Source organism: Pholcus phalangioides, unplaced genomic scaffold (assembly GCF_987345545.1).
Source record: "Pholcus phalangioides strain wild (caught in Gottingen) unplaced genomic scaffold, Ppha-v1.0 ptg000001l_1, whole genome shotgun sequence".
Taxonomy (NCBI): Eukaryota; Metazoa; Arthropoda; class Arachnida; order Araneae; family Pholcidae; genus Pholcus; species Pholcus phalangioides.
In genome coordinates this window covers 21522891-21594979 of record NW_028301594.1, presented here as the reverse complement: position 1 = coordinate 21594979, position 72089 = coordinate 21522891, and the positions used below count along the sequence as shown (strand labels likewise).

The window sequence follows — 72089 nt, the reverse complement described above, 5'->3', positions numbered from 1 at the left end:
TAATGTGTGTATTTCTGCTACTATTTTTTCCCCTTTCTTCAAAAAAGAATTGATTTTTAATAATACTGGAATAGCAATCATCATTTAATTTTTTTTTACATGGAAAGGAAGTTTTTAATGAGTTGGTTCACAAAAAGTTCAAACCAATATTGATCTAGGGTTTTTTAAAGGCATGCATGCAGCTTGGAGCAAATATTAACTGTACATTATTGGAAAGAACCAATTATTAGTATATAAGTTAATATTGATTGATTTAATTTAAATTTAAAATTATTTTTACCTTCCTAATAATCTGATGAATTCACACCGTAATTATTTGGCCGATTGACATAAGCGCCGCTGTTATGAAAAAGTATGTTTTCGACGTAAGCACAGCATCTGCCTATCCACTGCACTCTTTTCAGAATGAAAATTTCGCTTTATTATTGCAATGTAATACGCTTCTTCTTGCATATGTCGCTAAGTGCGATGCTTCTAAACCTATCTACTCCATTCCTGTTGCCACTTATTTTTCGGATGTTGATAAGTGAATTTTTTTCTTTTCTACTTTTTCATTTTATTATTTGTACTGGCAGACGTATAACGATTATTATTTTTCGTGGCTCACAAGCTAACTTAGATTAATTCAGAGATATTTGAAATTTTTAATTTTTTTTTCAAACTTTAAAAACCATGTTTAGAAAAACAAACAGTAAAGCCATCTCTTTACTCTGTTTTTCTAAAGGTGGTATTGAGTATTAAATTGGGGGAGGGATGGGGGCATGATTTTTTTTGGGGGGGGGGGAATTAAGAAACGAAATGTAAGAGTATCTCAAAGGGGCGGCAAAATTAGTACTGCCCAGGGTGACGAGAGCATGAAGTCAGTCTCTGCTAAGAGGGGCCGGGGCAACAGTCCAATTACAAATACGTCGAGGAATGAAAATTCATCTGAAAAAAGTACCATGACCTGAGCGAATCGTGCAAGCTGGAATACGCTGTGTGATTAAAATACCTATGTAAATAAAGTGTTACACCAATCGAAATCTTTCATGCGCAAGCTTTGCACCAGACCATGTTTATAAAATAAACCTACTGTGTGCTGCAGATCATCGCTACATACCTGTCTGGTGAGTGCAAGAGGTGGTGTTGCACAGTTAGGGAAAAAGAGGGCAGGACCTTTCTTCAATATGTTCTGTGTCCGAAATATTCGCAAAGCCGGCGATTCGTGGGTAAAGCAACCTCACCGATAGTGCTTTATCCACATATGCCAATACCACAATGAAAACCTTAAGTAGCGCTAGCAACAGGAAAATTCAGAAATAAGATATTAATCGCACACCCTGCATTTTATACTCTGATACGCATATTTACAGTTCTTTGCTTTCCGCAGCAAATAACAGCCCTCTATCAACAAAAAATGTAACTATTTTTGTAACCAAAAAAATCCCTTTTTTGAAAATAACTGTTTTTTGCAAACCGCATTTTGAAATATACAAATTCCTTTCAATTTTAGGAGTTTTTAAATTAATTAAATTTATGGGACACCTTATACTTCGTCCGGAACTCAACCTCCGCGGTCAAGCAGAGCTATGGTACAGAGTATTGTAAAGTGATACCACCAAAAACAAAATATATATTTTGAAATAAGTAATTAAAATGGCAATGTGCAATTACTCCCGGAATACAAATATATTTGACGCGAGGGATATGATACCGTAACTCATATTTTTAATAAATGAATTTTTTTTTATCCCCGGTTCCGGTTTTAAAAAATAACAAAAGATAAAAAAATCCTTTTCATAATTAAAAATACAACGGATATATTAAAATCTGACATCGGTCGGATATATATATATATATCAGTTGGGAAGAAGAAATGCATTATATGAATGTTTGCTTATTTTCACCTATATTTTTACTATTCTCCACATGGAATAATGCTCTTTTTCCAAGGAATTAAGAATTTCATAACGGAAATTACGTTTCTTTATTCCATAAGAAAAACCATATCTAGTTTCGTTTTCATTTCCTGTATTCGTTGCAATTAATGTCAGAGACGATATCAAACTCGTATATCTCCACGAATTGAATCCATTTATTATTATTATTATTGTTAGTATTCCCTTCAGGCATAATAATTCTGCAAAGACTACTCTTTTGTGTTTGGTTGTTATTTTATTGCCATTTCATTGCGACACGGTATGTTATTCGCTAAATTATTCCAACCGTAAATGTGAAAGTAACGCTCAAAATATCTCGTGTCGGAAACAACGCGTTTAGCTGCAGAAAATTACAGCGATTTGTACCAGGGCATCTTGAACAACCCCCCCCCCCCTACCTCTTTATGTCCGATATTGTGTTGTCCAATGTCACAGGGCAACTTCTCTCGCAACACGAAGTGCAATATTATCCAAAAAGAAACATTTACCTTTTTCTTCGAGTTTGCTCTTATCAGTCCGAAAACGTTTTTCTACTTAGTAACTTCTTTTAAGAGTACAAAACTGTACGAAAACATGGTGTTTCTATTCAGAAACATTCAGCATTAATACTAGCAAGAAAGGGGGTACGGAGAAAAAAAGCTTATTGCTGGTCATGAAAAGAACTGAGTTCACTTTTACGTAATGTCGAAAACTTTGTGAATCTGAATTTCGGAATTTTTTTTTTTCTTCCGAAGGAACTCTTTCCGTTTTTGTATTCAAGGCGCATCTTCTTTAACTTTGTCCTCTCAACGATAGAAAACGTTCTCATGACTTTGTTGAGATCGTGAAACGCTTCCCTGAATGTATAATAGAATTTTCTTTACCTTTAAGTTCATTTAAAAATACGAGGTTTAATCAACGTACTTTCTACGCAAAAGAAAAATTGAAATTTGATTACGGTAGAGTGTCGATAGTTCGAGTCTCATAAATCCGAAGTTCTGGACAATCCGAAGTGCTAGAATTTTTCGAAATTCCTTCTCAAAACTTCTCTTTTTGGTTTTTCGCCAAGAGCGCGTTTGTTTAATTTTTCTTACGAATACGTGTAATTTCAGTTTTGAGAGTGTCTTGACGGGGACAGCACTGAAGGGGTCTTGATCTCTAGGCTGAGGTGTTTGGAGGAGCCCCAGGCCAGAACTTTTCACTATAGTGTAAACTTATACTATAAGAAATGGGCTCCTCCCCTGAACACTTGAGCCTGACGCCTTCCCAGCTCCGTTCAATTGAAACTATGGGTCTTAGAAGTAATGCTCTAAAAGTACATAGTTAAGTTGTTGAATAAAGAAAAAAAAGAAGTAATAATAAGTACGGTTGTATAATCCAAAGGAAGAAAACAATAATTTATATTTCATCAAATGAGAACAAAATATATTTTCAACGTTCTTCAAATAGAATGTCCATGTATCCATATAAAGGCCACTACATAAGTTTGAGGATGGAACTCCAGCCCACTGATGGGTCTTGTATTTTCTTAAATTTTTACTAGGGGGCTGGGAATCGATTAAAATTTTTAACTGGTTAATCAAAAAAATTTTAATCGATTATTCATCTGATTAATCGAATTTTAATCGGATAGTTTTTTTAACCATATAATATTGATAAGATGCTATAAAATGTTTTATTCCTTTCACACACCTATCCGGCATATTTAATATAGGGATAGATTAAGAAATTGGAGCTGGCCGATTAAAGCAGTTTAATATGCTGAACATAATTTCATAAGAAATTATCGCCACAATAAGCGTTTAATAAATCTATTATTAATTTTTTCAAATTCTAATTATTTATTAGATTCGAAACAATAAATAGAAAATAATAGATTAGAGACACGAGTAAGTAAATGATGAATGCAAACATGTGATTAGAATACTAAACACAAAAATGAAAATTATGATTATGAGTGGTTAAGAAGTAACAGTTATAACCGTAGACCTCCAGAAAAAATTAGATACAGAGAGATAGACGGCTTTCTTTCTTCAGCCCAAGGTACAAGGAAATAGATATTTTCTGGATATTATGCCTAGGTGAACTCGGAAAGAAAAGTGTTCTGGTCTCCTCGATTTCACCTCCACAAAATATCCAGAAAATATGTCTCCTTCAAATTAGATACAGTTAATGCCTAAACAATGGTGACTTGAACTTTGTGGCTGATGTTGGTGCTTATATTATAAATGTTCTACGTTTGGTTCTCTGTGTTAATCTTTAATAGCAAATCTTATTGAATTGTTTTGTCTTGTCAAATAGTTAGTGATCTCTATTTGTCTTTATTACAACATTTTTGGTCATGTTTCGTACCTCCCCTTTTTCCCAACTTGCGTCAGACTGTGTATTTGTGCCAAAATTAGAAGTCCTTTTAGTGCCCAATCATTGCATGAGCGAACATATAAATACAGTTTAATACAAATTTAATACAAATACAATATTTTATAAATTTTTAAGCAGAAATATGTTTGTTTCGTTGTGTTATATCACCTCTTGACCTTTGTCGTAAGTGTATCTCAAGTTTAAAAACACCTCTTGATATCTTTTATAATTACTTAAGCATTACGTTTAATTCTCATCTGGAGTTACCAAAATTGTTTAGAAACTAATAAAAACTATTTTAGACGACCAAAAGAGTTTCAACAGAATTTGAAATTTACCCATGCATCAATATTTCTTGAATGAATGCTCCAAGGGTCATTAAGTTAAACCGAAGTGGGTTTAATTTAGGATATTTGAGATTGAATATATAGGTTGTTGCTAGGTATTTCAAATTGCAATACTATTCGTAAGGATTATTCAAGTGTACATTTTTTGAATTTTCGGTCTAGCTAAATCCATAAATCACGCCAAAAATGAACTCATAAATTTATAATCCAATGCAGTGATACATCCACGATAGTGATATGAGCGAAGCGAAATAGGGTTTAAGAAAATGTGAGCTTTCTCAAAACCATTTCCTCCTAATGTAGCTTATAATTTTGCCGATGCTAAAAAATTTCAATGAAGTACTATAGTTTTATGGCACTTTATTTCGGGTGAAATTATAAACTCAATTCACACCACTATGAGTTCGTAACTTCGGAAATCATAAGTCGGAGGCGTTTGTCAGTCGAGCAGTATGTGTATAGGGAAAATACATCACTCAAATATCAGAATAATTAAGCTTTGAAAATATCTCTCGTTTTACACTTAAAATTTATTTTGTTTCACTTCCTCTTTAATTACCATGAAAATAGGAAAGTTTCACACAATTTTAATCCCATGTGCAGTTTACATGAGCGATTAGTTCAATTTTTACCAAAGTAGAACGTACATTAGTGATTGCCGCAATCGATTTGACATTAGGAAATGAATGCTGTACTTTTCAGAGTGTCTGATGCATGTGAAAAATTATTTTAAAAAACAACTTTTTACCCAACATGAATTGCTTAAGTGATATTCGGATCAATTAAAATTCGAAATTTATGAGCACATGGAGTGGAAATGGAATTGGATTTCATTAATGTTTTGTATATGAATAGCGGGATAACAATTCTTCAAGTTATTAATCCTTTGAAAGCTCAAGGAAAAAGAATCGAGTATTAAGTATATGTGGGGTAAGTTCAGTATAAGATATTTTTCTTATCTTCATGATGAATCATGAATACTTTGGCTAAAGTAATTAATTTCTATTAAAATGAAAATAAAATGCTTGAAAAATTCCTTTAATATAATTTATTATTTTCAAAAAATCATTATTTATTGATATGTGGGGAATGCTCACATTTAATACAACAAAAGGGATACTAAGATGGTTTAATCCACTGATCTTCATTAAATAAGAAACAAAATAATACAACAAAAACGTCAGTGTGGGAGGCCACGTCTGGTCTCACCCACGTACACGTCGACGTCTGCGTCTCTCAACTCAGTATACATCGTCAGAGGGCGCTCGTATCTTACCGTGAAAGATAGGACGTCTTCCTTCCTACATCGGCCATTCTGATCTGTAGCATGCGCCCTCGCATGTGCAATACTTATACATATAATGTACACACATATAAGCAAATAGACAAAAACTTGCCAGAGAAAAAAATGGACATCAAAAAATTAAAAAAAATTCGGCATAATATGGTTAAACGGCAATAATAATTATAATAAAAGGCATATTAGAAATAATAATCACTAAGCACATCCACAAACAAAAAAAAATATTGACTCATAACTTAAAATTAAAACACGTCAAAATAAAAATCAGCGACAAAAACACATCATGAGAAAAATTATCGAAAATTGGAGAAAACGCGCTGAAAGAAAGAAAATATATATATACATAAACACACAAAAAAAATATTACGTAAGTTTCGAAATAGCACGTCTATAGAATAATGATAATACGCCTAATCATGAAATAACACGCTCATAATCATAATAATCATCTATCATTCATGGAAATACGAAATCAATAGGATCATGAACAAAAAAATCAATCGCATTAAAATGAAAAAGAAAGGAGAAAAAAAAAATGTATACATAATGAAATCAAAAAGTCAAATATTCATATTATTGTGACAACGTCGTTCAGTTTGTATTTGATTGGAGGTCTTCTACGATAGTTATACGTCTTTCTAACCTTTAACATATGTTTGAAGTTTTTACTGGACGTCGGCAGATGTCCAAGGTGATTGGTATGGTAGGTGTTCAAAGGGGTATCGTCTTTTTGATGGGTATGCAAACTACTCGGTTTGGCAGTCTTTCTGTTAGCTTTTCGGGCAGCTTGATGAACACTGTTGGATATCCGAAAAGATATAGCAACGGCCAAAATTACAACGAAGAGGTATGCTGCAACACTTATATATGAGAAATATTTTAGAGATAATAGCAAAAGTAACACCAACACAAACACTATAGCACTTTCTTTCACATCTGTCCAATGCATCAATTCGGCAACTAGAGAGAAGAAACAGCAACAACTTTCATCATCAGTGTTGTTATCAGGTTCAGCTTCCATGACGTCGGATGCTGTTGAATGTTTCACCACCTTCTCGTCATCGGTGTTGATCATACGTCCAACCAGCTTATCGCACACAGGACTCATCTCTTTCTCATCATCAATATCGTCTTCAAGCGAATCAAAGAATTGTTCTTCATCAATATCACGTTCGATGAAAGGCTCTCTGAGAGGATGGCACATCGGTTTGTCGTCTGTGACCGTGAGGCAAAGTTCAGCATTCGTAGTTTCGGTTTTAATAGGCACATCAGATGGAAATAATTGATCACCGTCAGTTTGGGTTTCTTTCGACGTTAAGGGCGAAATGTCAATTTTAGGGTTTTCTTCAAATATCGCATAAACGAGTGGTTTCTGTGCATCGTCAGACGTCTGCTTCTGAAGGTTGGAAAATATCACACCATCGGGTGTAATAGTGAGTTCGGCTTGGTTTATAACATCACATCCTAGAATAACATCAAATATCATGGAGGGATTCGGCACAACGTGTATCTGAGCAGTAAGTTTCTGATCGTCGATAGAAAGCGTCGTTTCAAAAGAACCAATGACACGAATTTTTGAATAACCAAATCCAGTAAGAACACTAATATTCGTTGTTAGCTTTGGTGATCCCAGATGGATCCATGCATTTTCTTTCATGAGAGTCATTTGACTTCCTGTATCAACTAAACATCTTATTTTAGTACCCATGAGTCGAACATCTTTGCACATTACATCTAGCGGAGTAGCTTGGTAGGTATTATTTACGTCAGCGGCATAATGCAAGGATTTTTGGATGGTTTGTGGACACGCGTTAGATTTATGACCAAATTCGGAACAGGAAATACACTTTGGTCCTCGATGTTTCTCTGGACATAGTCTAGAAATATGGCCATTTCCATTGCAATTAAAACACGTGATCTGCTTCAATTGCCTAGGTGTATGAAAGTTTTCGAAATTCGGGTTTGGCTTTTGACTGCTTAATTTCGGGTCGCGAATGTGGAACCGATTGTTGACGTCAAGAGTGTTAGTTGGATGATGGAATCCAGTTGAGGATTGGCTGCGGCTTGTTTCATTAAAGACTTTTTCATACATCATTAACTTTGTTTTGAATTCGGCAATCGTCTGGCACCCATAGAGTAGAAATTTATTTGCTGGTAAATCAGAAATACCGTTTATACAATAGTCTATAATCGACGCATCATCGATAATACCATTGCCATGGCTAGCTAATTCTCGAATAGCTATAAAATATTCGGAAAGGGTTTCTGACGGACGCATTTTCCGTTGCTGAAGTCGTCTGTGCAATTCGGCACTGTTTATCTTCATGCTAAATTCCTCAAGTAGTGCTCCCTTTAATGCTTTCCAAGTGGTTAGCCCTCTTTGAGACTGGACAAACATTTTCGCGGGGCCTACAAGGTTTCGTTTCACCAGTATGATTTTTTGTTGTTCAGTTAGGGAGGGAAAAAGCGAAAAATTCTCCTCCACTTCCCCGATGAAAGCATTCACACCATATGTGTCTTTCCCCGAGAAAGACCTCATCGTCTCTTTCAAGTCGTTCAAAACCAGCCAATAACTTCCGTCTTGACAGCTATGATGGTTTTCGAAGGCAGGGTTCGGAATCGTCGTCACAACAGCATTTTTGTTTACATGCAGGGGATTCCGTGGGGTGAACGAGTCTCTGTTCTGCTTAGTGTGAGGGTGGATATGTGGTGGGGTCGCGTCGGTGTGGAGTGGGTGTTCTTTTTTCTTTACATGAACTGAAGCCTGCGATATGGAGGTTTCGGCGTCGTCATCATCATCATCGTCACTGTCCTCTTCTGAAGAATTATTTTTACTATTATAATTGTGAAAGTCTTGCACATTCGACAAAAAATTAAAAATTTCGTCGCAAATCTGTTCCTTTGTTTCGGGAATTTCCAAATGCAGGGCATTTCCGACTGAAATTAACTGGGACAAATTAAATGATTCTAGGACTATTTTTTTTCTTTCGGGAACATCAACATTCCAAGGAAATCCCTTGAAAGCTCGAAGCTTTTTTCTGCTGCTTCGATCGAAGGGTTCGGCAAAAATGATGTCATTTAAGAGCTTTATGGTTGATGATTTCGCAAATTTTAGAGTTTGAGCAATGGATGGAATTTCTCCGAGAGAAATCTCCATTATGAGAAAAAGAACTCACCCCGTCTGATGAAAACAAAAAGTCTGCTAAATAATCCAGATGCACACACACAGTATCACACTCGCGTTGGACAGCTTCTCGTCGCGTCTACCAAATGTTACTACACTCGTCATTTATCTAGGGGATGGTTGGGTTTAAAGGGTCGAGCCCCCAAATGTGGGGAATGCTCACATTTAATACAACAAAAGGGATACTAAGATGGTTTAATCCACTGATCTTCATTAAATAAGAAACAAAATAATACAACAAAAACGTCAGTGTGGGAGGCCACGTCTGGTCTCACCCACGTACACGTCGACGTCTGCGTCTCTCAACTCAGTATACATCGTCAGAGGGCGCTCGTATCTTACCGTGAAAGATAGGACGTCTTCCTTCCTACAGATATATAATTAATATTGCAATTTCCTTGAATAATAATAACAATTTCTCTTGGCGTGTACTTCGTAGGTGTTCCTGTATTGAGAAAATATATTACCGTGTAGTCCGCAGTGACGTATAATCCGCACGTGAAAATTTCTCTCATCAAGAATGAAATCTTAAAGAATGGAAGGGTTTGTTTGTCACACGCATCTCTATAGAAAAAAAAAAAAAGCATTGTTTTTTCTTCTTACGCGTCATTTGTAGAGCTTTTCAAAATTAATTCTCTATGACGAAAAATACTTTTTTAAATATTCATTTCTGTTCCAACCTCTCGGGAAAAAAAGAAAAAAAGAGTATAAATAATCTGCATTACGAAATTCCGATATTTTTAACGTATAAGGCCGTGGATCATACGATGGAAAATACGCGGTATATATTGTCTTAAAAAATATAACTTCACCAACGGAATACTATAATAATTCCACTGTATCCGCTGTTAATGATTCTGTTGTAATTAATATAAACAGTAATCTAACGCTTACACCAACTTTTTTCTTGATGACCAAAACAAGCAAACGTATAGAAAACACTTATAATTCTCAAAATCAAAACATCCAAATTTAATTTGTTTTATAATTATACAGAATTTAGCTTTTGTGACAAACTAGCTCAAAATACGTTCAAAATAATCAAATAAGTTTCACGTGCAGGGTGTCCCATAAATCCGCAAATACGTAGTTTAAAAATTCGGAAAAATTGAAGGAATCGGTATATTTGAATGCGGTTTCTGTGAAAAGTTATTCTCACAACGGGGGATTTTTTTTTTTTTTTTTTTGGTACAGCAAAAACTAGTTAAAATTTTTCTCGAAAGAAGGTGCTGCATGAAGTAGCAAATAAAAAGTGGTTGGGAAGCTGAACCTTTCTTCAATCTATTATGTGATCGAGTCTTTTGTAAAGGTACAACCGTGATTTGTGGCTGAAGTAAAACATCTCCGCCAATAGCGCTTTACCCAACACAATGTTAACAAAACTTCACGAGAGGAACTATATTCTTCGTTACCCTTCGTGAGAATAACTTTTTCGCAAACCGTATTCAAATATACCAATTTCTTCAATTATTATGAATTTTTAAACTATTAACGAATTTATGGTACTAATACAGGAAATACGATGGGACCCAATAGAATGAACGTACTATACGAGAAACGTCAAATCGGGGTTTGTTTGTATTGCACTATTATCATTGTTGCTTTCCATGATTGGTTCGTAATTTATTATCCAATCCCTCAACGTGTGGGACGCTCCAAACCCCGTCATAAATATTTCGAGCGTCTGTGACACCGGCTTATGTTTAGAGTTTTTCTTCGTCTTCTTCATCTATGTAAGATTTAGCTAAAGCTCTTTGATTCTTGATGAGTCAAGTCTCCACGCTGTTGTCTTCGATATAATAATTCACTTATTCCATTATATCGATAAACTCTCTAGCTAACTTTTTTATTTGCTAATGCGTAGTTCCTATATCTGTTATCGGCAAAATAGCCTGCCGGCATTGTGACTAGAAACAATGCAGGCTCCCATAATTTTCTGTAGATACACACACACACACACATAAAGATAGTATGTAGAAAGATATAAATATATACATACATATCTATCTGTCTTACTTCTAAGTCGATACAAGATGAATAGTGAGAATTACTAACTGCGCAAATCAGTAAACACTGTACTTCCAACCTGCCGTTACCGTTCTTTCTTTTAATTCATTCATTGTTCCCTTCGAAAAAACAAAAAAGCATCTGCATTTATCTATTTACGTTGCCCTATTATATCAGGTATTTATTTCATTGGGAAATATATTTTACTTTTTTTAAAAAATTCTCCTCCATTTCTAAATTAAAAAAAAAAATTACGTGAACTTCTATTAAAATGCAGTATTGCAAACTAAAAGCGCTCGATTTCTGCTTTTATCGGAAGGAAGTGTAAAGTACGGTACATCAAATGATTATCCTGCAGTAAAGCATAAAAAAACTTATTCCATATTGATAATTAATTTTCTTTATATAGTATCAAATGCTATGCTTTGTATACGGGCAACTGTTTTTTTCCCCGGATCAAGCATAAATTACAGTCGAACTGCGATAGCTGGGATTTTCGATATAAATGGAAAATATATAAATCAGCTAAGAGAATGAAATTGAGCTTTGGCAATCTTACCTTGATGAATTCACCAATGAATTCACAAGTCCCCATGCGAAATCATTTTTATATTTCCTACTAAGAAATATATAAAAATTGAAACTCTGTCAAAGTTAATGTCAATTTAATGAAAATTTACCTTCATATTACACCGAAAAATATTAAAGAAATATTCTCCAAATATATCAGCAATATTAAAACTCTAATTTATGCTATTTTCACGATGATTTTCATATAATTTAATATTTTAGGTAGTTATAAAAATTAAAAAATTCAATATTTTCAACTATCAATATGTCGGCGAATTTTTCGTCAAAAATGTTACGAGGTGAATTTTTTTCAGCGAAAAAGAGACAGACGTGAATTTTACTCATCAACATAATTATATGGGTGCGGTAGCCCTGGTCGATAAGATAATCGTCTAAAGCAGTGCTACGCAAACCCTGGGGGGTTCGTGTCAATGAACTGGGAGGGGGGGGGGGGATCCACGAGATATTCTCAAAAATAAAAACTTACAAATAAGAAAATAATTTTTATTTAAAAATACGTCAAAACTAAAGAATGATTTTTTTAGCTGAGCCAATTAACATGTATTACACAATGTAATTTGATAAAATTCTACTTGTACAATACGTAATCAATATATCGGATCCGTCATGCCAGAATCGTGAATAATTTTACTTTTTTTCATGTGAAAAAAAAAGCACATGACAAATGACGCTTGTATGTTAACTCTACCCATGTTACTCCATGGAAGTTAATTTCCTAAAATGTGTTTTGTAACTTGTGTTTCAATAGGGATACACATTCGCGTTTCAGGCACAACTTAGATAGCAAAACATGGTATCAAATCCAAACAGCTGTTAAAAAAAAATTGTACATTCGTGCTTCTGGCATGCGTCAGACGATATCAAGTTAGTACTTTTACAGGGTGACTTGGAGAGAATCACCTTATTTCAAAATTGTTTACATATGCCTTAAAAATTAAAAACACTGAATAAAGTGATATGTGAATATGCAGAAGAAAATATACCTACGTTTTATGAACACTTTTTGTTAATGTCGAGTTCAAGTGTAAATCAGATTTTTTTTCTTAATCACCCCGTATACGAAAATCTTTCCTCATGGGGTCCAAGATGTTTGCCTGTGTGTCCCCGATCTTGGGTCCCGTGGGGAAAGATGATCTCATAATCCGATGGTGACCTTTCAGATAGAAATTCCTTGGAATATGGACTGGGTCACCGTTCGATTAGGATGTATACGAAAATTGAGGACGATACACCTCGCTACACTTCCATCTTCCATAACGGACACCAAGTATGTACATCAAAAAGCAAAGTAAATATTTATACGATATTAAAAAAATTGAATATCTTTGGAAGTCAATATCGCGAAATTAAAATCGAAGCAAGCGTTCCGAAAAGTACTTTCGGGACAACACATTTACTGGTAAAAAAATTGGAAACTCCCGGAAAACCGGGACATACGGTCAACCAATGCAGGTGTCGCCGATACATATTTTTTAATTTTTTGCTGAAAAAGGGTACACACTTCAAAACGTTTGCGCACCACTGGTCTAAAGTACCGAAGGATGTTTAGAGGTATCACGATTTCTATACCCGGTTCGCCCATGTCAGAAACTTTTCTGACTCGGAGGTACAACAGAAACGACGACAACATGACCGCAGAAAAAGATTGGTACCACAGGGAGTCCCACACCGAGGGGTTATCGCACTAACTTCTCAGTGAGTGTGAAAAGGCAAAAATGAAATGCAAAGACAAAATTTTGTTTGTCCCGATCTAATTAGCCCTCGTTGGCAGATAAGGACCGTGGTGTGGCAAAAATTATCAAATGACCAACATAATTATTATTGACGGTCAATTATAATTCAATTTTATTATAATTCAATTTTCATACTTCCTCTTAATTATTATTTGACAGGGTTGACATTATCACATGTGATCTTTACCCTTTTTGCTGATCATTTTATAAAATTCAAATTTAAAATCGGGTAGAAGTTTGATCGTTTCCAGGCAATCTTCGTTAAATACTCTTTTCCAGGGCTGGACAAATCACCAAAAACTTACATGCCTTGTAGGACATGCTGCACTTCTTAACCAATCCCGGAAAAAATATTTTTCATTGCTTCAAACATGTGTTTTAGCGTTTTAAAATAGGAATATTTCATGTGAAACAAAGTTAACTTACGGGCTACTTTGCCCAAAAATAAAAATAAAAATCACGGAAATATTATAGAAAGTGGAATCACAGTCTTTTAGAGCAGCAGTTCTCAACCGGTGCTCCGCGGCCGCTCGAGAAAAATAAAAAAAAAGTAAATTTGAATAAAAAAAATAATTATAAATATATAAAATAACAAAAATAAATCAGTAAATATGATGAATAGATAAAATTAGGCCTACGGGGCTCTACCATAGACATTTTCTGCTATAAAGGGCTCCGCAAGTTAAAAAAAGGTTGAGAACCATTGTTTTAGAGAAAGGTTTGAACTATCTAAAAAATATTAGATATTGTTATTAGACATACTTATTTCTCAGTATTTATTACAGGCATCCCTCACTTTACGCAAGTAATCACTTCCACAATATTAGTCGCATAAAGTGAGTTGAATTTAACTGAGTTGGTTTTCTTCAGAAGGATTAAAAGAATTGAACCCAAACAGCAAAAGAACTTATTTAATTATTCAAAAACTTATGAAAAAATCCCGTAAATTTAAGCAATACGAATTAATATTTTTTACTTCTGTCTTCACTACTTCTGATTGGTTCTAGTCAATGTGGATGCTTTCTTTCCTGAAGAGCCTGGTATGATAGGCTGATAACTCTTTTTAATGAAACAGTCCAGATTCTGCTCACAAGTATAGCATTTTTCTTCTCATAAAAACTTTAGTATCAAAGCCAGAGAATTCTGCATATTTCTCGCAAATATGAAAATTCTAATTTTACTGGAACCGTTATTTTTCGATTAAATTTCTCATTGCATTATCAATGTGTTACCAAACGTTGTTCATCAGTGAGATCTGGTGAGTTAAATCTGAGAATTTCTCACATTATTTGTCTCAGCTACATCATCAAAAATTCAACGTATTTCTTTGTCAAAGGATTTAACTATGTTATATATCTTCAATTTTCAAGCTCATTTGCCGGATTAAACTCCAAGCCGAATTTTGCAGGTCGGAATTCCTAATACCAACTTTTAAAATCGCGTTATAGCGAAATCGCGAAAAAGCGAAACCGCGTAAAGTGTGAGGGATACTTATATTTGTTATTTTCTAGCATAAAAAAGGTTAAACAAAAAGTTTCAGAAAAGTGGGCCAAAGTAACCCGTGTTTACGGTTCTCACCATTCTACGGGTCCGTTCATTGTGTTCAATCGATGTGAACTGGATTCAAAATTCAAGTTTTGCTTGCAAAAAAAAACTCTAAGATTGATTCAAAACTGAGATCCATAATAATTCTAAGCACGGCTAGCAAGGATTTGGCGACGATGGCCGTAACAGGAAAAAGTTCGACACACTCCCGCCAAACAAAACCAGACATCCAACACATAACCCACGCGAAATGGAAATTCTCCACATAACACATCGGGAGTTATCCCCGATCACATGTGCGCGGCAGTATCACTTTGCTCTCGCTCCCGAAAATCCGGCTGCGCGACAGGTGGTTGGTTGGGACTTTTCTTGGTCATTGAGAACTTAGTTTTTTAGAAAAATCCGTACAATTTCACGCAACAGCAGCACCAAGGACTGCCAAAATCGCACGTCTCAATCGGTGGACTATCATAGTGAAATTACAGTTATATTTAGATGAGATAATACCTATCGTGTTCAAATCATTATATTGGTAAGATCATGAATACAAAATAATCGTGAATATATTCGTATAAAATCGGCAGTTTTTTGAAATAAAAATTTAAAGATCTATCGATTCAGAAAAAGGTTTTATTAGGCATGCCAATGAATGTCCGATGGTTGTATAGGTATCTCTCTCAACTCTCTCTCAGGTGGGTTTTTCTTTCTTCTTTCAATATTATTCTGAAATATATATATCGACACAAATACCTACGTATTTACATATGCGGTATTTTCTTGCGTATAATCCCCAGATTTATTTTATCTGATGAAAAACACATCGAAATTTCTCTTAGGATTATATGCCACCGCGTCTTATCTGCAGCTTCTGCAAACGTCGGAAAAGAGTAATTGTCATGAAACAATAAAATTTGAATTGAAATTAAATTATAGAATTGTTGAAAAATTGAAGTTTTGGTGGTGCACGTCTCATTTAGGTGACCTGAAAAAAAGGGGGAAATGGGAAAATGAGGGAAGTAACAACGCAAAAATTCACGCATATGAAAGCATGACTTTTAAAAATTAATTTCAACCATCTACGGATTACCCACATAAAAACGTATTTCGATATTTTATTCAAAAATCGATGTTAGTTAATGCTGTCAGCATATTTTTAATTGAAACGGTACTTCAAAAAAAAGCAATTTAATTAATTAGAGTGAATTTTTAATTAGTTAAAATGGTTAATTACGGTTGAAATATAGTTTGTTTTGATTTTAATATTATCTACAAGCAGATAAAATCATTTCCTTCCCCTTCAATTTGGTGCGATTTTATAAATTTCTGAACACGTAAAATTTCAGCAGCTCTCAAAAAATGACACTGACAAAGAATCAACTATTTTTAAAGGAAATATACTATTTAAATAACCGGTATTTTGCACTGAAATGACGCTAAAAGATTTACTTTCTGAAATATACCAAAAACAAAATTGAAAAAAGAAGTTGAATTTTTTTTTTGACCATGTATATTGAAATATGTACGAGACCGTAAAAGTTTTTTTTTTAGTTTTATAGATAACGCATGAATACGAAAAGCAAATTCGACCATTTTTTATTTTAAAAAAACGAGACAAATGACATTCCTAAAGATTTCATAATTGATGAATAAAATTTCCACATGCAGATTATACAATGTTTTTTCTCAAATTAGATAAATTCGCATCTTCGTATTATATGCACTAAAATGCAGTAGATTGATGTTATGATGAGATTTTTTTTTGCTTTTTTTTAGAAAATTTTAAAAAAATTGTCCTTTTTTTTTTCCCGAAGGAAAACGTGTTTTCGGGGAAAAAAATTATGAAACATTTCCGTGAGATGAATCCTAGTTAATAATCTATTTGAGTGGAATTTTCAATATTTATCAGTGATCATCAACATTCATCGTTTCATTGTATCCTCCAGATTCCCGTAAATTTTGAAAAATTGAATATGTAAATTTTAAATTTCTTCGTCATCCAAATTGCACAATCATTTTTTACGTGAGGAATGAAATATTCAAATTATAGAAATACATTTGCAGATCATTTCTTCTATTTAGAATCTTGATTGCGTGATTTGTCAACGAATGGTGTGTAATTTGCATAGCTAAAAAATATTTAAATTTCGCTGCTTCTTTATAAGTGTTTACATTCACGGAATCCTCATCGATTAAATAAAACGTAAAGGTAATTGTAGTGATTATATATACATTATTTCAGACATTAATGAATAATATTAGTGTTATATTCAGTAGTTCACTACTTCTCTAGAAACATGTTATTTTGTAGTACGATTAATTATAAATAATTCAAAACAATAATACTGCCGATTGGCATATGTTTCAGAAAACTCTACGAGCATGTCTGTCCAGTATCTGTGTATCCTGAGATATTTCGTTTAAATGTGTCTTAGAATCTCTGCACAATATTTCAGTATGAAGATCTGTATTCGTATGCAATGGAGGTGACCAAAAATGATATCCATGAGGAATGTTTGGTCATAAGATCAGAAATACATAAATATGATGGTTTATATTATAACACTTGATCATATAAATGTGAATCTTCGCATAGAAAGTTCATCAACTTTTCTGCTGTACCCGTCTACTTTCTTATCTCAGATAGTTTTCCCTAAGCTTCAAATTGATTTTTTTTTCAGTTGATTGATTACAATAGCTCTTCGATATCGATCATCAAATCACTTCGGTCTCACCGCGGTCATTCCATGAATACCGAGATGAATGCAGGTCTATCAACGAACTCCGTTTGAAAAAAAGTCTTTGTAATAATAATCGTTATCGACCTTTCTACGTCTTTCACCCGCTAAAATCTATCGATAGTTTGGACGCTTAACCGTAAGTAAATGTGCTGGCTATCTACGTTGATGATTTTTCGATATTTATTGCAAAAGTATTCTGCTGTACTTACTTGGCTAAATTATACTACAAGACGACACTGTGTGGTAGATAAAATGACTTATAATCTTCTCGTGTTAATTTAAAACCTATTGGGTTACTCGGGTTGTCTTCTTTGAATGGATTTCTTCTCTTTCGGTGGTCTTAACATATTATTGAGCGGTATCAGTCTGTAAGTTTGTCACCCATTAATGCTAATTTTATATGAAGGTATTTATTCAGCTTCTTGCACTGACATCTGAACGTTCCATCTATACCACCCTTCATAAAACAAATAAGTGTCATTCGAATTCCGGGCGTTGTTAAACACTAAGATGACGCCTGCCCCCAGTCAAGTGGTAATACAATGGCATCCACCCCTGTAGGGTACACAGGTTTCTTGATGACCCAAGTGGCGTAGTGGTAAAATGCTCGTCTACCACCGTGAAAATTGCCGTCAGTTCCCAAGTTCGATCCGGGGAAAAAATATAGATAAAAATATATTTTCCATGATTGGTGGACGATGCTCTTATTTCCAACCAAACTCGTTAACGGCAGTAAATTGCGTATAGCGATATGGCCGAAGTTGGTGTGTTGATGAATCGACACCACCATCCTACTTAGTATAGATCCGGCAGGGCGAAACGAAAAAAAAAAAACGGGGGAGAAAAAATCACCACCACAGGCAAACGATCCATAGTTCAGGGAGCTCATGGTGTTCCTCCTCATTGACCGCGGTGCTTTCACTGTATCAAAATATCTATATAAAAAAAACATATGTTTTTATAAAAACAACGGCGTGGCCTTGCAGGTAAGTAGGAGATCCGGTATCATTACCACAGTCAACTACTTACTACCCAAGCCATTTCACTTTGAAGCTACTGTGAAAACATTACTTATTATGATTATTTCAATCTCTGACACAATTTCGACAACTTATTCCAGTGAATTTGCGTCACTGGATTAGAAAAATGTTCGAAAATTTTACGAAAGAAATCACCAATTACTTATAAAGATTCATTGAATCCACCAACACAAAGATTACAGCCGAGTGACAAAATGTTATATTCTTTTATGTGTGTGTGAAGTCAAAATATATTTACTTCCTTTTCCTTTCTTTCAAACCGAACACGTCCATGCTCTGAATATATTTACAACAATCTATGGAATTATTCAATGGGATGTCTACTTAGTCTGACATCGTATCATTAGAGTTACATCCAGTGATAATTTATTTCAATAACTCAAACGATTACGAGTGCACGCAAGCCTCCTCGCCACGTCAAAGCTGGCATCTTGAGGAGGGAAAATTTTGTGAGGAAACATATAGTGCCAAATTAGCGTGATTGCCATTTCCTCGGAGACCAAAATACAAGTCCGGCTTTTTTTCAAAAGTCATTTTCTGTCAAAAAATTGCACTTCCTGTAGGAAAAAGTCACTTCTTGGTGTTAAAATGCCATTTCGTGTATATTTCACGTTCCCAATTCCATGCAAACTCCGTCAACCATCTCAGCCAACAATACTTCGACCGTCAGGAAGTCTTGGTCCTCTTTAGACAGTTCCGTCTCTTTCCGTCTCGATCGCTTTCAAATACTTGTATAATGAGGCTTTTAACGACCTCTGGAAGTTGGTGGCTCGTATCGAGCCCCACATTGTCTTTTTCTTCCGCCACTTGATGGCTATAGTTTCCATTTTTTCTCGATCCCTTCCTGGGATTAAATGGCGGTGGTGGCAATCTCGGAATCATCACCGGAGAGCTCTTTGGTGATTTAGCAGCATCACCCGAATCCAAGCACGGCCTAACCAAACAGACGCCTGTTGTGTTCCTGGATCCTTTCCTCGGATTGAATGGTGGTGGCGGCAACTTTAGAATCATCGGATTACTCCATGGCAGCGGGGAATCAAGTATAACTGTTGCGTCCTCCGAAGCCAAGAATGGTGTATATGCAGCCAAGGGACCTTCACTCTTGGGTGCAACGCCGCTTTGAGAGCACGGTTCTTCAACAGGAACACGGATCATCCGAGAAAACCGTCTCTACGACACTCGAACCCGGTTCTTCCAAGGGTTTCGACCCTCTTATCCAGCAACCAAATATACGTTCAATAAAAGAGAAACGCATCTCTATTTCAATCACAACTCGATCTTTCGAAAATTGAGAAAAACTATCTCTAGAATAAATAAAAATACGCTTTTTCAAATCACACAATAAGAGCGTATCATTTGTCAAATGATACTATGAACAACACAACACTGGAAGCTTTCTTATGTACGATTCTAAGTAATTCTTGTTGGTTATAGACTATTGTTGTAAAACAAATACTCTCAATACCGAATTTAACTGTTTTTAATAACAGTCTAAATATAATATTTTTTTCGATAATATTCTTAAATATTCTAATTAGGATTTTTATTACCCATATATTTCGTGGTTTAAGAGAAAATTGGAGAAAAATATTTCAAAAAAATTCATACATGAACTACTTAGAGGTCTGACGTCTTTTAACACGATCAAAAAGCCTCAAAAACTATTAAGTATAATCAATTAAATAATATTTCTATTCAATTAAATTGATGTCATGCTATTTTGTCACACGCGCAATGTATTAAAATTGAATTTTTTCCCCTCAATGTTTAACAATTTTCAAAAATAAAAATATCGAAGATATGTGAAACATCGGGCATACATGGTACAGTACAGTGTATAAATTTTGTAACAAATTTGAAATATATCAACGGTTAAATATTACTTTTTTAATGATATTCTCACTAAAGCATATGTTTTGAAGCATTTTGTCCATGCTAATAGGTATGAGACCCCTATAACGTAGCATTTGCACAAATGAATGCCATTATTTTAAAAATTTATCTTTTCAAAACTATTACACATAATATAAAAGTGTACCCCCGTATGGCGAATCACATTTGCCGAGTCGGGGTAAGTAACTTGTAATATAATCTGTCTGTGATACATAAAAATTAAGAAAAACATTCATTTTTAAACATATCTCAATAGATGGCAGCACACCCGTTGAAGGCATTGTCTGCAATTTAAAATGGCGACAGTGTAAGACAAAATTTTTTGTGTATTAGAATATGCAAAGGTTGTGTTTCCGCTACTTCTGTGCAACGTGCATTTAGAAATTTGTGGAACTGAGGAAAAAAAAATAAATTAAATAAATATTCAGTCATTACGTTCTATGGAAGTGCTGCTATCTATTGAGCAATGTTGGAAAACTGAATGCTTTTCTTTATTTTTATACAAATACAATACAAATACAAATACAACGCCACAACAGGCAAATTGCCCAACGAGGTGGCTGACTTAAGAACATCATGGATCCCCGAGCCCCTACCTACTACTGCTACACCACACATGGACCCCCCCCCCGCGGAACCCCCCAACGAATCGGTACATGCGGGAATGTGCGTGTACGTGTAGTGCAACCTGACGTAAAGTTTGTTTCTGTGTAATGCTTGTTATGTGTAGTGCTGTCATCTGCCCCCAGTTTTACTAACTATGAGTGAAGTGTTATGGTTGAATGATTTACCGTTGTAGGACTGTTGCTCTCTGTGGCGAGACTTTTTAACGGGGAGATCGGCTCGCATTTGCGCCTTGAAGTTGGGAACCACAGAAAACCAACTTCAGCCGACCACCACTGTGGGGTTCGAACCCGGATCCTCGCATCACGAGTCCGGCACTATAACCACTCGACCACCACAGCGGCCAAAAAACTCATCTCTGCCTCTACCGGGAGTCGAACCCGGGTCCCTCGATTGCCGGACGAGTGCTCTGACCACTAAGCTACAGAGGAGATAAAAAGTGTATTTTTCTGTAGGTGGGTGGGTTTGAACCCATATACCCTGAACCCTTCCCATCTGTAACTCCGCATCTTACCAACCCACCACAACAGAACTTAAAGTGTATTTTTCTGTAGGTGGGTGGGTTTGAACCCATGTACCCTGAACCCTTCCCATCTGCAACTCTGCATCTTACCAACCCACCACAACAGAACTCAAGTAGTTTACAACATTTTTCTGACAAATTTAGCTGTTCTAAATCAACTTTTGGGTACTGGTTTCAGAATTGATCTTAAAAACGGCCATCACGTTTATTTTATTTTATTTTAGGGTATTTTAGATATTTTTCAAAATTTTTACTTTCTTGGACGTGGAACTGTGTTGAAAATGGTATTTATATTCTTCTCCATCTGAAACTTGGGGAATAAGAACACTGGATTTACTTCAATTGCAACCAGATATTCTAATTTTTATGAATTGAAAGATAAATTCAAGCTTCATGTTTACATACAGCCCTTTAGTTAGAAAATGGAGCTAAGTCGCAGATGCATTGATGTTCCAAATAAGTTGTTATATGTTTTGCTGCCATTGTTAATAACTAAATTAGTTATTAATTTATCAGTTAATAACTAAAAATTTATATGGAAGAAAATTCTTGTGCCCAACCTTTTGTTATTCCTCCTAAGTCGATCCTGCGTGCACTGCTGGGGGAAACATTATGAAGGCTGATTTATCCATCATATGGACAAATCTGGCCTAGGTTTGTCGCTCCAAAAATAACAATTTTCCGAGACTAAATGAGACAAAAGTATTTGTAAATACTTAAGTAAAGAAACTGTCGAGAGTGATGATTTTGTTTTCACATAGAACTGCATGGCAATGATTCATATCTGCAATGAAAAGGTTTTTAGGGAACCACAAAGAGGAAAATCACTAACAGCTTGTTCTGGACCTACTCTGTTCGTACAAAATTCTTGGATATTGAATGGCTCCAAAAAAATTTTTTGAGTTTTTCCCTGATAACTTGGGAGCAGTCAGTGATGAACAAGAAGAAAGGTTCCACCAAGACATTCGAACTGTGGAGGAGGCAGATAGGTGATATCAAGTCTGGTGGGACCCTTCAATGGTGAGTGATTACTGTTGGTTTTTGCAGAAAGAAGACAATACAGTACATAAGGGGGAAAAATGAAAATTTTTTTCATAAAATATTGAAAAAATACCTATAAATTTAGTTTTCGCTGCATAAATATATACTCTATGATATCGTACGTAGGAAGAATATATTTTTTTTATTTCATAGAAAAAAATATATGTGTAAATAGATGTATGATTATGATAAAATAACAATGGTAATAAATATATTATAATTTGTTATTAAGAATATGCCAATTATCTCAGTTTTCATAATTAAGTATTTCATAGTGTAATGCGTATTTCAAAAAATGACCATCATGCATACAGAAAAAATTGTATGTGACGGAAAATTTTTAAATATTTGAATTCAGCACTGCAAAATCAATTTTAAAAACTTACTTCACTGTTATTAAAGAAAAAGTTAAAAATTGTTGACTAGTGCAGTTTTATCTATAGTAATTTTGTGAATATAAATTTTTAAAACCGTGATAATCGTAGTAGTAATCGTCATTGTAATTTGATACTGTTGGGCGCATTACCATTTTTACAGAATCTCGCTTCAACAGCGTGTAATTATACAATTTTGTTATACTTTGATAAATGACATACAAAAAGGAAATTCTTCATTTAGCCATAAATATAAATGGTGATAATCTGAATAATTCGTGGCACACTTATTTCAACACCAACAGAAAATCCCCTATATGAGATAAATCAGAGTTATATGCGACTATAGTAGTAGTAGTAATACGCTAAAGAGGTCACCTTGGTCCAAAAAAAATTGAAAAATCGTAAAAAAAAGTTATTCGAATCAGCATCAATATCCCCAACGTAATCAATCGCCATACAGACCGTCATACATTTGAATGTTTCCCGTGTTGCCTGGAGCACAGTTCTAAATCTATTTTTAACTCTGCGGGGATATTCTAACCAACATTGAGAATGTTAAACTATTTTTTTCTTTCCTATTTTCTTACTACTTTTATGCATTGCTGAATGGGCAAAAACAATTTTAAACTGGATTTTCTCAGAAGTCGAAACTGCTCAGAAAGAGATTTTGCTGTGTATTTATTTATATATCTTTTTATGTGTTTGATAGGAAAAAAAAAATCCGATTATTTTTATTTTCACGAATGTTTCTAGAAACATCGATAGAGATTTCGAGGATTAAAGTTTTAAAAATCTAAGTTATATTGTATCGAAGAAGTTTCAGTCATTAAAGGTTTTATAAGAAAACACGCAAAATATATTAATCTTTTCATACGTCTATGAGCTAAATCCGTCGGCGTGTGAGACACGCATGCATACACTCCTCTTTTACGCAAACTTGACTTCTTCTATGAGAATTTTTTTTGTAAGACTTAACTTTTTCCGGATGCATTTTCATAAAGAAATAAAAAATGTAGTTAAACCTATTTCTTGATGTAAACGAATTAACTCGTCCTGCTGTATTAGAAATCCCCCGGTCCCTCATTTTGAAAAAGTCTTTCCGCAGATAGCAGGCAGACCTTCACAATAATGCTCACATAACATAAAATTCAAGCATTTACCATCTTCGCTTCAAAATACGGAACCGTTAGAAATTTAGTGTGAACAGGATGCATGTAAGTTGCAATAATATTGGGAAGAGTTGCATTATAAACATTTTTTTTGGGGGGGGGGAGGGGGGTTAACTAGGAATGAGGTTGGCAAAAATGTTTTTCTCTTCATTTTAATAAATGTTTTTCTACTTCTTTACTATTAAAAAAGGAATAAGAAAAAGTGGATTGATGAGTTCACAACTCGAAAAGAAACAATGGTTAGGAGGATTGTTTGGTAGTAAAAGAGCTACTTGGAAAAAAAGTACTAGAAGTTCTTGAAAAAAGAACTGTTTGGAGACAGGAAAAAAGAATGTTGTTTTAGAGACTTTGATGGAATGAAAACTGCTTCTTTTAAAGTTGTTGTCCAATATATTTCAGTGAATGAAGTCGGATACGGTCAAGCCAAAGAAACCACATTGTGTGCGTGTGCGCGCGCGCGCGTGTGGAAATTTATTAAATAATAACAAAACAGAAAAACTAACACCAACACACATTACAGCAATTTTTTTTTCATCCGCCTTTCTTCATATATATAGTTATGTTTTCTTCTACATATTAATGACCTCATAACTCCATTAATCTTTCCAACTCTTCGCAGACGATTGTGTCACTTACCCAAAGAGTTTGCAATAGATCCGGTCAATAATCTCTTCAATATAACCTTAACGCTTTTTCCGAATGGTGCTCATCCTGGCGATTGCCCCAAACTCCTCAAAAACAATTTTTATGAAAGTTACACGCAAAAAACCACCTCTAATTCCTTTAATCCAAGAGTGCACAAACTTTTCGGTCCACCGGCCAGATATGCGGTATTTCTGCCGCTATCGGGCCAGAAACTTATACAGAAAGAGTGACCATATGGGAAATTCATCTCACGTATTTGTCAAATCCATACTTTTTTGGTGGATTATATGTTGACTTAAAGTACCCGTCATTTTCTGCGATTGACAATTTTTCTGCAATTTCAGTGATACTTGGCAACTTTACATGACCTTTAATATTTTCTGGCTGTAAATTATATTATTTGTCTTTGAAAATTTTTCGGCTGTACATGGAAACGTTACTTGGTTTTTTGCTTTATTCTTTTGTTGAACTGGCACCGTTACTTGCTTTTACAATTACTGCCTTGGCAATTGACAATTTTTTTTATTGCAAATTGCAACTTTACTTGCTTTTTGAGAGTTTTTGGCTGCAAATGGAGACTTTATTTGTCTTTGACGTTTATTTTTTTTTCGGTGTAACTTTCAGATAAATTTAAAAATTCTTCTTGCGATATCTCATATTTTTATGAGAAAAATATGGTCAGCTTAGGTATTTATCTTGTGGTGTATGTTGATACTTTTCCACCAAAACAACTTGCGTGGGCCGAATGTGTAACCCCTCCAGAGATATTTCATACCTCGCTGTAACGTTCACGTTGATCACATCTTCCAAAAATGGCACCAGAAACTTTTTTTTCTTCGTCGTAACCTCTATCCTACACGTCCGACACTTTCTACTCTCAAACATATATCTTTCCAGTTCTGTGAAACTTGGGACCCTCATATGCGCAAGCCAACATTGACAAGTCACAATCTATTGAAAATAAGTGCACCCGCTTCATTTATAATTGTGCTGATCTTCCTTTATCTCCATTACTGGGCTCAATATCCAACCGCTTACCTCTCATAGACTTATCTCTCGATTAACTCTACTTTTCGGAATCCTTCATGGCTTTTTTAATACCGACAAATACTCATATCCTAATTAAATCTCCCCATTATTTCGGTAGATCCCCAAAAATTGGAACCCATAAAATGCATTTAGACTATTTCAAATCTAGATTTTTTTATCATTGAACTATAACCGTCTGGAACAACCTCCCATCCAATATTGTTGATATTTTACTAGCATTTCGGATTTTATTTGTCAGATCGCCATTGCGATGGTAGTGTGGTCATAGTGGCGGATCCCACCGGTACCACAGTCGTGGTCGTCTGAAGTTAGTTTTTCTGTGATTCCCAACTTCGAGGCGCGCCGCTGTGGTGGTCGAGTGGTCATAGTGACGGACTCACGTCGCGAGGTCCCGGGTGCGAACCCCACCGTCACCACAGTGGTGGTCGGCTGAAGGTGGTTCTCTGTGGTTCCCAACTTCAAGGCGCGAATGCGAGCCGATCTTCCCTTTAAAAAGTCTCTCCACAGAGAGCAACACACCTACAAACAGTACAAATGTAATTCAATCATAACACATCACTCACTTCACTTCTGAAATATAGATGGCGGCACTGAAAAATCAAACACAACACTACATACGCACTCAGACTGTTAGGTACACACATTTACACCTCTGGCACAACTCACTAGGTAGTAAATCACCCATAGATGGTGATAGACCTGAGTTGTGCTCGGTTTGAAAGAAAAAAAAAACTCTCTTCGAGGCGCGAATGCGGGTCGATCTCCCCGTTGAAAAGTCTCGCCACACGCCTACAACTGTACAAATATTCAATCATTACACTTCACTCATAGATGGCTATCACTATAAATTTAAAAACATTACACTACATACACACTAAGAATGTCAGGTGTTTATACACACACATACTTCCGGCAAAACTCGATCGGTAGTAAATTGCCCGTGGCGATAGACCAGAGTTGTGCGTGGTTTGAAAGATCAACCATCACCTCTGTCAAATTTCACCACCGGATTCTCTTGTGTAGGCTTCGACCAAGCAATATTTATTAAATAATTAATCAATTTTATTCCTGAAATTTATTCACCGTGTCTAAATGTATTAGTTCAAAAATCATTCGTCGGAAATGAAAATCACCCACGCTTAAATGCTTTATTAGGAATAACTAAAAACCACCATTTCGATGATATGTCGGAGAGAGAATTCGTCTATAAAATGCTTCATGTTTTTCCTCTTGTATAACGCTATTCCGTGTTTTCGAAACGTGAGCGAGTACTGATGGAAAAGTAGTCGCGAATTCACCTATTTTGTTCCTTTTTATATCTCCACAGACTTGGCTCTGTCAATACACTTGACTTACTGCGTCTCGGACAAATATACTCTCACGAGGCGCAAAAGTTTCTTGTTTTCGCTAACTTTTCGAGTGAAATGTAAACGATTCAGTTCTCGCTCAACTAAGATAAAGCAGCAGCGTGTGCGGCTGATAAGTAGTCCTTTAAGTGCTGTTGATACTCGCTTCGAAAAGCTACCATGAATAATTTATGATATCCATCCTTTCATGAGTCCAACTACGTCGATGCGTCGTCGTCTAATCAGAATAAGGATTTTGAGAAGAATTTAAAAGCGATTATAATTCAGCGTCTGAAGACGAAGGTATATTTCGATTTTTCTGTAAATGATTAATGGAACATTCGACAAGAGCATTAACATCAAAAGAACTTGTTCATCTTTCTTGACTTTTTACATGTTCTGTGATCATTTGAAAACTTTAAAATCAAATTTCGTTCCCTAAAATTAAAAGTATTGCAAAATTTATCTCTGAAGATGTCTGTTAGTAATTTAAAACTATTGTGTAATTTAAAAAATATGAAAAGGAAATTCTGTATCACCAGCGCCGTAACTAGCCATTCCGGTGCCCTGTGCAATAATTTGCATTTACTCCCCATCTGGCCAATTCTTGGGCCCAGAATGACCCATTTGGGGCTATATTGCCCTCCCCTTCCAAGTGGGCTCTGTGCGCGTGCATCTATTGCACCTGTCTAGTTACGGTACTATGTATCACCTACACGGATGCAAGTTTGAATATGAATATTTTTTTGTACATGCCTCGTTTGATCTGATGAGCAAACCTAAAGATGTATTCACATGAAGCGTTGTGTCACTGGGGATTTTTTTTCTAAATTAGATATCTGCAGATACAACTGAATGAATGAAAGCCAGAGCTCTGCCACCAGTCTTTATCCCATTGCAGAAATCACTTCCAGCCCATCTTTCTACAATAGTTTGGAACGGGGTTGTGTACCTAACGGTCTGAGTGCGCATCTTGCGTTGTGTCCGATTTTTCGCAGCTGCCATCAACATATGTCAGATTGTGCGAGAAATGTAATGAATGGATATTTGTAGCGTTGTAGGTCCTACGCTCTTTTATGGCGAGAATTTTTAATGGAAGATCGGCTCGCATTTTCACGCTTCAAAGTCGGAAATCACAGAAAATCAACTTCAGCCGACCACCACGCCAGTGGTGGGTTCGAAACCTGGTCCTCGCGATGCAAGTATGTCACTATGCCCACACGACCGCAGAGCAGCTGAAACCCTGGACTGACTCATCGCCATGTTTGAGCACAGTTGTAACATCAGTATTATCGCTATATCCAATCGCTGTTCCCTATCCTGCTTTTGTTTCAATGATTAGACGTCACGTGGTGGGGCAAAAACCAGTATTTTTCTTCAAAGATGGATGACGATGAATCATCCCTCCTTCTTAGAGGCTTAGTCTGAACAAAATCTGTCTGAAGACACCAAAGTACCTTTTATTCCACACATACTTCTTGAGATATGAGCGTTTAAATCTTTAAAATATTTTTGTTATGCTACATTATGCCAACTTCACAAACTCTAATATTTGAATACCAACCCCCCCCCCCCCCCAGCATGAACTGAATCACCTGGATATGTCTAGTACATCAACGGGTTATGGAGCACTAACATTCATTAATTGTTTTTATAACGTCATGCAATATCTCACTTTTTACTTTCAGCCAGATTTTTATTCAAATAATACCTGTGGCTATAAATCCACATTACAGCCAGATTTTCATCGATGTCGACTAAGATCCATTCACCTCGTCACCTCGAACTGAAGAAGGAAGAGTCGAGAATCCCCCTTCCCCGTGCCATACGCTATCGATTAGGTTGAGGTAGTCTTTATGGAATTGAACCGAAATTAACAACCTAGCAGTTTTCAAACCAATTTCTTTTTCATTGTTTTATATCGATGTACAGGACGATCCAGAAGTAGGTTAATATTAAGTCCAATAATTAATAGAATAAACAGAAATCCATAAAGAGATTATTAGGGCTCGGATTTTTCTGTCTTCGCATATTTTTTTTATTCTTTTGCGCATTTCGATATTTTTACGTGATAGAACATATTTTTCAAATTTTTAAGACATATTTTGCATATTTCATAATTTCCGATGGAAAGTAAATTTTTCCTCTCTATTTTCCAATCCCGCTTCAAACTAGTTTTTTCGGTTGTCACCTCCTCAGAGAGCTCTTAGAACTAGGATTTTATGCACTAAAAATGAAACATCGTTGCTGATTGGTAAAAAATGCTGAAATTCAGGTTTTTCAACGAATCAGCAATACACTGAATTTTTAGAGCATAAAAATGCTTGCCCTTCATTGACACTCGTGTGTGGCTCTGTAAGTATATGAATCATCTGAATCGGGGACGGTGATGGTAACTCGTGGTGGTGGGGGGGTTAACATTTGTAAGAAATTTTGAGTTTTTATCAAATAAAAATAATTATTTAAACTTTTTTTTTTAATTTTGTGCAATGCTTTTCCAAAGCTAAATACAGTACTTGTCTAATATAGGTATAGATGACAACACATTAATTCTGAATTTGTAGGGGAAAAACACTTGAAAGGGAAATTTTGGCTCGATGAGATTATCCAAGGATGACGTCACTCTCCGCTATACATGCAAAGGTTTTTAACAGCTGGCTGATGCGAAGATAGTTTTAGGAAAGCGAGAAAATTCAACTGCCCCTGCGGGGAATCGAACCCACGTCCTTTCACTTTCCGGGTGAACGCCCTAAATCACTAGACTACAGAGGCAACGAATATCTGAATATCTTAATCTTTCCTTGGAGCTCGTATAAGTCGCCATCTGATGGCACCGTCAGCAATTCATGAGCTTTGGCCTGAATTGTGTCCTCCGACCGTCCATGTACGGTCCCGTTCAGTGCACACGAGCTCCAAGGAAAGATTGAGCTATTCGTTACCTCTGTAGTAGGTCTAGGGTGTTCGACCGGAAAGTGAAAGGACGTGGGTTCGATTCCCCGCAGGGGCAGTTGGATTTTCTGTCTTTCCTGAGAATATCTTCGCATCACAGCCGGAGGTTAAAAACCTTTGTATCGATGAGATTAGTTAGTAAAACTAAGTACTTTTGTTCATACGATAAGTAATAATAAGTAATCACTTCATCATCACTTCTCATTATCACATTATTTTGCTGAAACTGTTATTTGCGAGAGGAATGAAAATAAATTTTAGGACACCTTTTGTTTTATTTTTATTTTATGTATTTTTTCATTGTCATTTTTTGTTAACAGTTTTTAAAGGCGTAAATTCATTTTTCATAGATAATTTTTTCAAAGTTTTTAGAGCCTAAAAATCCTAGCTTTAGAGATTACAATAGATACACATGCTGTGTAGAAACGGCATTATTACAACCTTAAAAAATAATGATAAAAATGGCTAACAGATGGCGATTCATTTGATTACAAAAGCGAATTGGTATTAATACATTGTTTTAGCAAAGGTTGATACAATATATTAATTTAAGACAGATCAAATATCTGCATAATGCCATCCGTTGGTCATTTTGTAATTATTTTTTAAGGTTTCAATATATATATATGTGCAAAGTTTTATCTCTCCGCGTGTATTATTCCGTGAATTATTTAACTTGAAATTATTAACTGAATTTTGGATCAATTTATGTATCGATATTATCATTCTTGGTGAACTTCAGAGAAAAATAAAATCCACCAATGCATTTGGTTATTACCAACTATGTAAGAATAATCAGCTGACTTCATTTTGTTTCTTCATAGAAATGCGAGGCCAATTTACACTCAACAGAAACAACCCGAAATCGTTGCACTTCCTTCCAAAAAAGGCGCATCCTCTCACTACAGCATGTAGTGAAACATATGTTTCAAAACTTTTGACGCCGTTCTTAGGCAACACTTCCACAAAGAGCTGTAACATTATTTCGCAAATGCTGAATGTTCTCAAAGGGGATTTATGATTCGCTGTATACGGTCATTAAATTGGAAACGTTATCACGTTCCTGCAATGAAATGCTTGGAATGAGAAATAAATGAAATAATCTCTCGAGAGTTCTCAAAGAGACAAATGGTCTAGCCTGACTACGAGAATACGGAATACGAGAGCATATATCATCTCATCCGCGTGAATGCACGCCATCGAAAACATTTGTTATTTCGAGTCTGAGGGACAAGTGAATTGAAAGGTAATCTCACCAGTAATCTCAGCATTGCACAGTTAACCTCAATAGGAACTGAAATTCATGCTATTTTATTTCCTTCCTACAAATTATGGTGAAGTTTTGATACAAGTTATAACATAGCGCAAGTACGAAAAATATACAGACATCTGTGTATAAAGTTCTATAAAATTCCATTCTAAGAAAGTACACGGTGTAGCTAGGACATAGTTTCCCAAACTTCTGGTTCAATCGCCCCCTTCTTCAGAAAATGTTTCTTCTCATCACCCTCCAATTCAAGTCAATCCATGGGACCCTATACTAAATCCAAAGCTTCTTCCGTCTACCTGGACCCTTCCATCGTCCACTGGGTGGGAGGGGGGTGGGGTGATATTATAGTATACATAGTATAATATAGTGATATTATAAATCACGTCCGGGTCATCACGTTTGGTCTCCTGGCTGTGTTGGCCGATAACCCATATCTGACTGTACACTCTAATTATGAGACGACTTGTCAACAATTATAACATGAATTTATTTACAAAAATTCACACGCACGAAAAAGACATCGACATCTATACACTGGCATGCAACTGTATTTTTTTTTCTTCTTTCAGTCACTAGGCAAGCGTAATCTGCTTAGTCACTTTAAACGCCAATCGTTGGCGAAACTTCACCACAATATTGCCCATTTAGTGAAGAAACACTGAGCTAGAAGCTAGCACTGTGCTTCCCTGGTGGCTTATAAATTGAAAAATTTGAAGTTCTTAATGCGCATTATATACCACTGCATATTATCTGCAGCTTTTCTTTTTCTCCAAGGATGGAATAGATAAGAGTATTTTAAGGAATTTAAAATTACAATTACTTTTTTTTATATATATTCAAAAAATGGCGTATGGATGCGCGAGCAGAAAAGTCAATATTTTTCTACAAAACAAAAGCTCGAGACCAACCACCTCTTCCGTTCCCTAAAATTTCATTATTGATGAATGAAACTCGCATCTGCTGATTATACGGAAGAAGGCACGGAAGTATCATGGACAGATTTAATTAAAACAGATCCAACGATATGAACCACGATGGATTCCCTTTGAATAAATCCGCGGGTTTTGGTACCATCCTCGTCGTATGCAGGGTGATTCTAAATTCATGGGACAAACTTTAAGAGGTGATATGAGACATTTAAACAAGTATTTTTGGTCATATAATATGTGATCGAATCGCAACTGCAAAGGCGGTAGTTAGATAGAACCGCTCACAAACCCGGACTGATGCAAAGCACCTTACTTCCGTTACCTCAAAAGAGGCAGAGTTGTGTCGGAAAAGTTAGCAAAAATTTAGAGTGTTGGCTCCCCTTGTTTCGAATCACTGCGTCGTTCTCCCCATGAAGACAGCCAATTCGATACAACGTACAAGACATTTGACTGAAATGGACAGCTGAACCAATTGACTAGGGAGAAAAATTTCACGTGCGCCCAGTGGCACATAAGGGCCGGAGACCGTAGCCAAGGATTTCGAAAGAAGTGTGGGAAAGACTTGTGGGTAAAAAGAAGCTGGCATGTTGAAGTAGGAGAGATTTGAGAATGGTCTAAAGACACAACATATACAAAATATATACACAGCACGCCTCCACTATGACGGGAAACGAAGAAACAAAGCCTCCGTCCACAGTGCCTTGCAGTGCTGTTGAGCACTCTCCAAAAAAACCGCCTACCGTCTTTGCTGTTGTGACTCGACCACGCATTCTATGACCAAAATGCTTCTTTAGGTGTCTTATAACACTTCTTAAAGTTTGTCCCATGAATTTAGAATGACCCTGTAGTACCGTAACGGAAACATGCAACACACATCCTTCTTTTTTTTAAAGCGCGCGATAAGTATATAAACAGTAGTGTCTATCGATAGATCTGGTTTAGACGAATCTGACGATACACGAGTTTGTTCAAAAAGTATCCGACCATAATTTTTGCTCTTAAACCAATGAATCTAGAGAGATCTGATTTGATGTACTCATATGTAATCAATTCTGGTTCACATGCTTGAATTCTTTCCTGCTTGCAGAAAGTGCCAGTCACCGGCAGACAGCCGATGAGTGAGGATGAGCGCCCTCGTAGTTTTGGTTTTTGACAAAATGGTATAAAAACCTGAACAACGCAACTGCGTTAATCGTGATGGAGTTGTCAATAGAAACGCAGAACCACTTGTAGTACAACTTGGTGATGGATTTTGCTATGTAGTGCGTACTTTAGCATGTCCCATGCGATATCCTGATGGAGTTCCGTCAGCTCGATCATAAGCAGCTTTGGCATGAACTTCGCGAGAGATTTTCTTGAAGCCCGAATCGTAAGCCAAAATGGGATGAACGGATCCAATGCTGATGTTCGCCACGTCTGTGACTCGTGAAGTTCTCGTGATTCGAAAATCGTGCATCACTGGAGTCCTCACTTACTAAATGACGAACTCAGACTTACTCCAAATTTTACACACTTCTTCCTTATGACCTATTCAACTATAGCACAGCTAAACGTCCATTTATAAATACGTCAATATTTTTACTGCATAAAAAAATTATTTAATTAGTTAAAAGAACCAAAAAGTTGTCGTTTGCGTGTGTGGTTCCATTTTTTTTTCTCTCGTATGCCATTGGACACATCCTAAAATGCATGCTTATAAATGTTAGTGTTTGTGTTTGGAAGAAGCAAAATAAAATATGTGAATAGATTTCATCAAAATACGTAGTGAACAATAGTAAATTCTCGGCAACGGGATAAGTCTGGTGGTAGAGTTCTAGCGTTCGTTCATTCAGACGTCCCAATCAAGCAAAAGCCTATACCGATAAATTTTTGTGTTCCGTAAGAACATACTTTAATAATAATACGTAATAATGTAATAAACCTCCCTTGTCAATTCAGAAATGCTGTTACCGTAGTATTATATAATTCACTCTAAGGTAAAGAGAGGTGTAATTTTTCCCCCCGTATCACTGTTTATAAAATTTGCAATTAATTGTTGAGAATTGGCACTGCTTTTAGAGGTTTGACTAGAAGTTGGTTTGGTTTTGTCTTATTGAGATCTGTCCACTAATAATAGCGTCCAAACTTACCTCTATATTGGCCAAAAGCATCACCGAACCAAGAAAATTAAACAAATAAAAAGGTAAAAATAATCCTTGAATATTTTGAACAACTGTTCAAAAATACCCAACTTTCCTGCAGAGAAATAGTGAGGAAAAGCCCTGAAAACACAACCTCAGAGATCAAAACAAAATACACCGCGTTATTGTCTGAATTTTTCCCGGGAACGCAATCAATACATGCCCTCAAGAAACACGAAAAGTACACGAATTCAGCGCATAGAGATTCATAAAAAAAAAAGTTCTAGGGAAACGATAAGAATTTTCTTTTTGACGTATTAAAGCGAACTTTGAGCTTTTTCGGGGATAACAACAACAACAACATTTTGTTCATACTGGTGAACTCTTCTCCTGGCCATTTCCATTTTTTTTCTCACCTCATTTCCCATTTCCTTTGGTATTTTTCCCCATTTTACCTCTCGGTAAAAGAACCTGCGAAACTATTTCTGTTCAGAATTCCTTCCCTAACTGGCGGCAACATCTGGTACGATATATCCTCCGAATTACTTTACGAGTATTACACAGAGATGGGCGGTGAAATCTCTGGTGGGCCAAAATGTTATTATAGATATGTATGAAATGCGCTATAAAGTCGATGCTATCGTATCTGGATATAAGATCATTGTAAATCAGGTATATACATGTGTGTGTGTGGGTGTTATACCTAAAAAGGCTAGTGTAACATACACATGGACTTACAATAAGTTAACCTAGTATCTCAGAAAACGCTGAGTAAAAAAAGAGTGATATTTGATTCGCTCGAGCAGCAGATTTTACTCTTCCAAAATTTGAACTTTGAGTATCTTGAGCACTTGAAGTTTTTGAAATTAACAATTTTTCTCTCTCTGCTCTCGCTATAAAGTTTGTTATTGATCTTAATCCTTCAAGAGGTTCCTTATCTTTTTAACATGGTGGAAAACTTTCTTATGTAGAACTATTATTTAAAATAACATTCATCCATTGGTTTATTTGAAATTTTCACCACATATATTTGAGATTTTGTTTGCTATTTTAAGCCAGTACAAAATTTTACATATCTTTAATACTTAATTTTTTACAAACTTTCAAAAAAATGCATTAGAATCAGTTTGCGTCCATGATAAAGTTGCATGAAATAACTAATTAAATAAAAAATGATTCAAACTAAATAAAACTGTTCGGTTTATAAAATGCTGAAAATGATTGAGATTTTATTGACTCAATTTTATTCAAAATTGAATTTTTAAATTTAAAAATTTTTGAAAATTAAAAAAAAAAATTACAACTTAATTATTTATGAATGGATCTCAAATCTTCTTCGTCATTTCATGAAGTAAATAGTTTCCTTTATTTGAATTAATTTTTATTCAATATTTGTTATTTTATGATGCGCGCAAGCTGTTCTCATTGAAATTTTTTTCAAAATTTGTAAAATAAATACGTATTAAAGGTGTGTAAAATTTTGTACTGCAATAGGATTGAATAGGCTATACAACTGAGTATATGTGGTGAAAAAATTTGAAATAAATCAATGAATATATATATATATATATATATATATATATATATATATATATATATATATATATATATATATATATATATATATATATATATAATATTTTTAATAATATTTCTACATAAGAAAGTTTTTACCATGATAAAAAGTAGGAGACCCCCTTAAGCGGTTTTTAAAATCTCACTGATCCGCATTACAACTGCCACCGTGGAAGTGGAAATTACTAAACCCTCTATAAAATGCTGCACTTTTTTTAGAAGAATATATATACATATATACTGTATTTTTTTGGATTTTGTGGAGGTGATAGCGTGTAGGTGATTCCTTCTCCCTGACAATTCCGAGAATAATATTTTAAAAAAGCAACCGAGAAAAAGAAAAAAAGCCTGCCAGAGATCGTCCTTACCGAAATTATGGGGTTTTAAAGAAGTGAGATACAGTCAGCTCTCTTAAATGGATTACGGGTATCCCGCTTATATTCGAACAAAATCCTCCAAATTCTTCCATGCACACAATGTTAATCTGTTTTGCTTAATTAAATAAGATAAACATTTTTCACTGCTTAATCTCACATTGATTCACACGCCAAATGTTAACGCACACCAACCACGAAATTACTAAACCCTCTATAAAATGCTACACTTTTTTTAGAAGATAACCATAAGAAGATAACCAATAAACCATATGTATAGTATATTTTTATTGAATAAAATATGAAATTAATGGCATATGTTGCCAAACTGAGACACAAAAACTTGAGAACAGGTGATGGCGTTAAGGACAAGATCCACGGGGACAGGTGTTAATAGAGGACAACAGGGAAACTAAAACCCCAAGATGCCTGAGGGGCTATGTGACGCGGGCGGTGGATTCATCTTTTGTTGTACCCCAGATGTGGGGCACAAATCTCCTTTGGTTGTTCTTTTGTTGATGTAACATTTTTATATGGAGGAATAAAAAAAATATATCAAAGTTTTTTCGCATATCTAATTATGTTATTTTTGTTCTCTGCTAAGTCCATAAAGGGCACTAACTTTTGCAATAAGAGTAAAAAAAATTGTATAATCGTTGTAATTCAATATAATTTTCATTCAATTTGACGTTTGATTTATTCCAGAAGCTTCATTAATACTGATTCTTTTCCGTTTTCAATATAAAAATGTACTAACGGTGTTAAACAGCAATTGAATTGTTTCCCCCCCCCCACCCGATAATCGAATACGCCCCGCTTAATCGGATATTGTGTGCTGCAATCATTGATATCAGTTTAAGCGGGGCCGACTGCTTCGTGTAATTACCGAAACACAAAGTGTCAAGTTAGGTGAGATATTTCGTCTTTGCCGCTGAGAGGGTTGAGCAAATTCGAATATAAGATTGGCTATGTATTGAAGAGTAAAATAATTCGAGAAATGGGAACGAAATGATTGGACAACCTTCAGATTTTTCAATATTGAATCGCTTTGCCCCACATTTCATTAAAAATATGTGTTTTGTTGTGCCAAGCAATATGTCGATCAAACGTAACTTGTTCGTTCAAGTGCGTTTATCAAAACGTACAAAAGGCTATATCTGAAAACAGAATTAAGCATAGCCATCTGTAATAAGGTTCATCAGATCATATATTTTATTCACAATAAATAACAATCAAATTTTTCGAAAATTAGAGTTTTTACAACTTCGAATTTAATTTGCGTTCACTGAACCTCACCTTTAATCATTGACGATAAATGCTGCAAACTTCAAAAACAAATATCTCCGTGAATATTGCATTTAAAAAATATGCAATATTTTGTAAATGACTTCTCAGACCACATTTATAGCCCACTAATTGGAAGTTTAAGAACAAAAAAGTATCTACAAAAAGTTAATTTTTCTACTTTGTTATGTGCTGACCCCTTGTGAAATCAAAGGCATTTCAAGTAACCAGACGTCGTTTGAAAACTTTTTTAATTGAAAGTATGGCTCTCTAAAGTCAACGGTTGCAGAGATATCCACTAGGCAAACATTTTGGGACAGCCTGTAATTGTATATATCCCCCCCCCCATTGTGAGAAACTCTCCTCTTCACCATATAAGTAATTAGTGAAATTTCTTAAGGCAATAAACTCTAAATCACGCCCCCGAGGGTGTGAGTTATAACGCAATTGCATCACAGATAACACAGAATGCTTCCAAGTCCTGTTGTAACGACTGTTATACGATCCTCCCACTGCTGTCTCAACTTCAGCAAATCAATATCCTTTATTGTATGGATTTCATCGAACACAGGGTAAGGGATCGAAAACGACCCTATCTGATGGAGTCCATACCCACTCCACACTTCTCACATGCGAAACAAAAAGCCAGCTTTCCCTCTATCTTGAAGTTGTTTTTTTGCTGCCTTCCTGGGAAGAGCCATCAATTTTTATTGCATCTCAATACCGAACAAGTTCCACATACTTTATCATTTTCTCGCTACCTAACAAGATAATAAATAGCCGTTGTTTCACGCTTTGGTTTTCTTAACATTGGTTTGCTTTTTCTTTTTTCAGGAGTGATTCAGAAAAAGATATAGGATACCATTAGGGTGGATATCTGTTGACTCTTCTCGATTAGATTTAGTTTGGCTAGAAATACAGTCCATCTAATATTTATTCATGGAATTTTTTAGTGCAATTCGGGTGACGTTATTTTGGATGCAATTCATTTTCAATTCTCATGGTCTTTCGAAATTTACTTCAGATACTGCAAGACCTGAACAAATGTTATATGGTTTTGAAATGACTAGATTAGATCGAGAAATTGAATTGTATTTAAATACGAGGTGGGCATGAAATAAGTTGTCGTGTTCTGACCATTCTGCAGCTGTAACCAATGGCCGGATAAGGGAAAGAATTTTTCTGGATATTATGCCGAGGTGAACTCGGAAAGTCAAGTCAACTTGTCTCAACCAGGCATCTAATTCAGTCGTCTTGCACGTCAGGCAGGCGCGCTATCCGTATGCACCACAGGAGACACGATCGTTCCTTCTTTATTTACGCACGTGGGCGTAATGCAAGAAGTAGACACTCAGTAACCTCCCTTAACATCAGCAAATGGCTCCCAGGTGGCGCAGTAGCGAGAGTGAGATGGTTCCGTATACGTATAGCGCGCTTGCTTGGTTTGCAATGGACTGGGTTCGATTCCCGGTGGAGACCAGTAGACTTTACTTTCCGAGTTCAACTCGGCGTACAATCCAGAAAAAAATCTTCGGACTTAAAAAAAAAATCAAAAACATCTAAATAAATGGATAGCTACCAAACTTCATACACAAACAAGGTTTTCACGAAAACAAATTATAAAACAATATCTGATTATTCGTTAGAATTTTATTAATTTTTTTAAAGTTTCAAAAGAAAGAAAAATTTCAAAAATCTGAATTCATCGTTTTTCTTTCAATGTTTCCCATTGGATAATTGCTAAATCTGAGGTTCATTCTACTAGCACATGCCAAATAAACATTTCTGCTGTGGTAGCAAAATGGTAGCAATTGCAAAAAAGTTCTGAACACGTGACTTATTTTATTCTCACCTTGTGTATATAAATATTTATTCTATTTCGTTTTTGATATAAATGTAATTCATTTATACACAATATCAGTAAGAGAATTAATTATTTAAATCCAAAATTAAAAATTTCCCCGGTGCCATTTCCTATGTGATGAATCAACTAATTTCGAGTAATAAAAGGTCATGTTTTTCACTTCTTTTAGCTCTTTTCTCATGTTAATAACAAAATTTTAATTTCAAATTGTACGGTATTCGATTGATGGGAGTTCTGAAAATTGAACTTTGGATGAAGACGTAGGAAAAAAAATATTTAAATATACCAAAAAAGTTCAAGAACATAATAAAATGTTTGCGCATTAGAAAATAATACTTTTTTTTTTTTTGCGTGCGTCCCAATGATTAAATTTTTTTTTCCGAGTGTTATCTGAAATTCCATATACACATGAAGAAATAACAAGTAATTCAAAGAATTTTTTGAAATTACTAATATTACTTTTTCGCTATTATTCAGTTTCCGAATTATTTTTACTGCCGCTAGAAAATACTTTCTTTTAAGATGTTAAAAGAAAATTTTATGATTAAATTGAATGACTAAGCAATATCATGAGAAGGAAACTTCTCTTTTCATCTTTAGCGAAGCATCACCGTATAATTTTCTATTATCTCTTTTTTTTCTTCTTTTTTTTCCAAAAGACCATGATAAGAGTACGTTGTGTTATGAAAAATGTCAAAATGTCATGTGCCGATGGCTGCTGAGTTCGACAGGCTATTGAAAGCCCATCGCAAATTTTTAAGACAGAGATAAAATATAGGATGATCAAAAAGTCGCAATACTATTGAAAACTCAATAGCTTTATAAATATGTACAATACAAAGATGCGGTTCTCACAGATATGCTTAGAGACATCTAGAATTTTATTTTTCATAACAATAAAAAAAATCTGAATAGGTAAATTTTTGTTCAATAGATAATGCTATTGTATAGGGTCAAAAAGTACCTAACGCATATCATAAGCAAATGATTTATGCTGTGTACCGTAATCTCACGCATTAGCCGTCATACCGGGAAACAGTGAGAAGACCGAGAAGACCAGCGTGTTGGGAATATCCGTATTTTCCAGCATGCCGGGAAATTCAAGTAAATTTTAATTCCAGAAAATTTCAGTCCACTGTTGCTGAAAAGATTCGATTCATTCAATATATGTAAAAAAGAAAACAATAAGATTCCTATAATGTAATTGATTTGATTTTTTTTGCTTTTTGTATACTATAAAGTTAGACATCTTACACATACATACGTGTATACGTCTTATGCACTAATATATTTTTCTAAACCCTTAAAAACATATTTGGTATTTTCTAGTATTTTGCATCAAAAGTTAGACACCAAAGAGTTTATTATTTCTTACTCTCGCTGAGAAATATGAAAAATTAATTATTTTCACATATTTACTAAATAATTCTACGGTATCTTGATACGGAATATACTTTACATCGGAGTTGTAATAACCCTCCTGTTCTCACTTAACTGATTTCTATATTTTCGCGAGCAGTTCGGTGTCTGATGAACACTATCGAGATAACACCCTTCAACCACATCTACTGCTGTAATAGATCATGTTATCAAGTTCACGAAAGAAAAATAGAAGAGCTCAAGCACCTGCGTTCTTGAGCATTACGTTAATCTGAAAAAATAACTTATATGTAATATTACTGAGATCTCTCCCCACTCGACTGCAGTGTGTGAGATACATGGTTTTAAAACGCTTAACTGTTCTTAATGACACTCCCAAAGCCTCGGGATTGCGGACTCCTCAAAATCAAATGCAGCTCAATATCAGTATGTGTCAGGGCTAGAAAAACAGCAAAAAAAATCTAAGAGCCAGAAAAAAAAATAGGTGCCAAAAATTTTTTTTTATCAGAAGAAAAATGACCAAAATAATAGTTCTTTTGACTTTTTCGGCGCATAGTGACCCTGTTTCATGTTGGGAGTTATGCTGGTACGAATTCCAAACATTTTCTACTGCTTTCAGCCTACAATTTATTAGCTACACAAATAAACTTTTTGGCGCCAATACTAATTTTTAGTCGTCACGGTGACCTAGCTTCTGGGACTTGTCTAGCCCTACTATAATATTTTATTTAGTTATTTATTTACAATTACCCCAAAAGTCACGAAATGCACTTGCACTGGAAAAGTAATAATTATATAAAATAATATTGAATAAATAATAAAAAATAGTTAGAAATAATAGTCAGAAGGGAAAACATTTCTCATACGGAGAAAGGTCGAGAAATTGAAGCCTCTCGCAATAAGACCAGCCACTTGTGTTTGTTTGGTAAAGGACCTCTGTGGCTTTTCGAGGAACTTTATATCCTTAGTTTTGTAAGAGCGCCATACTTGCAAACAGAACTTCACAGTCGGGGGAACGTACACACAGAAAACATATGACAACGAATGCGCTTCACACTTGCGGTATGCCGTATGCGGTATGCTGTGTGAAATTCTGTTAGCTTTGCAGAGACTATGCCATGATAAGGATCATTAAAATCCAGGATGCGGCTCATTGCAATACCTAAATCCACGCATGTATCCAATTGCTGTAACGTTTCTTTACCTAGTTGATAATATTCAGGATCGGTTCGTCTGCTTAAATGCATTGATTCGCTTTTTGATGTTGAAATGGAGAGTTTATACTTTTATTATGTCTGTTACGCAGTTATGAAGCCTTAATTTCTTTGTTATTCCATGTGCTTTTTTGGTTAACCCTAGGAATTGTGTAAGTTGCAATGCGTATGTGAAGATTATAAAATTTAGCTCTTCTTTTAAAGTCAACACGGACAAGAAAAACAAAGTATTTCATAAATTTTTCACGCAACACGCGTGGGAAATAATAAGAAACTTTTTAACTGAATTAAGAATTTATGTACACAAGATATATATATTCATTATATAATGCCTATAAGTTAAAGAAAGAATTCCAATAGTGATGTTCTTTTGTCAGTTTCTTTTTAATAATCGGGCGTATTGAAAGCAGTGATGTGATAAATAGAAAAATAGGTTTATTGATGCGTATAAAGTGATTGTGGTGATAGCGATCGATACTTTCCCCTAAGTTTTTATCTGTTCAATGAAATCAATGGAAGAAGAATTTTAAAAATGTGAAATATATGCACGGTGATTACTTAATTTTCTTTGTCGCATTTTACTAGTGAACCGTTGATTCTAGAGGAATACTTCCAATTAGAAAAAATTGAGTTTGACTTAGAAAAAAGTGTTTGACCGTGTGGAACTCGCATACGTCATTCATGTTGCAAGGGGGATTGTATAGCTACTGAAATAATAAACTTTTTATGCTGACACACCCTGATCTCAAAACCCAATTAAAAATTGTTTCCCTGTCTATACTAAGGGCGATAAAAAAAATTCTACGTTTCTAAGTGTAATATTCGCAGAGATATTTCAAAAGCAAATTCAAAGCAATTCAAAAATCGGAAGAAAGTTAGGAAAGAACATCATCAATCAGGGAAAGAAGAGTTGTCCGTTTGTTTTTATGATGTTTTTTTCCCCCAACTTTTTCCTCCGTTTTTTGAAAAAATTATATCTTTGAATATTGCACTTAAAAACGTGGACTATCCTTTGCTGGCTTCAAGCCGTTTTCGAAGGAGTAGAATTTTTGTGCCGTGTGCAACGTGAAAACGCTGATTGGTTCAAAACCGGAAATTCAGGTTTCTTGACGAATCAGCGTTTTGCGCGTGATGCAAAAACCTGCTTCTAGGAAAATCCGACTTTAGGAGAGACAATGCAACAACTTTCTCATTGTGTTTTTAAGGACAGGGTGTTGAACAACCCCTTGCAGCATGAATGACGTATCTGAGTTATACAAGTTTTTTGGACAATTTTTCTAATTGGAAGTATGCGTCTAACATCAACGATTCGCCAAGAGGAATTAAGTAATCACCCTGTATATGAGCGAAGCTTCAATTACCACACACAAGTGAAAACACGTGTCATAAGTGACTTATGAGTCTGTTCGGATTTATCGAGTGTTTATTTCATGATAAAAGTTTTTCGATTAACTTATATATCAATTTTTATTTCATTTCAGGTTGGTGACCTGCACTGCCGTATGATCTCCATCATTTCTTTCCGATATTACTTTTGAATTATTACTTCCTGCTGCTTTGTTGCCTTCCAAAGATAATTGTTTTACACCGTAATAGCAGATTGATATCAATGAAACTGGTTGTTCTTCCATATTAGTTTTCGAATAGTATGTTTGATCTGAACTTTCCACCGCATACTGAAGTGAATAACCATCAAAAGAATGAACTTTGATTCAGATTTGTCAATTTCACCTCGATATCGTCAAGATGAATGTTAGTTTCATGCAAATGTTTCTGAACGAGACCACCGATCTCGGTAACAACAGTTTCTGGAGCGTGAACGGGAGCTTCGGTGACGTTTCGTATACGTACGATGACCCTTATTACGGGAGTTACTTGTCGGTCCTGAAGGGCTTATATCTTCCACTCCATGGCTATATAACTCTGGCAGTATGCGTATTCGGAATCACTGCAAATATCCTCAACATCATAGTACTCACGAGAAAAAATATGGTGTCACCGACCAATGCGATATTGACTGGACTGGCCGTAGCTGACATGATGGTCATGTTCTCTTACGTTCCGTTCGCTTTCCATAACTACATAAGGACCGACCTAGACTACCAAGATAAGTTTTCGTACGGTTGGGCTGTGTTTACGTTATTCCACGCGCACTTCACCGTCGTCAACCACACAATATCGATATGGCTGACTGTCACGGTTGCCATATGGCGTTTCCTCGCCGTGAGCTTCCCTGCCAGTACCGTGAATCTGTGCGCAATGCCTCGAGCAAAATGCGCCATATTGTCCACGTACATATGCTGCACGGTTATATGCATACCGGAATATCTCACGTTCACCGTCATCAGCGAGTTCACGGACGACGGCCACATCATGTACAGGGTCAGTTTCAGCGAGATAGCGCAAAGACATGAGAACCTGCTCGAGAAAATCAACTTCTGGTTCTTCAGCGTGATCACGAAGCTCGTCCCGTGCGTCGCACTGACGGGACTCAGTCTGGGCTTGATCCGGGTGCTTTACGAAGCGAACCTCAGACGCCAGCGTCTCAAGAACAGAACCGAGAGCGACTCGACTCACGACAGGACCACGCGTATGCTCCTCGCGGTGCTATGGCTCTTCCTGCTGACAGAGTTCCCGTCTGGGCTTCTGGCGCTACTTAGCGGTATTTTGGGAACCAAGTTCTTCAACAACGTGTATCTGAACTTTGGTGAGATGATGGATGCCCTTGCTCTTGTCAACAGCGCCATCAACTTCATAATATACTGCACGATGAGTAGACAGTTCAGAGACACCTTCACTCTACTCTTCATTCCCAAGATATTGACTAGAACTAGGGGTGGTGCTGAACACAATACCCATACCTTAGCCACCACGTGTGTTTAATATGGAAAAAAATGTGTTTCGTTTGACTAGTAATCAGTTCCTTAACATAACAAACCACCGAATATTGTTTTTGTAATAAAAACCCTCAAGAAAATTGAATGTGTTTATACGGTTTTGAATGCAAGCATGTCGCCGAAACTGCTCAACGTGGCATCAGCCGCTAACGCGTCTTCTGTCGCTACTTTCTATTGTCTGGTGTTGTTAGTGTTGAACTTTGGTTTTTCCCGCCGTTATAAGGGACCAGTAAGATACCTACTCTATTAAAAGAAGAGAATGAAAGTAAAATTATTCTTCCGTACTGTAAGCTATGTTCATCTGTGAAAATCGAATTTTACGCTTGTCCGAATTTTGATTGGTGGTGGAAAAGATGTGCAAGTTATACTTCATACATATCTTGTATTCCGAAGGAGTAAATAAGATTGAAGAGACGCTCTTCCGTAATCTTTTGAGAGTTGGAAAAGCAATTTCAAACGGAGTGATTCTCACGTTGGCTCGACGTAAAAGGTGCATCCCAGCGTAAAGGTATGCGAACTTGGTGAATCTATTTCGTGAATGCCAAAAATGTGCGTTTTTTTTTTCCTACCGAAGTTGGTTTTCGAAACGATCCTATAGCCTAGAATTCTTCTGCCAGGGAGCTATTGAAAAAGGCGTGGCTATTTTTCTGGGGATTCAGGTAGAATACGAATGCTTCTCTCAACTCGTAGCGGGGAGCACCCATCTTTTTTTCACCATATTTCACTTCAAATTTATGAAATCACAGAAAAAACGGTTCAGAGTGTCAAAAGATATCGCAATTTCACGGAAAATGTTTTCTATTTATAACTGTCAGGTACTTATAATTCAACTAAGATTGTTCAGACCGAGATTTTTGAAGCAAGTCATTATTCACAAACGTTATCTTGTCATGAAGACAAGTTCCATGAGCTTCAGAACTTTCAGAAAACTTAACTCTAATCATCTCTTCAATATAAGCTGATTATCCCATACAGAATTATACGTGAAAATTATCTTAATACTTCGCAATTTAGTGTATTTTAAATCAGTGACTTCCAGAAATTGAAAAATTTATCCCACTTCTTTCGCAGAAGCTTCCAAGAAAATTTGGCGTCAACTGCATGGCGAGTACCATTTGCTAGTATCTGCATGTCGGAATGAAAAAAAAAGCATTAGATATTTCGCATGAGTTAATGAAAATATGAACTCCTAGTAAATGACCATTTTGATCATAGTTCATCGATAACAATCGACTCGAAAATGTATTCAACAAGTATTTAATCACGACACTTGGTAATTAAGGAGAAACCTCTATAAATGATCACATCTATAAGCAGAGTACCTACCCCCAACAGGACCAATTTTTTTTTGGTCTAGAAGTCCCTCCTCCTCTACACCAGCCACCAGTGGTTCTTAACCAGGGTTCCATGGAACTCTCCGTTGGGGGAGGGGTCTGTGAGAAGACAATTGTCTCACTGTTTTTACATTATCATGTACTGAATATTGTTTTGGTAACGGGATCCGTGGACACAGAGGGTCCGATGACTTTATCCCACTGCCACAAAGACCTCGTGGAACACAAAAGGTTAAGAACCCCTGTTCTACACATTCGCTCAACTTTCCAAAAGGCTATATTTCTGAGGAGTGGGAGGAACACTTGCAGAAGAGATAAGTTATATTGTAATTAATTCATATTTTGGTAATCGCACTCACTGAAATACAGAAATAATAATGTTCTGGTTCATCATTTATGTAGGAAATTATCGTGAGGAACAAAACATTTCTCACCAGCCACTTGCAACGAGTTTCAAGAGAGAAAATGCATAGGGCTACTTAAATGTGTGAAAAATACCAAAGAGAGGGAGAGATCACTCAAAACCCCAGCTTCACTCGTACATCTCTGTCCATCCCAGGGTATTCTCTTAATAAATAAACTAGTGAATCCGCAGTAACAGCATAAAGGACTATATAGAGTTATTTTAGAGATTATTGCTTCGGAGTTGTTTAGTTCCTCGCTGTATCGAATTGCAGAAAATTATTCCAGTAACTTTTATAACTTGTCAAGTGAATCGTGAATATGTATTCGAGCTCAAAATTCCGACTACTCATCTAGTTTCCTCATCTTCGCTGAAAGGTCACAGTGCTCAGTTATTATGGCAGTGATGATGATTCAAGATACCATCAAAAATTATTTGTGAACCATCGCAAACTTGTATCAAAACGCAAAGACTTAAGATTAATAGTCATGGTAATTTGATCCTTCAAAGAAATATAAAATATGTGAATTATTTTTTGACTATTATATGGGGCTCACTTGAGTCTTTGCATGTCTTGTATACAAGTGTGTGATTTGAGACTGATGTTGTCTCAACGGAATGTAAGGCAAATCATTGTATTGTAAAAAAAGATGTCTTCATATGAAAATTTGACTCAATTGGAAACTAAATGTATAGTGAATGATCCATTCGAATTCGTTATATTTAATGTAAATCAAAAATCATGTATATAATGAATGTCGTTTGGTATGAATAAATGTTTTGAATGTAAAATGTTTTATTCTCTATTCAAATAGATAAAAAGACAAAATTTTCCAACATTTTCAGTTGTTACTCATACATTTGTTGTAACTCTCCCTCTCATTTTATCAGAAATGAACGAATACCAGCAAACACTAAAGTAAGTTGAACCATATTGGGCATAATCGTTCTTTCGCTGTCATCAATGATCTGTGGCAAGACCTTTGAGGTTGGAAAGGAAAAGTAAATTGATCAAATTACATTTGAAATATTGTGATTTCCAAATGCTTAGTTCAATCAATGCAAATTAATCAATTTTTTATAACAATACAAAAAAACCTGCTTTTAATGGAACCCGTATTCAGCGAAAATCTATCTTCAACGGAAAAAATCTTGGCCCGTGATTTCAATGCCTAATTAACAGATTAAAAAACCTGGATTAAACGGAACCTGTGTAAAGTGGGAAAGGAAAGGAAAATTCTATCTTCTTAACGGAAAATTTCACATAAGCACAACGAGTGTTTCGTGACAAATAATTTTTTTACCTTTGAAAACCGGACTCAACCCACTTCCCATCTCAGAGAAATGTCTAAGCATTCCCGAAAGATAGGTGTATCCGGAATTTTTTATTAAAATCAAAGAAGCATCACCTCAGACGAAGGCAACAAAACATAAAATGAATAAAAATTAAAAAAATAAATTGATACAATCACATCTTGAAACATCAGCAATCGTCAATCTGGAATCATATAACAGATAAATAAAATATAGAAACAATTTATGCCAATAGGCAATCAAAATTATAAACATGATTATAGTAAAGCCATGATTATAGTTATAGCCGAGTAAATGACACTTGATACGTTATTGTCGTCAATGGCCTAGTTTGTCTCTGTAGGTGAATGTGCTTAGATTTTCCTATTCACTGGTTACTTCTATTGACGCCGGTATGGTCGGAGATCATATTTCCTCGTAAGGTCAATCATTGGGGCTCATGCCGGGTTGAACTAGTCATCGCTCCCACCGTTCAGACGCCGCACTGCTAATCTTCATAGTATGTGTGTGATGTAGGTTGTTATCTAGGAACAATATAATCCACCGCACCCAAGCACCGTATTCCCCTTTTGAAACACAGTCGACCGTTCTCGGGGCTAACACCGAAATGAACTTTTGCCGCATATTGACAAGATGTCAGGTAATGCTATAAAGATCCAATCTCATCACAAGCACACTGGGTGTTTCCCGACTTCTTGAAACGTTCTAGATATGTTAACAATGAGCCGTGTTCAGATATCATAATCACATTCTGTTCCAAAATAGTAATATATAATGGCAAACCAACAAACGCGTTTCTACTATACCTTGTAGGCATCTTTATGGGCATTCTTGTCCAATAGATGTAGACCAAGGGATCATACAAAATGTTGAAGTGCTGTACGGAACTTTTTCATGCAATCCATGCTTGCCAATGTGGGTTCTACATCATCCACACTCAGATGAGCAAATTTTTTTCCGTACTTGTTGGTGTGGTTTTAATAAGCCATACGTGGTAAAGCAGCTGCTTTCTACGTATGGCTGCAACCTAGAAAGCAAAATAATAGCAACGTAGAACAAAAAATTATAAAAACTGCAACTTTTTTTTTTGAAAAGCAGGTTTTTCTATTGGAGAAATCAGTGCAAGGGTTAGATTTCTATATACAAATACAAATATACAAATACAACGCCACAACAGGCAAATTGCCCAACGAGGTGGCTGAACATCATGGATCCCCGAGCCCCTACCTACTACTGCTACACCACACATGCACCCCCCCCGGAACCCCCCAACGAATCGGTACATGCGGGAATGTGCGTGTACGTGTAGTGCAACCTGACGTAAAGTTTGTTTCTGTGTAATGCTTGCTATGTGTAGTGCTGTCATCTGCCCCCAGTTTTACAAACTATGAGTGAAGTGTTATGGTTGAATGATTTACCGTTGTAGGACTGTTGCTCTCTGTGGCGAGACTTTTTAACGGGGAGATCGGCTCGCATTTGCGCCTTGAAGTTGGGAACCACAGAAAACCAACTTCAGCCGACCACCACTGTGGGGTTCGAACCCGGATCCTCGCATCACGAGTCCGGCACTATAACCAAGATTAAAAACCAAGATTTAAAAAATTTTGCATGCAAGCTGCTTCCCGTGATCGTAGTGCTGAGGATTACATAAACGACAATATACATACAAACTTAACCTAACATGACAGATATTGACACACTCATTGAAAATTTTAGAAAAGTTCAAAAGAAGAGAATGAACATGAGATGAATGTCGTCATTTCGGAAGAAGAGTTTCGTGGAATGAAGTCGCTGTATTGGCCAGATTGACGGAAGTGCAGATCCATTCCTGGCCGTGACAGTGCGTCCATGTAAGTAGCTATTGAAAAATAATACAAAATGATCTGGGAGGCCAGAGTTTACTAGTTTCGCAAGTAGAGTAATATAATCGGTTTTGTCAAATGCTTTGCATACATCAAGATTCATTGCACGTGTGTATTGCAATTGAAGGCTTGTTCAACCCCTCTATGCAGCTGAGTTAGTGTAACGACTGAATATTTGTATCGTTTGTAGACCTGATGCTCTCTGAGGCGCGAGTTTTCAATGCGAAGATCGGCTCGCATTCGCACCTCGAAATTGGAAACCACAGAAAATCAACTACAGCCGACCACCACTTTGGAGATGGTGGGGTTCGAACCCGGGACCACCACAGCAGCTATTTCTTCAACACTGACTAAATCTGCCTCCGTGAATCCATTCATATCCTGTTGGCGTGGCCGACCAAGGAAGTCTCTTGGTACCTCCTTAAGTTCTTCCGATACGTTGTCTTTGGATTTAACACAATTCTGGTAGTAATTTTAGTGTAAAAAAGCATCATTCATATTTTAAATTAACTTAATTTTACATTAACTGAAGAAACCCTGGAACAAATAAAAGTAATTGTAAAAAAAAATTATCATTATATTTGCCATTTTTTTTAATTTTGTGAAAATTTATATCAAGTTTTATCAAAATTTGAGTGTGTTCGAAAACAAATTAAAATTCAATTATTTGAACAGATGACGACGCTTCACCCAAGTATGTTCTACTACTGTACTATCAAAGAAAAAGCCATAATTGGTCTTTCTGAGGTACCGCGGTGTCCTTGTTGAATTTTACAACCTCTTTGTCATTTCTCTACTAATTGTTCTCGTAGGTGCGCGCAAGAGTTTGATAGTATCACAGGTGGATACAGGAGACGGAAGGAAAGATCAATCCCCTTTCCGTTCGAGGACTCTGTATCCACTTATCACGGGTATACGGAGCGTAAATTTGTGCAATGATCTAACTTTCTGAGCGCTACCTAGTTGCAATGTAGGAAGCATCCAGCTTCTCCTACGGGAGAGGAGGAAGAGATAGGGGACTCGAAAATGTTCTCATTAGAAGGTCAGGGTACCTACTGTTACAGTGTTACTAAACCGGATAAAAATGCCTGTATACTGTACTACTATACGAATCTCGTAAATATATCTCTGAGGAACTTCTAATGAATGAATGCATGCTAGGAAGTGTTGTGAGTGTATTATGTAGCGCTAACGTATTTAATATGTCGGAGTTATATGCTTTGTTTTCGTGCTCGAGAAATGTTGACGTTAGAAGTGAAGATTTTATTATTGATGAATGAAATTTTCTCCATGCCGATGAAACAGTGTGTCCTTTAAGTCCCAATTCGGCCTTTATTTCATCAATCATTCGTCGTAGAGGTATAGTTTTTATTTAAAAAAATGCTCGAAATGTTTTCAAAAAAATCATCCTGCACCAGTTTCCAGAGTGAAAATACATAAATTATTATACGTTCCACCCTCCCCCCGTCCTCTAAATTTAAGTAGAAAATTGTTTCCCCGTCTCTCCTGAGTTGAAAAAAATATATATGTTTTCAAGTTCACGGAGACGTTTGAGGTCGAAAATTGGAGAAAAGGTGAGAAAGAGCAGCATAAATGAAGGAGAAAGAAGCGCTGTCCGTTAATTTATTTTGTTCTTTACCCACATCTCCTCCAAAGTTTTTAATTCAAATATCTCAATGAATATTGCATTCAGAAACGTGGAACTTTTTTGTTGGCCTCAGGAAAGACACGGCAGAAACTTTCCAATTGCCTTTTTGAAGGGGGGTTCGTTAGTCCCATCTTAACGCATGGGCTCACCCAGGTACGGCCGGTGGGTCTCAAGAGAAGAGGTCCTAAGAAAAACGAGAAGTAGTTGACGTTTTCGAGAATTTTCCAGGTAGGGCCTCAGAAAAATCACTTGACCTAAGGGCCCATGATGTTCCTAAGGTGGCCCCCGGGATCGTACAAAAATTTGTACTTTTCTGTTTTATGACAATGTATTTTTACTCTCGAGCAAAATGATTCCTGAACACATTTTGCGCATTTTTTAAATTAAATCCACACCTCTACGACTAACGGTAACTGAGTTAAAGGCCGAATTAGGACTTACAGAACACCCTGTATACAGGAAGTAATAGTAATTAGTTTGTTCTTTTGACTTCAAAATAGGTGAGACAGGTGTCAGCTCAGCACTACTATAACACGAAACAAGCAAAACTCTAACATTAATAAACATAAGTACGGTAGGGGCACGCATACATGCATACAACGACACGTTTTAGCATGTTAAGGAAACTAGCATTCTCGTTAGAAATTCTCGTTTATCAGTGGCATATACGCTGAAGTAGTAGAGTATTTTCTTACATGAACTTTGCAAAATAACATTTGCAAGAAACTTCTTACTGAATGAGCAGGAAAAAATTTAAAAATATAATTAATTAATTTTAATGTAATCAATTAATTAAAAACAATGCGATAATTCTTTATACGCAGTATATTTTTTTCTAGATTGCGTCTTCCAAAAAAAAAAATCAACGTGAGCCCTGCAATCCCATGAAACCATGCTTTGGAAAACGTAAACTCTGTGGTAAGTGTTCTGAAAAAATACGGTAATACAGTAAAACCTGGGTAAGTCTTCCCTCTTAATGAATCGTCATAAAACTAATGTGCTGGGGGAAAAATTAGCTAATCTGACAGTTACTCTGATCAGTCTAAATTAAAACAAAATTGATATAAATCGTGAGTGAACCTGTGTATTCAGTCATAATAAGTTAATACTGTAAAACTCAATAAAAAAGGAAAAATTCCGTTTTTTTTTTTTTAAATCTATAAATTTATTTTTGTTTCAAATTCAACTTCTATATTAATAGAATATACAATTATACAATTTTTAAAGTATATTTTACTTGAAACTGACGACACTTCGCTTAATTCGTCCATTCCGGTGTTTCCCCTCCCCCCCTTCTGCTGAAGAGCAATTGCATGACTTAATTGGCTAATTGCGAACTTGTGGTGGTGTAGGGCTTGAACTTCTGACAGAAAGATCTGAACTAGTATTCTGATGGTGATGACATTTACCGGACAGTGTGGTTTTTTTTCTTTCTTTCTATTAACTATATTTCTTTCTTTTTTGCACTTCACATCTACACAAACACGCACAAGCTTGTCTATAACCCCCTTCATAGCCATCAAGGGCAGTCTTCTCCGGCTAAGCAGCGACGAGATAAATTCGGTCGGAAGTCATCACGATTTCCCGAAAACTTGAGTGACGACTTATCCAGGTTTCACACACATAGTGTTTATCTAATGATTTTTCTAAGGGTGGTTTTCACCGACATGATTTAAACTATAGTCACAATTTTAATAATATATCGACACGGATATTGGTTAAAAATTCAGGTTTTTAACCAATCTATCGATCTCTTATCCAAAAATTGTGACTACACTTTAAACCATGTCGATGAATACGACCCTAAGGATGCAAATTCACATTTCAGCTGCTAACATACAAAGTTATGGGGGAAAATCCATTTCAGGAAAGAAAATCGCAATTCTCCAAGCCACACATCAATAGTTTTCATCGGTTACAGGTTCATGTAAAGCTTAATGGTGAGAGATAATGTTGCTATGTTTTCTAATAGCGTATGACCTAAATTTCAAAATCAGGCGCAAATCGTTTTTAATGATTTTCCAATACCGCTAATGCATGTTCCTCCGATCCTCTCTTGAGTACAGATAAGATTTTTCGGATAGTTTTAAAAAGGAAACATCTCCCATAACCTAAATTTTACATTCTCTGTCCGCAAGTCGAAAAATTTAATAAATTTATTAAAATTGTTTGATTACTTCCGTTGGATTCGTGAGTACCGTTGATTAGACTGGGTTCTAAATCTGACGAAATGTAGCTTGAAAATTGAGTAAAAAATAAATAAAACCTTTCTAATTCTAGTTCGCTTAAGAGATTTCTGAAAATCGACTTAATTTAGGAATCTTGAATTAGCGGCTGTTCGGTGTTACGTCAAGCAGGTGATTAACGGCTTTTTAATGATCCAATAGTGCTCGGCCCTCGGTACTTTCAACTCCCGTTTTCGTCAGTGAATTTTAAATTGGCTGTCATGACGCGAAGCTGATACTTCTGGTTATACTGCAGGTTATTGTTTGTTTTTTTTTTTTTTTTTTATCATTAAACGTAATTGACGAACCTCCATTTATCACAGGGTCAAATTTAACTTAACACTTGAGTAAATTGGTTTTTTTATTTGTTTGTGACGCTTTTCAGGGGGAACAAAATCGTTCATTAACATTGAATTTCCAAATAAAGTGAACTAATTTCAAATTTCGAACTACTTACACGTTTCTTAGGTCAATGTAAAATATGGGAAATAGATATTGATATGTATGTATAGAGCTAAAATACAGGATTGGCAAAAATTTTTGGACATATAAAATCCACCAATTGACATAAAAAAAAATTGGAATTTGCCCGAAAATGCTATTGTCTTGTGTTTTTTGTGTTTTATTTTTCTTGCTTTTGAATAAAATAGTTCAAAATTTCACACAACGGGTGGCGATGTATTGCAAAAACTTTATATATATAATACATAAAATACAATATACAAACAGTAAATAACTAATATTTAAATACAAACACAAATGCCACAACGTGCAAATTTCCCACAACGAGGTGACTGAAAAAAAAAGATGGCCATAAAAGTTATGGATGTCAAATATAACCAAAATACAGCAACCTACACCACAACAATATACCACAAAAAAAAAACTAACAATCAATGCAATTTACAGATGATTTTGCGTTACATAAAGCTTCCGCATTTCAATATATGAACACCCCTATATAACTCTGACTTCATCTGAACGGGTGAAAGCGTGCTTGCTCTCATATTGAAATGCGGTAGATTTATGTAACGAAAATCGTCAACATTAATTATTCACTGTTTGTGTTGTATTTTATATGCTACGTCGAGTTTTTCGTTTCACAGTGCCACCTGTGAGTGAAATGTGATTTTTTTTTTCAATTTATGAAAAAAATCTCTAGGCCATGATAAGTACGTATGTATTTTAGCGCGAACCGCAACCTTTTCATGTCAATTGGTAGATTTTTATATTAATGTGTGTTCAGGACTTTTCGCCCACTCCGTGTATCAATACCGTAATTTCTTGGCCTATTCACTGCAGCGCGTTTGTATTCTTATTATGGAGTATTGTTGTATTTTGTGAGACTGTGTGATGCAGAACATTTATTTTCGTTTGAAATAATCTGACTTCAATAAAGTATTTCAACACAATACTTCTTAAGTAATTCCACATTATTGTATACTACATTAGACACTATGTAACAACACTCTAATATAAAATAATTGAATATATCATTTTTCTAGCATTCAGAATCGGTTGTGAGCAGTTGGAAAGAGTTTCCTAGAAATATGTACAGGGTGTCACATAAATTCCTAAACAGTTTAAAAATTCATAAAAAATTGAACGATTTGGTACTTCGGTTTGCATTTATAATACCATTATAATACTATTATACTATTATAATACCATTATACTATTATAATACCATTATACACTATTATAATACCATTCATGAAAAGGTTATTATCTCGCGAAGAGGTTTTTTTTTTAACATAAAAAAATTAGTTTTCAATTTCTGTTGGTAGACAGCGCTGCAAGAAAGAAAATCACTGGAAATATCCAAATCAGAGTGCTGAAAAATGCAGGGTGTGCGTTTAATAGCTCATTTCTGAATTTCCTTGTTACTGGTTCTTACTTTCCATTGTGATGTTGACATTGGTATATAAAGCACTATCGGTGAAGTTGTTTTACCTCAGCCACGAATCGCCAGGTGACGCTTTTACGAATGTTTCGGACACAAGATATTAAAGAAAAGTTCAGATTCCATCATTTCTTCCGGAGTCACATTCAGCAACCTCTATCACCACAAATTTGAACTAATTTTTCTACCAAAAAAAACAACCCCCCCCCCTCCTTCATGAAAGAATAACTTTTCGATAAAAACGCATTAGAATATACCAATTCCTTCAGTTTTTGAAAGTATTTACGATATTATTGGACACCCTGTACACACACAAGACAAGAAAACAGTGATTTTATGAAATTTTTAATTCTATTTTAGTGAATTAAGAGGCTGATTAAGAGAGGCATGGCACTTACGTTAATACGACACTTATTTGAACAATTTTATTTCGTTGTTTTGTTTAGAGGAGGGAGGGGGGTTTCCGACTGCTGTGTGCTCTCATTCCAAGAAATACGGTAATTGCCCATCTTGATAATAATATTATTGGAGTTGTGCTGTTATAGTGCTCAGGCTGAATCAAATGGCGATCTGTTACATGTGTGCCGCATACATTTCCAGGTAAATTTCCGTCCAAGTGTGACTACCAGCTTTTAATCGCTTGCAATGTTTCTAAACGTAAGGGCCAAATTAATTCATCATGTACGGAGTGTTTCGAAAAGGACGTCCTAACTTTGAAATGACATAGCTTGGAAGCAGTGATTGATAGAAAGAATAAGTGTTATGTTTAATGGGCAGGCTTTCAATTTTACATTCACTGATCTGAAAAATTAGTTACAGTTTTAACTTATATATGACACCACAGTCGTTTTACTTCACGACTTCTTAGGGAAGGGCATTTGAACGTCACTATTTACAGTAAGAGTTCTCAAACGCTGTATCACTCGAACTGGCATCCATCTCATCTGGCATCCATTGCAATAGAGACATTGCAGGTTGTGGTGACTTCAAAACCCACTCATCACTTTTGCCATGTAATTGATAAGCAAGGCAACCATTTTGATTCCACCATTTTGTGATTTAACCCCTACTAGAGCGAAAGACATAATCACACACTGTCTGAAACACGATGCATTAAAACTGCAGCGCCATCTTTAAGCAAAAGTTGTGATTAATTTCACAACCCGCTTAATCGTGGATTTTTTTTTCGGGCCTGCTTATTACACGTACCACTAGTCCAATTTTTGTATTTATAAATGTCTCAACATTTTTTGCGGGAGAGAATATCCTGTAAAACGCTGCTGTTAGTCTATGTGCAGATGTCCCATAAATTCGTTAATAGTTTGAAAAAATAAAAATTGAAAACAGTGATTGAACTTGAACATAATGTTCGTGAGGCTTCAAAGCCACAACCGAAATAAAACAATTTTGCCAATAGTGTTGTTGTGGGAATTATGTAAACTTACCAATGAATACTTAATGTAAGCGCTAGTAACTTTCAGAAATTCGGTTAATCGTACTTCCTGCATTTTATTGAACTCTGATTCGTGTATTTTCACTGATCTGCTTTCGTGCAACCCCCCCCCTATTGTCAAAAACCACATCCAAACAAATCAATTCCCTCAATTTTTATGAACTTTTAAGCTGTTTACGAATTTATGGGACAGCCTGTGTTTTTCAATTTCGTCAGCCAAAAATACGACGCGTGGAAACAAGGAAGGGAATAAAATCAAAATCGGAAGTTTTAGAATTAAGAAAATATCTAATGTGGAAAAATTCCGGAGTGTCATTTGAGATGACTTTGAGAAACTTTTCGAACGCCTTCCATAGATTGCTATGATAAAATTTAATGTAACTCTACAGTGGAAAAATGTTCTCGCCTGTGCTATTAAACTGTCCATTGTGATTCGCGGCAATTAGAGACTATGACATCTGCCGTCAGCTTTCATCTAAAAAATTTCTCTCCTTCCTTTTCTCTCTCTCTCTCTGATATGTGAAGTATGGAGTTCCTATATAGCATCATCTTTTCTGTAAACGATGGTCTCTCTGTGATGTGTAAAAGGTAACTTCGACGAGCTCTTAAAAGACGCTTTTCACCTTATGCTTCCTCCGGAAAGCGGCCGATGAAAAATTCATCAACTGCTCATGAGGGATGTTGTAGAAAGTAGATTCTCTTCAGTGTTTCTTTTTCCTTTCCTTTTTTTGTCGTCGTCGTCGTCTTGAAAACAACTTCAGAAGATAAAAAAAAATACAGTGAAATCAACAATTTTTCAGATACCAAAACACAGAGAGAACGAATGTTGCTTTTACCTAGATTGGTCATTCATAGGGTTGCCGGATCATAAAACTGAAAAAAGTCCTGGAATTTGTTGACAAAAACCGGGATGTGACATTAAAATTCATTAATAAAAACCAGAACGTCTTAGAAAATGCTTCCTAAAAGGAAATTGCCATATCGAATCGATGAGCAACGATAAAACTGCCTGTCGGTCGTTAAGCCTGGGTTATATAAAGGTTTATATGCAATGTTAAAATCTAATTTAAATAAAATAGCGGCAGCGTTAATGACACGGACAAACAGACATGACCACTAGTATCCGAAAGAGACGATCTTGAGATGGTTTGCGCTCTTTCTCTCAAAGGAATGGACGGTCTCGGAGAGCCTTATGATATAAGATTCGATTAATCGAACCAGAACCCCGCTAGCAATTACCAGAAACTAATAAAGCAGCGCGTTATAACACACTATAACAACATACACGCGCGCACGAATAGTCACAGTGCTCGTCTTCGGATTCCCCTCAAGCGAGTCCCTCTGCCTTCTGATGAGGAGGACTTGGTTGATCTGATAACGTCATTATTTCGTGCATTTTGTTGCAGTTAGTACTTTAACCATTAATATTTTAATCAGAGTGGAGAATGTTATTTAATAAAACGATTAAAGTTTATCAAACAAAAAATAATTTGTCATTTTAATATTTTTAGTTTAGAACTTTGTGCAAATTTTTTCCTAATTTGCTTTCCCCCTCCACTAAATACATAAATACTTGACTGAATATTTTTACCAATAGACGGCAGCATATAAAAACTTGAAAGGAAAGTTTTGCTCATCAAGATTACCATCGCTGACCTACGATGATTGGCAAGAAAATCTGCTATATACTGCTACTTTCCAAAGTAGGTTTTTCGAAATCAATCATGTACTCTGTGTGTTTAAACATGTTTTGTGTTGAAAATACAAATCTCGTTTTTGTCAAATCAAAAATAATTATTTTTTTTACATCAACCACAATTTCGTCAATCGAAACTAATATCAAAAATTTAATAGTTTTTCATCTTGCCGCAGGCGCACAAAATAACCTCACGGACCGCATGCAGCCCACGGGCCAGCGGTTGGCCACCCCTATTATAGACCACTAGAGCTGAGCTTACCCCCCTTTTTCGTTTTAGAGTCATCCGTGAATATGGTGTATGTCCCGGAGTTATTCGTGTCCCCTCACGATAGTCTGTTTGCCTAGAATATTGATAGCTGGATGGAAAGAGTACATCCCACTGGTTTATTTTCAACGATGTTTTGGCTAAGTGCAGGGCTGTCACAAGAGCATCATGGGCTCCCGTGCCAAGTGATTTTTTTGAGTAAAGAATTTTTTAAAGGAAATTTTTCAAGGATTGGCCCTACCTGGCCAACCAATCCTTGAAAAATTCACCTACTTCTGGATTTTCTGAGGCCTCCGGACCCATGCGTTAAGACGGCACTGGCTAAGCGTGGTCTCTTCATTAGCTACGCAAAGGAAAAACTGGAACAAGGAGTCGTCCGGGAAGCATTATTCGGAACATTATTAGCAAAACACCAAGTCGATCTTGCTTTCCACGACATCTGTAGGACCACTCTATTCATACCTCTAGTTTTTTGTTCGGCGATCTTTGCTTTGAATTGACGATACCTTTTGTCTTGCAGATCGCGGTGATGAAGTTAACAGTGAGTTAAGTAGTATTGGTGATGATTGGTTGGATGTCCCGTTTTCGTGCCCATGAAATATGGTCAGCCCAATGAGATAGTTTGCTGGTTTCAAAAAATGGAACTCTAAGGATGGCGGATAAACAAATAAAAAGAAACAGCTCTTAAGATAAGCAAAGATAAAGAACCTCGCTCATACTTGAGGGGAATAAATCCCATTTTCAACAAACAATTCTGACCAAAGTCCAGAAATGCAATCTAGAAGTGCTAGTCCCAGTTTAAATAGTTTACATAGTGAAATCACAAAATTTTTTACATGGGAAAGTATGACAACAATCGTATTAAAACCTTTTTCCTCAAAATGATGATTAATCGACTTACATCACTCTAACTTTAACCCCCCCCCCCCCATAATGCAAGCCTTGTTCATGAAAAACTAAACAAAGGTCTTTCAACTTAAACAATTTTATCATTAAAAAAAATACAATTCACATAAATGATGGCCATTACCTTTTCTTTCTCAAGAAGTCATTCATAAAACGCTTCAATGAGGGATTTTTATTGTACCAAACAAAAAAAAATCGTGATTGAAACCTAACAAACAATATAAAATACACCAAAATAGTGATATGACGACGTAAAACGTGATGAAATTCCCGTCAAAATTGAGTTCAACGGCGGCAGAAATTGCTTTTCTCACTTATCACAAATTTTTCCCTTGAGTTATTATTTTTCGTCATGTCTTAAATTGACTTTGATCGATGGGAACAACTGGATTAGGGGAACATGGGGAACAAAACAAAAACTTATTTTATCATTGAAAGCTTTTCCTAGAGAGTTTTTATGTGGATCATTTTTTGAACAATCCGAATCAATAGCAAGCCGTCTTTGATCCAGCTAATTCGTAAAACATTACAAAGCAATAATCAAGTCTTGAAAAATGAATATCTCTTTTATACTCTCAGATATTTCTATAAAGTGAAACGAATATCTGGAAAAAAAAGATCAATTCCATCCTATGAATGTATTTCATTTTTTTAAAATTATTTTTCTCCTCTTTTCAATTTCATTCAATAAATTCGTTTCAAAGCATGAATGGTATCATATAAGTCCTTTAAAGGACTTTCTTTTCCTTTACGAGTGCTCTCGGGTGCTGAAAGTTTTCTGTATGATGGGGAAACAACCTCTTTGACTCCAAGAATTTAATTTCCTTTGTGTCATTTTTCCTGAATGATCTTATAAATTAAATATTCTTTTCAGTTACATTCACTTTTATTATCAAAATGGAGGTTCTTATTGGTTTCCTTAAGAAATTATATATCAATGGAATCCATCAATACTTTATCTCTTATCTTCTCGAGTGTTCTTTGGTAGAGGTTCAGCCGTAACTTTTGTATGTATTTTCAGTCGGAAAAATGTGAAGAGGAATGAGGAATTCAGTTCTTCAATAGTTAAAATAAAAAACGTTCATATCGAGTAAATAAATGCAGTTGACACTGCTTATTAAAATCACGGATAATGTTATCATTCTTGTATCACTTTTCAAAGAACGGAATGGAGTATATCATAACACGGGGAAAAATTCGTTTATAGTTGTCAAGAATTGTATAATGTTATCGTTTTTCTTTCCGTCGAAAGTATTTTTTGCGCATTTTGAAGCTAAGGTTTAACCAAAATCATTTTTTTCTCCCGTAAGTGAGGCCTGCTGAGCATTTTTGTAAATTGGAATCATACATCTACGGTGGATGGTTGATGACATATAACCCAAGCTAGCACTTACAAAACACCCTGTATTTATGTGTGGGTGAGTGCGGTTAAATTGTGAATAATATCAAATGAACATATGAAAAATCATAAAATTATATATTGAAATACTTAAAAAATAAGTTTTAATCAATTTATTTTATGATGTAGAAACATTGAAAATATTGAATTTAAACAATTCCGGCCGCAAAAATTCAGAAAAACCACGAAATTAATTTGGAAAGTTGTCCTTCTGTTATTACAAAACTTTCCGACAGGTGGTAGTTCTAAATTAATAACTCCAAAATAGACAAAATTTATCGTCTAGTTTGTCCGTAACCACTTTAAGATCAAGGACGTAATATTGCGTTAAAACGCCGATCGAATAAATTCAAACAAGTTGTCTCTATTTTCTTTCCTCTTTCGACATATCACGAAGCTGTGTTACAACCCTTTGAAAAAAAATTGTTCTTTAAACCTCCGTTTATTTCTATATTCTTATTAGCAATTTTTTTCCCACATGTGATTCATCCTTCTACTATATACATATAAGTGCGAAAGAGAACGGGAAGGGAGAGGGTGAAAAGAGAAATCTACTTCGTACGTACTCTCTTATCAACTTGTCTATTATATTGTTTTCCCTTTCATTTGTTTTTTATTCCTTCCTTTTTTCTTTTTTTCCTACTCCTTCTTTTCCTTTTTCTAACGTGCGGTTAGGTTAGGAAAAGGTTACCATATTTATCACCGATTCGTCGAATGTAGATCATCTGAATTTCTTGCCAATAGCTTGTAAGCGAATGGGGTTAAAGAAAGACAGGGATTCAAATCGAGAAAATCTCGAGCCCGTTTCATCGCCTCTCTGGTTGCGCAACGGTTGTTAGAACATTGGTTCTTGAATTTTTTTTTGACGCGCGACTCCCTTTTTTAACAAGACTTCTACGAGCAACCCTCCCCTGCTATTTTGAAATTTGATCAAAATAAAGTTTGCCAATCTGCTCTGTCATTTGCCATCAAATAGTTTTATTAGTTGGATTATGACCCTCCCCTCCCCCCTTTTAGAGAGTGTAGCTGTTAGAGAATAATCTAGAATTTTTTCGGTTTCGCTTCTATTAAATACAAATACAAATACAATGCCACAACAGGCAAAATGCCCAACGAGGTGGCTGAGAAAGTGTGAGAGAAATATCAGTTATGTTGATTCAAATTATCAGTTGTGGAAGTAACATTAAGTAGCTCAGCTAACAGTTAAGGTGTTTACAGCTTTGACATTTTTTACTCACGTTGTGAAACATGGACATAAATTTCATAAGACGTTTTCGTTTCGATAAATCTTTCGCGACCTCTTCTCCTGTAGCTCGTTAACACACGATCCACACGTTGGGAACCACTAGTTTAAAGCAAAGACGCGATTTCCGAGAAGTTCTTCCAGAAAATCGAAAATTTTGCAGCTAGTGATAAAGTTTCGTGCTAACTAACACGAACCACGATTGGTCCTGTGATTCGTCCAAAACATTACCGATGCCAATGTACCGATGGCTAGCGCCTTCTGGTGTTAAGATTTTCCCTCAAAACGTTACAGCTTCTAAACTGCATTTTGTGGCCTGAAGCAAAAGTCTGCTGCCGTAGCTATTTCTTCAACACTAAGCGTTATCGGACAATCGAAGTGTTCGGCCGTAAAACGGTCTATATCGTTTTTTTTTTCAAACACTTTAGAGGAGACAGAGTGAACGTCATCGCTTAATTAGGGGAAACACTTTTTCTTTGCCTAAATTATAGCTGGGTAAACTGGCATAGCAACGTTATCTGTTAGTTTCTACTGCTACTATTTACTATTTCACCACACATGCACCTCGCAGAGATTCCTCTTCACAATTCTCGTGAATCGGTACATGCCTTAAAGCAATAAGTGTGTGTATGTATATGCACGATCTCCTAACGTATTTATGTTGTCAGATTGTCGTTGTTGGTGCTGCTGTCTGTGTTCCATATTTTTCAATTCTGTTGGTTTCCTGCAAGAAATAACTTGAGTAACGTACAACAGAAGCTATGTGGAACGTTATTCAATAAAAAAAAAAGATTTCACAAAAATGTATCATATACCGTTATTCGGAAGAACACGCTTGAATTGCTGTTTAAAACCGTCTGTCTGTTTCAGTTCAGCACTTACTCACATAATACTAAGTAACCTCTTTACGATCACAGGCATAATATTACATCCAAACACCAGTGATATAAATTCAAACAAGTTCTCTGCGTTTTCTTTCTTCTCTCTTCACTATCGCGAAGCTTTATAGTAACCTACGAAAAAATATTTCCCCCAGCACATATAATATATCTTCCTACTACAGTCGGAACCCGTTATAACGAACTCCAAGAGACCAGAGAAATCACTACGTTACAACGAAATTTCGTTATAAAGGAATTCCAGGTTTTTCCATTGTTTTTATGTAAACTTATCTGAGGGGGATTAGAAAAGTGTTCGTTAAAACGGGATTTGACTGTATATATATGTGAGAGCGAAAGAGAACGCGTAGGATAAGGGTGAAAAGGGAAAAATCTAAAAAAAAACCTCTTTATCTACCTCTTATCTATTTTATGCTTTCCTTGTTTATATTTTTTCTAATATGCGGTTAGGATAGGACAGAGATATTCAACCTTTTCTCAGTCGCAAGTGCTGTCCGTATCCATCATCAAAAGAAGCGCACCCTTACGGCAAGTTTAACATGCGAATGCATGAAATGACGATGATCTCAATCCTTGAATGCAGTTCCTCTAAGGTGTTGAATTGGAACGTTAATCACAAGTGCTCGCGAGCACGAAATTGGACACGATCATCGAGCACTCTGGGGAATTCAGGGATCACCGTGATGCTCGCGAGCAACGGGTTGACGATGTCTGGGTTAGGACAAGGCTACCATATTTATCGCCGATTCGTTAGAGATATAGTCAATTTTTTTTGGCAAACGCTTGTACGGGAAGTGCATAAGTGAAACAAAATGCCATTCATCAATTTTCATTATCCGAATCTAGTTATACAAAGTAGAGTTGAATTCACATTTATTATTTGATGTAGAAACATAATAAACGCATTTTCATATTTACGGACTAATTTTTTTAACCTTTTTACGAATTATATTATTTATCATTCGCATCTGCACATGAGCATTTTTATGTTAGAATATCAAACATAGAAATAGAAAGCATGAAAAATGCTGAAATTACGAGAAACTCACATCCATTGCCTTCAAAATTCCCTTTATTGCATTTCTTCTTCTTCCAAAAAAAAATGGATATTTATTTGAGTTTTCGTTAATTGAATTGATATATCTGTTTATTTTTCAATTAACTTTTGCTATTTTAGGCAATGGCTCCATTTATTTCATTATATTTTGTCTTATTGGTCTCTGTCATGCTCTTGGGCGATTTATGTCTGCCAATAAAAGTAGTCGGTCTGTGTTTGCTGAGATATATTGCTGCCCCGTGGCCAAATACATACTCTTTCATGTACTGTATTAGATAGAAAGGGGGGAAAAGACTAATAAACTAATAACCAGGAAATGTCGGGAATTTCTTTTTTAGTTTTGTCTTGTTTTCGTTCGAATTAGTTAGATTTATTTACTCTCAAGAAGAGGGATAAATTTAATAGATATTTTATCTGTGACATTTATATGCGCGTGGTCACGTGTGCCATTAGATTCTCCATAGAATGAGTATTGGCTGCTGAATATCCGCCTCGAGTAACGAGGGAGGATGCAATCCAGCTGATCTGATATTAGATCGGCGTCTAATAAGGAAATTATTCTATTTGGTGATAGTTACAAGCGGTTGTGACATTTCCCTTCGTATTCAATAACCGCATTGAGAATAATACTGGTGAATATATCTTGTATATGTCTCAGACATAAATGCTTATTTACTGGTAGAAAAAACTATGCGATTTATATTCACATCACCAATAACAAAAAAAAAAATACTGAAATCATTATGTTATCATATAGAACAGGGAGAAAACCATAATAAAAAAAATACAAAATACACACATATATATATAGAAAGATGCTTCCGCATCAGAAAAGGATTCAAATATCTCAAATATATCATTTATTTCTCATGGAGATAAATACAGGGTAATTCTAAATTCATGAGACAAACTTTAAGAAGTGATATAAGACACCTGAAGAAGAATTTGTGGTGGAATCGCGTTGGCGAAGGTAGTAGAGGGTTTGTATTTAGAGAGCGCACAACAGCACTTCACGCTGTGATATGTGCTATCAATCATTCGAGGGAGCGTATGCACCGTCATATTTGATTGGAGTTAATTTTTCATTAGTGCAAGGACCACAAAGGTTATGCTGCGCCAAACAACGATCAAGCGGTACTCTAATGACTTGTGGTAGAATTTGCGCGTTATCAAGATTGCATCACGAGAATCCCTACCTCATTACAATACCCTGCACCCTCGAATGGTTAATTGCACTTATTGCAGCGATTCCGTCAGAAAATATGATATTTTCTTTTGGTGAAGTGCTGTGTTGCGCACTCTCTAAAACACCCTCTTTCGCCTTTGCTGTTAAGATTCGACGCATATTTTGTGACCAAAACTGATTATTTAGGAGTCTTATATATCACCTCTTTAAGTCTGTACCCATGAACTTAGAATCACACTATATGCAGGGTGCATTGCCAAGGCCGTAACTAGGAGATTTGCCACCCCCACAACTTCAAAATTCGATAATTTTATAACGGTTTTCTTTGCTCCTACCTAAAATTGTCACCCCCCCCCCTAAATTTTGATGCCCAGGGTAGAGTTGCCCCTCCCGCCCCGCCCCCCCCCCCTCTAGTTCGGGCCCGGTGCAGGACATTGTTTTCGTAAAAAGCAGTAATTTTTTATTTTAATAATTACACAACGCCTTGCAATATTAATGACGTATGTGAGGTCCATAAGTTATTCGGATTCTTTTTTTAATTGGAATTTCCCTGTAGGATCAACTGTTCGACAGTAATTTGCGGCAAGAGGTATTAACCATGCACCCTGTATATTAAAATTAAAATTTTATTCATTTATACGGTCCCCACCCTTACCTAAAACTTGCATTTATGAACTTTTAGCCCCGCATTGAATGAGTCAAACAAAGTTACATGTTTCTCACTAAAATGTTTAATATTTTGAAAAATCATGTGTTTTACCACTTTGAACATATTTGATGAAAAAATGTATTGTTTCAAATAAAATGCTCAAAATTAAAAAATACCCGTTTGTTCAAAATCTAGTCACATTTTAAATCCACGCAGTAGGAGGTTCAAAGTACAGGCTTTACGCATCCATGTAAGAATCAAACGCAAACACATCGGTTTCGCCTCGTCCTATGTTTTTTAAGTTAATTCTAGAAAATATATCCATCGTGGCCAGAAAAAACGATAACTGCACAAAGTACAAGTACTTATAGTTTGTGTTTATTAGCATCATTCAGCATTTTCATGTGCTCTTGGTAGAATAATGGCAGACCGATTGGAGTGAATTAGAAAGAAGTGGTACTTTGACTACTCGTTAAAGTGAAACGTGTTCTAACGTTTAGATACACCCATATACGGGCACCCATTTCTACGAACCCTTAGAAACACGTTTCCACTTTCTTATTACCCATTCTTCGTTTTGTATGTTGTTGTGTACTCAAAATGTTTTTTTTCTCTCGTTCTGGTGTTGGAGCTATTTTTCTTACGTAAGACATTTTTTCGATAGAAAAGTACAAAAGTACACGCAACCCAATTAATACCTATGCTGACCATATTTCTTTCATAAAAAGCTAGTAATGCCAATTATAGCCAAAATATTTGTCAAAGGCAAGTAGGCAAGTTGCCAATTACAGCGAAAAAATTTGTCAAAAGCGAGTAAATTTTCCAATTATAGCTGAAATTGGCGAAAAATCTCCGAATCCGAGAATAAGAGGGCTACTGCAAGTCGCAATAAATTGAAATGTAATTCATCACAGAATACATGTTTGGCAAATATGTAAGATGAATATATTTATACGAATCTAAACATGATAGAGTCATAACTATCATAATATAATTTATGTGTTACGAAAATAATCTTAATCCTTTTTTTCAAAAATTCAAGAAAGCCTTGTTGAAAATAGAAGAAAAACGTGACATTTTATATGAAAAAACATTCGGACAGCCAAAATTACGGGTGCGTTCCGTGAACTAAATGTCACATGGCCACCCTATACATATAAGTTTCTAGCCTGCAAGCGGCAAAAATACCGTATATCTGGCCCACGAACCGAAAAGGTAGGGCACCCCTTTATTAACACATAAGTCCTGTCGTGGGTCCTGTTTGAAATAAAAAATTATAAATATTGGATGAAAGCTTGTGTTTAGAGAATACACGCACACACAGTGCGAAAACGAATTTTATACTTTCAGATCGATATTATTTTCTTTAAAAAATCATAAATGTGTCATAAAAAATGTACTGAAAATTTAAAGCAATTGTTCTCAGACTAGTTCCCTTCCCGGATCCTCATTTGTCCGCGGGATCTTGCTCTGTTAATCATATATCCGCAAAAAGTGATATGCCCTCTCGAAGCACTAAAAAATGTCTGCAAACAGTCCAAAAATTCTGATTACTACAGATCACTATGTAAGTACACATAAGTATTCTTGGCTTGAAGCAACGCATACTTTCAGAACCATTTTGACTGAGATTAACATAAATTTTATGGAATTTAAAAATTAAATCACCTTCCATGGACATTCGGTATAAAAGCAGCTCTTATTAGGATGTGCGACAAGTCGCACCGGGCCGGTGTGGTAGAAGTGAAAAATATGTACCAAATACATTTTTTTGTTGCAAACAAGGTGACAGAGCTTCAAAGTATCGTATAATATTCTGTAATTCTTTCATCAATTCTGGAATTCTCAACTTTCATCAGTTCTGGAATTCTCAACTTTCATCAGTTCTGGAATTCTCAACTTTCATCAGTTCTGGAATTCTCAACTTTCGTGAATTCGAAGTATTTTTTCATTAGTTCTGAACCTCCATCAATTCCATTCATTTTCATCAATTTTGGAATTTCTATGCTTTCACAATTTTGGAATTTCTATGCTTTCACAATTTTGGAATTTCTATGCTTTCACAATTTTGGAATTTCTATGCTTTCACAATTTTGGAATTTCTATGCTTTCACAATTTTGGAATTTCTATGCTTTCACAATTTTGGAATTTCTATGCTTTCACAATTTTGGAATTTCTATGCTTTCACAATTTTGGAATTTCTATGCTTTCACAATTTTGGAATTGCTATGCTTTCACAATTTTGGAATTTCTATGCTTTCACAATTTTGGAATTGCTATGCTTTCACAATTTTGGAATTGCTATGCTTTCACAATTTTGGAATTGCTATGCTTTCACAATTTTGGAATTATTTCTTTCGTTAATTCCGACCTTTCATCAATTCTGGAATTACTTCTTTTATAAATTGTGAACATTTATCAATTCTGCAATTATTTCTTTCAATTATTTCATTCAATAATTATTTTTTTAATTTTTAATATTCACCATTCTAAATTTTCTTTTTTTTCAGATAGTTTCTTTTTTTACGTCATTAGGTTCCAAATTATTTATTTCATTAATTTAAAAAATAATTGATGTCCTAAATTTTCATTAATTTTTGTGTCAATTCACATTTAATTGAAACATTTTTTTGGTATGGATATTTTTCGGCTGTAATAATGTATGAATTTTTTGTATTTCGATTCACCAATCCCAAAATATATAAAATCAGTCTAAAGTCCGGACGAAGTTATTGAGAAGCCTCTGGCCTACTTTTATTTTCGCCTCGCATCTGTGGGGTGTCCCTGGGAAGAACAAGGTAGGACATGTCTATTTATTATGTTACTATAGAAGTTTGAATTTTAGATGCATAAACTAACTTTGCCAAAAATGTGTGCGAACAGTCCATAAATTTTAATTACTGCAAATCACTAAGTAAGCGCATATCAATATTCTCGGCTTGAGGCAATGCACGCTTTCAGAACCATCGATCGAGATTAACAGAGATTTTATAGAATTTAAAAAGTAAATCTCACATTACGTGAACAAATGTGTTTCCTCACATGACTTAAACTACGTCTTGGCAGGACACGTCTATTTATTAAGGTATTATGGAAGTTTGCATTTTAGATGCATCGGCTATAATCTTGCTCAGTCATTCTACATATAATCAATCTTACAGCAATTTCAAATTTTCCGTCAAAAGTTTTGTCTTACTTGATGGATTCTGAACATTTATAAAAGGGAGCGGGAAAGAATATACAAAAATGCATTCTTTGAGAATTTATAACCTAATCCATATCTCGCGGCTCTTTTCAAACTGTCACTTCCAGCGATTTCTCAATTACGGAATCGTGGAAATTCTTTATGTTTTCGGCGACGGCACGATGCGACGCCGTGACGACATCGCACATTAAATACCCGGGCCCAGTAAGGCTGGTTATCTCATCGTCAAGACCGAACAACAGACTTTTGTCTGGTGTCACACATCTCAGACGGAAGAAATCAGCTCGTGTGATTAATGAGCAAACACCTGCTAACGTGTAAAAGCATCCAGCAAACATCGTGTTTGTGTTTATACTACGAGTCCGCAATGATATGTGCGGGTTTTGAAAACTCTCCGGGATTAAAATGTGATCACTCTTCATCATCATGGTAATGAATAGAGTTCGAGACTTGGACGGGAAGAGTCGCGTAAACGTTGCGCAACTTTGTCATAATACAGTTTTGAAAGACAACGTCTCCTTGAAAAACGTTTAAAGTGCAAAGAAAAAACTCATTAAGACGATATTTATCGGACTCTAGAAAAATTATTATTCGGGTTGTCCTGTGAGTCCTAATTCAGCCTTTATCTCATCAATCGTCCGTCGTAGAGGTATGATTCTAATTTCAAAAAATGCTCAACGGGCGTTCAGAAATTACCCTATACCAGTTTTGAGAGCGAAAATACAGTGTATAACAAAGTAAAAAAAAATCTAAATTTTTACTCGGCCCCCTGTGTGCTTTAACTTCTGATGCAAACGAAAAAAATCCATGTTTCTGAGTGCAATATTCACAGAAATATCTGAATTCAAAGATTGGAGAAAAGTAGGAAAATAACAGCATATATGAGGAGAGGAACTTTGTCCGTTAGTTTGTGCTATTTCTTTTTCTCCCAACTTTTCTATAATTTTTTAATTCAATAATTTCGGCGAATATTACACTTAGAAACACGGAATGAATTTTTTTGTTGGACTCAGGAAAGCTAGGTAAACTTCTTAATTGGAAGTTAGAGGATGGGGGACCATGTAAAAATGCAGATTTTTTTTTTTATTTTATTACACTATTTTTTACTCTCGAAACTGCTAGAGAGTGATTTTTTAACACTTTTTCAAAATTTTTCAAACTAAAGCCATACCTCTCCGACGAACGGTTAATGAGATAAAGGCCGAATTACGACTTACAGGACACATTGTATATCATACAATGCTCAATCATGCAATCCTGCTCTATCTGTAGGGATTTCTATTCAACATTTTTATTGGAAGGGGGATTCATACACGAATAAAGAGGACCTCAAGAAGTCCTGAAACTCAATATTTTCTTCAATCATATATATATATTTTTAACGTGATCCTCACGTATTCCCAAGGGATCAGCATGATCCGTCCAGGGAATTTATTTTCCACTGTATTTTATGTATAAAATGCAGTGGAGTTCAAAGTTTTGCTGGCGTTAAAAGTCGACGCTCATTTTTACGATCTGAAACGAACTCGAAAAATTAGTTCATAAAATCGGAAATTACTGAATGAGGGAGACGTTCAAAACAATAGTGGGGATAATATATATAATAGTGGGAATATATAATTTGGGTGCAGAGGACTTGTTCGTTAAAATGTGTCGATTCCTGAATTGAAGATTTGAGCGTAGTCTGTATATTGCACCGGGTGTTTCAAAAAGAATCATCCGATTTAAAAAAAATCATATTTATTTAGCTTCTTTTACCTCAGCAAGTAGAAGAGTGAAATCTCGAGTTTCACGCAGTTGCCGACAGATAGCAGCGCTAACGCTTTTCCTTCAGATCAGGATTGTCAAGATGGCGACTGCACAACAGAAATCGTTCTAAGTGTTCCAAGCTTTGCGAAGTGTGAGTACGTAACAACCGTTCATCGTGCTTTTCGTCGACAATACCCTGGTGTTGGACTTCCTAACGCTCAGAGCATTACGCGATGGTATAAAAAAATTCAGACACACGGGTTGTCTGTGTAAAGCGCCGTTCCCCGCATGTCAGACGAAAATGTGGAGAGTATCCGACACAGTTTCGTACGTAGTCCACAGAAATCCACTCACAGTGGATGCAAACATGATCGCAAAAGTTGGAGACGAATTTGACTGCCATATAGACATTTGCCGT

The 72089-nt window shown here is 35.7% G+C and overlaps 1 protein-coding gene across 1 annotated transcript; it reads left to right on the top strand.

The window, feature by feature from the left end:
* Nucleotides 1–15250: 15250 nt before the first annotated feature.
* Nucleotides 15251–47702, top strand: LOC149090059 (G protein-coupled receptor dmsr-1-like). The gene is made up of 2 exons (XM_089232045.1): nucleotides 15251–15661; nucleotides 43856–47702. Exon 2 carries the CDS (start codon nucleotides 44121–44123, stop codon nucleotides 45255–45257), a length of 1137 nt encoding a protein of 378 aa, XP_089088171.1. The 5' UTR covers nucleotides 15251–15661; nucleotides 43856–44120; the 3' UTR covers nucleotides 45258–47702.
* The last annotated feature ends 24387 nt before the right edge of the window (nucleotides 47703–72089 follow it).

What these genes read in the sequence shown, in the direction of transcription:
- LOC149090059 (XM_089232045.1), top strand. Translation starts at nt 44,121, where the DNA reads ATGAATGTTAGTTTCATGCAAATGTTTCTGAACGAGACCACCGATCTC.